The 72,089-nt window shown below is 39.6% G+C and overlaps 1 protein-coding gene across 1 annotated transcript; it reads right to left on the bottom strand.

The window, feature by feature from the left end:
- Window positions 1–55,292: 55,292 nt before the first annotated feature.
- Window positions 55,293–64,860, bottom strand: LOC149208793 (uncharacterized). Its single transcript, XM_089398427.1, has 3 exons — window positions 64,758–64,860; window positions 59,685–61,191; window positions 55,293–59,592 (listed from the first exon to the last, which is right to left on the bottom strand). The coding sequence occupies exons 1-3, from the start codon at window positions 64,858–64,860 to the stop codon at window positions 55,293–55,295; spliced, it is 5,910 nt and encodes a 1,969-aa protein (XP_089254553.1).
- Window positions 64,861–72,089: the final 7,229 nt, after the last annotated feature.

Raw genomic sequence — 72,089 nt, 5'->3', positions numbered from 1 at the left:
TGTTTTACCACCTGTGGGTTATGAGCATCAACTTGAGAATGTTCAATTGGTCTTGAGAAAAGCTTAGGAGGGTGTTTCATGAAGTGTTGATCAAGAGGTCCTTCAAATGCTACATAAACTGACAGTGAGGCCTTTTCTCTCCTCCCTGCTCTTCCAGCTTGCTGCCACAAACTTGCAACACTACCTGGAAAACCAAGGTGCAAAGTTGCATCAAGGTTCCCCACATCAATTCCAAGCTCTAAAGCATTGTCAGCAACACCAAGAAGATTTCCCCCAAAGAGACCACTCTCAATCTTTCTCCTCCCTTGAGCAGTATAGCCGGCTCGATACACACATATTAAATTGACAAGATGTGGTGTCGTCTCGTTTAGAATCTCGCGCGTATAATTGAGGATGAGCTCGCTGAGTTTACAAGTGTTGCAGAAGGCTATGGAGCGCAAGCCATGCTGGAACAACTCTGCAAAGATGCAAGAAGCCTCTACAATAGGACTGGCACGTTTCAAATTTGTATTTGTAGTAACTGTATCCTGCATTTTGACATGTTTTCGTGTCTTTGGCTTCTGCATTGCTGGTTGTTGATGGTCCAAACGGACTGAAGGATTCCAGAGGAGGAAAAGCTTTGAGCCACAAGGACTTCCATCCTCTAACACCACTTCTACTTCTCGCAGATTAGCAAGTTCCATGGCATGTTCACGTGGATTCGCAAACGTTGCACTACTTATAATGAAAGTTGGATTACTTCCATACACTGCACAATTCTGAGATTAGAAAAAATACGCTCAAACTATTTGTGCGATGGCAATATTGACATATGCAACATATCTGGATTTGTAATTAGCAATCTAGCATTTTCACGGAGCCAAATTCGATCACTTTCAGAAAAAAAAAAAAAATAAATAAATAAAAAATAAAAATAAAAATAACACAACTGCTTCAAAAATCTGGGGAATGATTTCCTCTGGCTCCTGGAGAAGAATTGAGCCGCACCAAATTGAATTTTTGATGAATAGATGATAAAATTCGGCCTTGGGGCTCTGTGCGCCGCGCGCACTCCCAGTGCACCGTGCTTGGTGAGTGTGTCGCGCTAGTGTTAATTTTACACCGCGGAGGAGCGCCCCATGTGCCGTGCCTTCTTCCTATGCGCCGCACAAACTCATAAACACAATTTAGTCTGAAAAATCACCAGTTTTGCCCTCTTTAAGAAAAGACTCAAAGCATTGCTGTGACGTCTCAAAGATATCATTTGGCATAACTGTTTGATCTTGCTAAACAATGGGCTTATCTATATTGGAACTCTTAGCTTCTTTATTTTTGTTTGTCTAATTCACTCTTGATCTCCAATGTTGGTTACAAATAGCAACCTAATCTTCCACTCCAGATTCACACTCCTCAGTTTCTATAAGATTATTTTTTGTTCCTACACTTTCATTCTGTTCATGATTGATTGACATTGGATCTTTCATTAATCCTCCTACCTCTGAAATATCTTTTATGTAGAAGCTCTTGTCTCTGTTCTTCTCTAGGCCATTTCCTAACACATCAAAACCATAGATTTTGACATCTTTTGTGACCAATTTACTGTCTTGTTGTTCCTCACCTTTAATTGGAACGGTCACATTTATTTGAAATGTCTGAAAATTTTCTTCAAGATTACTCTTTTCAGACAAATATCTAACCCAAGTTTTCAGCAGAATTATTCTCTGTAGATATTTTGACCTTGTTCTATTCCAAATCCAATGTCTGTGCACCAGTCCCTGGAATATTTTCATTCTCAAAGCTAGGTCTGCAATGTTATTTGCTGGCATTGAATTTGGGTTCTCATTCTCCAAACACTGCTTTTGTCTAATTTTACCAGCAGACATAAAATAAGGTTTAACTTTCCCTGGTGTCTTGTCCTTTCCCTTTAATGTTGGGGCAGATAGCGAAGCTCTTCTTGCTTTGCTTCTAGATTTCTTCTCTGTCGCTGGCAGTCTTGTCATGTTGTGAATAACAAATTTGGATCCTTGAAACTTCAGCAAGTACGAATGATGAGATTTCTGGTCAAAAGTTGTCTCGTGCTGCTGATCACATCCTCGTTCCCATAAGTGTTCACCATGCCCTGTAGCAGGGCTTCAATCTGCCATATCTCAATGTGTCCTAAATGATCTGGATCAATCTCCTCCATGATGAGACCAACATATTCCGCAGCATTCTCCTTCAACTTTGCCAGTCTTCTTGTAGAAGCACTCAGCACAATAACCTTCTTAACCTCATCTTCTGATATTCGGCCCACCAAGTTGTATAATTTTGGCATTCTGGCATTTGAATGTAAACTCTGTTTTGTTTGATTTTGCTTTGTCTCTTTGTGCTGATGATGTTCTTTATGTTTGTGCTTTTGCAGGGAGAGGAGCAGCTAAAGTTGTTGCCATTGAAGAGCTGTACAATTTCGAAACATTTTGACCAATTTATTACAAAAACACATTTGATGACTTCTTCTTCAAAATGGGGTTTTGAAGAAGAATCAATCTCACATTATTGACGGTGACATTCCTGAAATAAAAACTTACTGAACCTCCTTCTGGCCTGCAAGCGTTATTTCAAACTTCTGGAGACAAAACCCTGGGCTCAAGAATTAAAATGACTCTTTTTGACGAAAATGGCATTTGATGACTGCAAATGACGAGAAATGAACCTTGGTGAATTTGATTCTAACAGAGGACTAACAAGACTGAGTCTAACAAACATGATTTTTAGTGCATGTGGCTAAGTCAAGGATACTTAGGCTAAAAAATAAATGTAGATGTTAGGATTATATTATGACAATTTCTCTCTTTTCTCTCTTCTATTTTCTAACACTTTTGACCATATTTTCATTTTCCTCATCACTTATGTATAAGAAAAACTTTAAATGTGTAGAATTACTAGTGTTTACTAGCCACCAAAATTTATACAAGTCCTTGTGCCAAGCAAGAAATTATTTTAACTAATTTACATCTCAATTTATGAGTTCCTACCAAAGTACAAGTATAGGATGAGATTTTCCTATTGACCACTATTAATTTAGCTTATGCAATTTTTCCTAGAGCATAAACTTCAGTGGCAGGGACTATGCTTCTCTACAACACTTCCTAAAATAGTCTCTGGATGTCAAGTCTTCTAATTTCTTTTATATAAAATGGTATGTAAGATATATACAAATTGAATGATAAGCCAAAATATATTAGGTTAGATTTATCAATACTATATAGGTTCTAAACATATTCGAGATAAATTAACTGTAATTTTGGAAACTAAAATATTTCAAATATAAATAGAAAATATTAAGTTTCTTTCATAAGAAGAAATATTCCATGTTATACATCTTTAGAAGATGATGTACTAGATTCCATCCATATGTTATAACATAGAATTATTGTTCTTCATCTTCTTCTCAAAGAAGTAAGGGTTAAGTGATTGAGAGAAAGGACTAATGTGAGGTTATACCACAAAACACTAGTTATGCCTAGTGAAATCCCTTCATCTTAGTTTAATAAATTATTCTCCTCTTAAGATTTTACAATACACCATCTGTAAATTGATTAATATGTAAAAATTCAAAACATCTTTCTATAGATTAAGATCACAACATAGCTAGATAGCATTTATCAGCCATAGGTTTTGAATTGGTAACCTTAACACCAAGGAGCGTCTTAACAATACACCCAAATACATTCTAATCTAGATTGAGTAGATGAAATGTTGGACATTTCAAAAGATTTTACAAAATTTATTTATAGAATGCTCATGCAACAAGATAACTAACTATAATATGTGATAGACTCAAAGGGTTAGATGCATATTGCTATGTGGCAATGATACAATATTTCAAAACAAGGTCAAGAAGTCTCTTTAATTTTTTGACAAACATATGTAAATATATTATTTCTTAATATTAATAAAAATCATTTTTAATTGTATATTTTTTATTCTAAAATGTCATTTAATAACTAAGATCATATAACATGCGTTTCCCATATTTTGAGGCTTAAAAGCACCGAAAATAATGTTTAAAGATCAAAATATATGTTATGGCCTAAATCTACCTCAGGCTGAGAAAGGAAAGATCCAGGGTAACATCAAACCACACTTAACCTGGTAGCTAGCCCTACCAGGTCGGGAGAGGGCTCTCTCCTTGTTAATCTCAGAAAAGATGGTCAACAAAGCTTGAGATGACTGATGTAATGACTAATTTTAGGCTAGGTATGTGTACAGAGGTGTTTGATTGAATTTAAGATTGGTTTGTTGGCTCAATTGTGAAAAGCAGATTTGGGTCTAGGGAATGGACACAGTGTTGTAGAGATCTCTATGGGGTGAGGTAGGCAAACGGTTTAGTACTTCAAATTTAATGAGATGGAGAGATTTTAGACTGCTGAGGAGTTGGAGAGGGCATGAAAGTCTCAGGGATCCTCTTCAAACAGCTGAAAACATAAATAACTAAACAAACCATAGGTAAAGCACTACAATTTCGATGGATTCTACATTTATCCTTGTTTGATTTAGTTAAGATGAAGAAAAGAGAGATGATGGCATACATAAAACACATGTAAACTTACAATTACAGAAGGAAACACAATACCAAATCAACATGCCACAAGAATCCCATAAAGTGCTGCAAACCCTGGTCAATTCCCTTGACAAACTACTAAATATGAATGTACAATAATGCTCAAAGCATTCATGTCAAGAGTCCAACCTTTCCCAATGACTGAAAAACTACTAGATATAGGCATCAAAAAAATGACACTAGGCTCTAGGGGTCGAGTTCATAAGTTTAGGAGTTGTTTCAACAAGAACTAAACTAAGAACTAAAAAGTAGGCAGTGGAACAACATGCCTCTAAAATCTAGGAAACTGATTCATTCAGTTGCAAACTACTTTTTCATGATGAATCTACCTCTATGAGTGAAAATTTAGCACAATTACATCAAAATCCATCAAGTCCCATTAAATTACATCATGAGTTTGACGATTAGAAAGATAAAAGTCAAACTATGAGGAAACTAGGCGAAAAACAAAGTTTTTTGGCCAAAATGAGCAAATTTCATCCTATGCGCCATGGTAACTTCCCTATGTGCCATGTTACTTTGGAGCTGCTTTTGTAGGCCTTCTCGTGCACCAAATTTTCTCCAAGTGGGCTTTTTGGAAAGGTCGGCCTATCTAATTTCTAGAACAAGTGTAATTTCTAACTCTCTATTTACCCCTCCAAAACTGAGTTCTCCCAACACTGCTTCTTGTGTGTCCAAAAAGGGGCAGAAAGGTCATTTTTAAGGTGTTTTTGACCTTTTTGGAAGCTCAAATCCTGTCAAAATTTCTTGGCCATGTGAGGGAATTCATATTTCTCTATGAAAAGTCTAAAAATCCTGAGTTTTCTCAAAAGGAGGTCTCTAGCAAAAGCGTGAGCCAAGTGGTCTGACGCATCAGGCAGAAAAACTTGTTTTTTAGGCCAAAAATTTCAAAATTGCAAAAGGTTTCACAAATTTCTTGAAATTTGGGCTGAGCGTTCCTCATCAGGTGTTGTGTTGGGCTAAGGAAGCCTCAGCCAAGATTCCAGTCTATCTTGCTCTTTTCTCTTCCTCATGGCTTTCTTCAACTTGGCCTTCAAATTCCTGATTCTTGCTTGGCACACCTTGTTTCTCGCCAAGTAGTGGTATGCCATGTTTCTCAACATGTTTTTCTCATTGTTGGCCTTCTCCAACATCCTCTCCAAGTGCAATTTTGTCCTCTCAAGCCAATATTCACGATCAACTTGAATTTCTTGCTCAAGTGTGGTCAATTGGATTTCCCTCCTCTTGGCAGCTTGTCGGTTTGGCCTTATGTTTTGGAGCTCCATGATGGTTTGTTGATCTTCTAGCCATTTGTTCCTCTACTAAAAATAATTAACAATCCACTTGGCTCTTTCCAGGTTGAGAGACAAATGTTGAATGTCATCTTGCTGCTCCTGAATGATCTCTTTAAGTTTTGAGCTTTGTGAGCCCAAATCAGTGTCCTCATCCTGAATGAGGATGAAATCTACCTCTTGACCTCCTGAAGGTCCCTCATCATGCAAGGGCTACTTGCCCTTGTCCTGTACCTGCTCTATGGATGGAGGAAACAAGACCCCTTCCACCTCGGGTGGAGATGGTACTTCTTTTGTTGCTGCAAACAACCTTCTAGTGCCCTTTTGATATGTAACAAACACTGGCACACTAGTGGTTTGTGTCTCATGAACCTCCTGCTGATGTGAAGGCTCTCCTACCTCATGAAAAACTGATGGGGGTACTTGAGGACCTGTAAAGACCTCATGTGCAATGAAATTCTCCCATGAGATATTCAGTAAACCAAGCTGATGCAAGACCACAGTTTTGATTAGTGCAAAGTGATATATGTTGTTATACTACTGTTGAGGAGGCTTCCTTTGCACTAAGGTGGTCATCTTCCAATGTTCCACCAAATAAAATAAGGGAGGTTCATCATCCTCTCCCTAGTAAAGTGCGTCAACAATATGATATGATAGGCATATAGACAAGAAAATATGCCCTCAGAGCTGAAATATCTAATTATGAGTTTCATCAAGGGAGCATATGTGTCCTGTAGATACTTGAAAGGAAAAATTCTATTGACATGTTTCTGAAAACTAGCCTTGATGTAAGGCTCATAATGCTCTCTGTCTACTAGCTGCCTCTTATTCCACCACTCACCTACATTTGGAATACCGGTTGCTTGAGCAATAGTCTCGGGTGTTACGGTGAATGTCACACCTGCCAAAGTAACTTGGCCATTATGAAGATGGAGCACAAACAATCTCGCTAGCTCATGGTGGTACTTGACTCTCTCCACCATCTCAGAGAACTGATAACAAGATTGGTGTTGAAAACATGTAATAGCAAGAGGACAGGCCAACAATTTGGCAAGTGAAGTAGGCTCCTCCCAGTTATGTTTTCCACTCTTATGAGGCCTCCTTGGTGCATGCACTTCTCTAGAAGAATCACTGACTGTTTCCTCGTTTCTATCATAGGAGGAATCTGACTCCATGTTTGCTAATTTTTGAGTTTTCTTAGATGAGTATGAAGAGATTTTATGGTGTCAATAGGTTTTGGCTGCCAAAGATATGAATGTATGAGGGACTATGGAGGGAATGTGTATGAGGGGTTTGGGAATGTTGCTGATAGGTTTTTGGGGGATTGAAAGGGTTTAGGGAATAATATTTAGGCTTTGGGATAGTGATTAGGGTTTGGGGATATTTGACTAGGGTTTGGGATAGTGGGATTAGGGATTTAGGGTTAATAGTTTAGGGATATGGGGAATATGGAATAGGGAATATGAATGAAAAGGGAGGGAGAAAATGAAGTGGGGGAGTGAGGGAGTAAGGGAGTAAGGGAGTGAAAATGTTTAGGAGTGGAATTTAGCAGCAAAATATGCAAAATGTAAACCCTATGCAATTGTTTTTGTAACAAGCAATACAAGGAGGTAGGGTTTCAATTTTTTCCCATTAAATCATCATAAACACCAAGATAAACTCATTCATTGGCCATGAAGGAATGTTAACTTACTTGGACAATTGAGGATTTAGCAATTTTGTGAGTTTGGAAGAGGCTGTGAGTGAAATTGGGCCTTGCAGTCCTGTGCGTCGCGCCACCTCACAGGTGCACCGTACTTTCTCAATGTGCTGCGCCAGTTATAAAATTACACTATAGATCGCTACCCAATGCGCTACATTGGATGAGTGCACTGTGCTCCAACCCCAGTGCACCGCGCTAGTGAGAATGCCAAACTTGCTGCGATTTTTGCCTCCTTTGCTTCAACATGACTTTTCAATTGCTCACTCTTTCTCCCTTGGACACAAATGAACTTTTTAAACATGAAAAATAGTTTATATACATATAGTTTTGATTTTTCATTTACAAAAACCCACTCTTCTAATGTTTGATTTTGACTTGCTTTTAAAACTCTGTTTTTTGGGCAGTTTGCTTTATTTTTTGCCTTTGATGGACTGAATGCTTTGAATTTTTGTTTGCTTTGCAGGTGGTGGAGTTGCAGAGGCTTGGCAAGGTGACCAGGGCTACCTCTGAAGTTATTACATATGGAAAAAATGAAATTACATCAAATTTGTACATGAAAGCATAAAAAACTTTGTTTTTCCTCAAAACAGGGTTTTGAGGAAAAATCAATCACTGAGCATGTGATTATGGAAATTATTGTTGCTGAGACTTTATTTGACCTCCACATGCACCTGCTGACCGTTATTGATCATTTTGAAGACCTTATTGACGAAACCCTAGACGTAATGAGACCTAAAACCCTAAAAATGACTTTTGCAGATTTAATACAAAAAATGACTCCGGATGATCTAGATGTATGAAAATGGGCTAGCAGGTAAATAACATGAGGGAAAATGTATAATATGCCACTACCATCAGATGATCCATGACCCTAATGGAATGTAGCTGATTGGGTGAGACACCTAACATGCAATGCAACAAGAGAATTTGATCACTGATGGAGGGATCAAGATACTAAAACTAACATTGGCTCCAATGGGGATGGTAGTTCCTTGGAGGTGCGAAGAACTACAGAGCTCTGGAAAGCAGACAGTGCCTTCTTCCATTGGGCTATGGATTCAATAACTTCAAAAAAATAAAACCAATATTTGACTCAATTTCAGGACTGAAATCTGACTCAAAACTGACTCAATTTTAAGACTGAAATCCGGCTATGACTGACTCAAACAATCCAAACCAAAACTGAAATCAAAACTTTAGTTTTATAGCCTTCACTTCAGGCCCCAAACTGAATCAGTGATTATAGTACACACTTGAAATGAAGGAAATAAAATGGTATATACAATGATACATATGACAACAAAAGATATTTCAAAGATGGTACCATTTGAGCAGCCAACCATTGACCAGCCCACTTGGACAATCTTCTCCATCCATTTCTTTTAGCACGAAAGCATTCTGACCTTGGTATGCAGCAATTCTGAAATGTCCTTTCCATAGGTTCTCAAACTTGCCATGTTTCCCTTTGTCTTCGTTTCGTGCATCCCATTTTAGCACTATGTTTTCAATTTGAAACTTGTCCACCTTTGCCTTTTGATCATATATCTTCTTGATTCTCTCTTGCAGCTTGAAGGTATTTTGAAAAACCTCCTCTCTAGTCTGTTGTAAATGGATCATTTGATTGATTCTTCACTGCAAATGATCTTCCTCACTACCAGCTTCCTATAGAATTTTAACAACCGGAACTGTGAGAGATGTAGGAAAGACTGTGTCCACACCATATCTCGAAAGGGGACATACCTATTGACTTTTTCTGACTTACTCTATCTGCCCATAGTGCATTGACCAATTTTTTGTGCCAGCTCTTCTTGTTTGTTTCCAGCAGCTTTTTGATAATGTTGACCAAAGATTTATTTGAGGATTCTGCCAAACCATTACCTTGTGGATAGTATGCGGTTGAGTGGCCCAAGGTAATTTGATGTTTATTACAAAAATCAATCATCTTTTTAGATTTAAAAGTTGTTGCATTATCTGTAATCAACTTATTAGGACAACCAAAATGAGACAAAATATTGTTCTCAAGAAACTGAATTATTAATGTATGAGTGGCTTGCCGAGTAGGAATCGCCTCAATCCATTTAGTGAAGTAGTCTGTAGCTGTAAGGATCCATTTATGCCATGCTAAAGAAGTAGGATGGATCTCACCAATAAAATCTAAACCCCACTGCTGAAAAGGAGCACTTACTTCAACCGGTTTGAGTGGTAAAGGCTGTAATTTTCTCTTACCTTCAAAAATCTTACATTTGTGGCAGCTTGTAATAGTTTTGTATACATCAGAAAAGAGAGTTGTCCAAAAATATCCTGCTCTAAAAATTTTATTAGATGTTGTCTTCCAAAATAGATGACCTCCAAAATCTCCTTTGTGAAAATCATCTGTGACCCATTTTTCTTCTTCTTCAACCAAACAATTCAACAAGACACCATCGGGATCTTTCCAATAGAGTGAATTATTCATTATACAAAACTTTGCAACCTTTAATTTCAGGGTCCTACTTTTTTTCTTAGCCAATCTGGGTGGCAGTGAAAGATGTTGGAGCACATAAACAATATCTGAGTTCCAAGGAGAAAGTAAAAACATTTCAGCTACCTGAACAAGTGAACTTTCCTCATCTTCTTCGGACATAGCAGCAATGAGATTTATGTCTAAGGCATGCAAATTAGATTCCGCCATTAGTTTGGCCAGCCCTTGTCCTTTCATGAGCTTTATTAGTTTGATCTTCACATCATATTCTAACAAAGATGCGATCCATTTGCCTTGTCTCCCTTCTGGATCTATTTTCACTAAGACATCTTTAACGACAGTGTTAGGGACATAAGCAAGGATAAGAGAATTCAGAATATAAACTCGAAAATATTTCAATGCCTTTACCAAAGAAAGAGCTTGCTTTTCAATAATATTGTACTTTAAAGTTGTATCTCTTATCATTTTGCTGAAAAAAGCAATTGGTTTCTCAAGCTCGTCTCTTTTCTGCGTTAAGACCACTGCCATAGTATGATCTGAAGCAAATGAAAACAAAATAAAATCTTGGGAATAATCCAAGCTGATCAAAATTGGAGCTGAAGAAAGGGCTAGCTTTACCAAATTGAAATATTTGATGGCTTCCTCGGTCCACTTCACTACACTATCTTTCCTTAACATGTCTGTGATTTCCCTCAAATGTTCTACAAGATTTGGCACAAAATAACATAAGAAATTCATCTTACCATTGAATGACTGTATCTCTTTTTTACTTTGTGGAAAATCAATTTTCTGAATGGCCTCCACTTGAGCTAGATCAATGCGGATGCCCTCCTTGGATATGATATGACTGAGAACCTTGCCTTCATCCATGGCAAACAAACTCTTTTTTGGATTGAGAGATACACTATACTTTCTACACGGCTGAAATACAATCTTCAAATGATAAAGGTACTCTTCATCCGAATTAGAAAAAACTGTCAAATGATCAAGATAAGCAACTAAAAATACATCTTTCTCATTTGCAAATGTGATATCCATAGCCCGCTGAAAGGTTGCACCAGCATTCTTCAATCCGAAAGGCATCTTGGCATAATGGAAAGTTCCCCATGGAGTGGTGAACGTTGTTTTGTCTCTATCATCCTCATGGACCAGAATTTGGTTATAACCAGAATAACCATCGAGTAGAGACATGCGGGATGGTCCAACTACTCATTGAAGTATGTGATCCATCTTGGGCAATGGATAATTATCTTTCAAAGATACTTTATTCAGATTTTTTTGAAATCAAAACATAATCGAATCTCACCTGTTTTCTTGTGGACGGGCACCAAATCAGAAATCCAATCTGAAAATCCTATGGGAATGATTATATTAGCTTTGTATAATCGATTCACTTCCTTCTCTATTGAGGGCAACAACTTTGGTTTTATCTTTCATAGCTTCTTTCAGAAAGACTTTTGATTTGGCTTGATTGGGATGATGTGCTGAATTATACTCTTGTCATATTCCTTCAAATCTGAATAGTCCCAAGCAAGTACATTAGTAAATGAAGATAATAAACTAATGAATTTTCCCTTTACCTGTGGAGGTAAGGCCTTTGATAACTTGACCATTTTAGGATTTTCTGCTGATCCAATGTTTAAATCTTCAACTCCTTTCTCGGTGGGTGTCAAGCAAGATTTCCGTGCTACATCATCTTGATCAAACAACTCCACAAAAGGTATTAGACCTTTAAGAATGACATTGTCCTTGAGCTGCAAAACTTCCATTTGATTTACTTCCATATCTACTTCACCATCATCATGTTCTCCATCTATAGAAGTGTCTTTGTACTTGCCTTCATTTTGCAAAAATTCCTCGATCTCTTTATCATCTTGAAACACCTGCCAATATCTTTGTTTATCTGGGACAACAGGGTTATGTTTCACATGAATTTCAAACTTATTATTTGAATTCATCAGAATTTTCAAATTAATTGCAGTTGTTGCAAGCGAATATTCAATCACATTCTGAACACGAGGGACACATGTCAAAGTGTAATCTGGAAACATTCTCAAAATATCTAACACCGCATTCCAGTAAGCTCACATGTGAGGATGCTTAGCTTGGTATTCACCTTTCACTTGCTTGATAACTAACTCGGAGTCACCATATACTGAAATTCTTTTAGAATTTAACTTCATAAGGATTTTCAGAGCAGCAATTAAAGCTTCATATTCAACCTCATTATTTGAACAATCAAAAGCCAATTTATATGAACATACCCTTACATTACTTGGCACTTTGTTTGGAAGAAATGCAGGGCTGCGTATCCAAATGCCAATTCCAACACCTTCCCTACCTACCACACCATCAAAGATCTCCAAATTTTGAAAGATCTTCAAATTTTATAGCGTTTTAAAATTTGTAGATAATATATATAATATTTTTTTTATATTTTATTTAATATTTAAGGAATTTGTAAATATATATTATATTATTATTTCCCTTATTAATTAAATTAAAAATATTAATAATATATTAATGAAAAATGCAATATTAGTGAAACTAAGATAATTATATTGCAAATCATATAAGATAAATTAAAAAAAGATTGACATTATAATATGGATAAAATGATGAAAATAGAGATGGTGATGGAGGCTAAGGTTGCAGGTTAGTACATGTTCTTGATGGTGATGTTGTCATAGGTCTGGATATTTTTTTCACAAAGGAGAAGGGTTTACGACAGTGACTGGTAGCAGGTTTAGATTTTTTGGTAGTCCATGTGCCTTTCATCTGTGGTCTATGAAGTGAATGTTTGCCACAGTTATGGCTATAGATGGAGCCTTTATCTCCTTTTAGGATTTTGTTTCTGCAGGGATTTAGGGTGGTGAGGGACTATGGGCAGCGTGCGGGTTGGTGGTCCACCCTTTCAAAAACTACATATGGGATCATCAATACAACAAAGGAGGGCTTAACAAAATGGGTAGGCCATGCAATCTGAGGTATCCCTCTTCGATTGGAAATCCAAATGTCCTTGGCTCTCACAATGGATTGAGGTAGTGATGAATACTTATGCAGGAAATTTTCCTACAAAGTGTTACCATTATGCCTGACTCAACTTTTTATGAATGATGGGGGTTCGCTCATGAATTTCTTGACAATATTACCCAATTAGTTTTGTTTCCCTGGTTGGATAACTAGTCTCCATATCATCTATCCATGCAGCCGAAGCTTGGTGTTGGGGATTTTGATTTCGAAAAATTCCCAATTTCTGTCAAAAATTGGGAATTGTTTAACTTAAGTGCCTAGAAAATGGGGATTCCTTAGATTGCTAGGTCTCCCTAGCAGAGCCTTGTTGCAAGAAGGGAACTAGACAAGAAAGGTATTGGGGAATTGTATCCTCAAAAATTACACTTTTTTGTTAGATCCTTGTCAGAAACATAATTTTGTATGATGATCATAGTAGTGGATGATGTGCTTACATTGGTTGAGATCATTCAATTGCAAACAAGAATCCATGTGAGGGAGATGAAAATTCTTTATGGAGGGAAACAACTAAAGATGAGAAAATGTCTAAAAAAGTATGGAATCAAGAGGGATGCCACTATCTCTATATTTTTTGGCTTGAAAGGAGGCTCAAGGTGAGGAGGGGATTCCTGCACGAAAGTCTCTCAAACACACAACCACCCAAGGAAATTTCATGTCAAGCCTTCATGGTGGATAACTCTTCAAAGACCCCATTGTTGGAGGTGAATGTTGCTATCACGAAACTAAGAGTGGACTATTATAAATAATGGGTGATTATATGTCAATTTAATTTCCTTTGGACATCATCATCTATGTTCCATGAGTGGATTCACATGAACTTGTCTGAGAACATAGAGCTACTATATTGTTCCAAAGGTTACTAATTGCCGTCTTGTTTAAAAATATTGATGATTGAAAGAGTGTTTTTATCTAGGGGACTTGGTTCTGGGGAAAAGTTGGTATTTCCGTTCGACCATTGTTTTCGAAGATCAACCCTCTCACCATGCAGATTATGCATGTTCATGTGTGGAATATACTTCAAAACTTACCCATCTAATGCATTTCGCCATAGATTTTAGAAGACAATAGAGATTCAATGGGAAAATTCATCAAAGTGGATAATGACATATTGGGAAAAGGGATCATCACTTTTGTCTGCATTTGTGTTGAAGTGGATCTGAATGAAGCATTAACAGAAAAAATCATCCTTAAGTGGGATGGTCAAGACTATGTCGAACCATTGGATTATGAAAATACAATGCTTAGATGTAGAACTTACTAACAGCCTCGGCACCTTCAAAATGTATGTCCCTCTTTTGAAGAGGTGTTCTTATACTATGTGCCAAAGAAATCAATCCATGGATGGAATAACCCAAATCCAATATATAGTTCTAAGAACTCTAGCAGATAGGAGAAGGATGTTTCTCAGGTAAAGAATCCATGTAGTGATAGATCAACCTCTTCTGATCTAGACTAACCCTTAATAGAATCGAGTAAACCCTTAGCGGAGGAGAATCACCTAGTAAAGGATAATGAAAGAGCATCAACATTAATTGTTATAGCAATATGTGGCCAAAAGTGCTCTCACTAGTCTGACCATTCAGATAATGAGAAAGAAATAGTGACCTTGATGGAACTGGTAGCAAAGGAGCTTTCTCAAAAACATGAGGAAATGTTAAAATCTCAAATTTGTATGCAAAAATATAAAAAACACTTTGCAAAAACTTGAAATTTATATGGATAAAACTAAATGTACTTTGCATAAAGTTGAATGTACTTTGTAGAAAATCGAAATTACTTCGTAAAAAATTGAATGTCCTATGTTGAGACTTGAATTTACTTCGTAAAAAATTAATGTTATATGTTGTTACAATTACTTATAATGCAAATTTCTTCTTCAAAACTTTTAAGATCAACAACTATCAATATAACATAAATTTAAATATCATATGAACACAACCGAGCACAAATATGAGACTTTGAGATTTAGGTCCAATGACGAGGGGAAAAAAGCTCAAGGGGGGAACCCAAATGATGCTTCTTCTATTATATATCAACTTCCAGCTGAATTGCTCTTTCTCTTTTCTTGAACATGTCTTCCTTATCTTGATCAGATCTTGTACTTCACACTTGCTCTATATCTTCCTTTTCTCTTACTCTTCACTTTCTCTCAAACTTCTCTAGCACAGACTCAACACTTTCTCTCCTTCTCCACAATGAGCCTGCTACTCTCAATGCTCACTTGTTCTTTCTTAAATAGATGAGAAGGGAGAGGAGTTACAAAATCAATTCATGCCTTGATCCAACAATTGGAGAATCAAATTCCAACAGGGAGGAGTCACTTAAGGAGAATTGTAACTCATCCCAATAATAGAGAGAGAGGTACGCCTGTCTCAAGGAGTTAAAATTTGAATTGGGGAGAGAGAAAGAGAGAGTTACACTTATAGATGATAGAATATTTGTTGAGATTTACAAACGAAATTGAATGAGGGAGTTACAAGTGCATTTAATGAGGAGGAGTTACACTTTTTCCATACCTTGAATCAGTAAGGGAGAGTTACATTCTCTTAAGTGTGGAGTTACTATTTTATTCCAAGAGAGAGGTTCGATTTTCCAAGTAAGAGATTCTTAATCTAATTGACTTATTCCATGATAAAATTGAGAATTTGTTTAATCCATTAGAGGTTAATGAACTTATATTATTTTATAAATAATAGTAGCTTAATAATAATAAGACTAGTAAGGATAAAATATTATTTCTTGACTTGTATAATCATGATTGATTTTATTTTAAAGTGAATTCCATATGTCGAGATCCTCCATGATCATTTAGACATGACTTTCTATTCTTTAGAACTTACTTCCAAATTGAGATGTGACTTACTATTTTTGGAAAGTCATATTAGAATTTTTAGAAATGAAAATTTATTATAGGTGGTTCAAATAGAACTGAAAGATATGATTTCTTCTTAGAGAAATTCATCTCTGAGCTGCCAAATTTTAACACTCCCTCTCAACTAGGGAGGAATTTATTTATGCATGAAAGATCTATGCTTCCTTTGATCTCTTTCATTCATCTCAGTTCAACTCTACTCTGTAACATCTATAACAATGATGACGAAATCTAAAGAAGAATCATCCACTTGACATAAATTTGGAAAGGAAAGGATCATCACATGTCACATAGAGAAGGATTATACTCAACCGGTTTTCATCTCAATGAATTAAGTGATAGAACACATGCATCACATAGACTAGACTCAAAAAAGTAACACAAACAAGAATCAAATAAAACCAAGTGCCAGGTGGTGGAACACCTGCATTTGAGACAAGCCACATAGACAAGTATCAATACACCTATTAGCCATATAGGTAGCTCTTCCCATGCCCCAAACTGTGGGCTAGATGCATACAGAAGCCTACTCTTGTGGCACACACTACAAAAGAGGTCCCTCATCCTCAAGAGATTTTTGGCATCATTCCCCTTCAGATCGAACAGGGGGGAAGGTAGCTCAGTTTTCTCGATCAACTATGATGACTTCCTGGAAGGATCATGTCCATATGTCCAACTTTCTCTCTAAAAACCAAGAACTTTCCTTTTGGTAAAGGCTTGGTGAGAATGTCATTTATTTGATCAGCAATAGAGATGTCATGGAGCCACACTTCTCCTCTCTACACCATATCCTAGATATGTTGATACTTGACCTCAATATGCTTGGACTTGTCATGAAACACCAAATTTTCTACAATATGAGTTCCACTCTTATTGTCATATTATATAACTGTTGTGTTTATAACTTGCTCCAAAAATTCCCCAAAAATATTTCTTAGCCAAACTGCCTCACATCTAGCCATGTTAACAACAATGTACTCAAATTTAGTTTTTCTTAGTGCAATAGAATTCTACTTTTTTCTCATCGAAGAGACCATGGTAGATCCCAAGCCAAAGTAGAACCCATAATTTCTCTTTTTATGAGTAGAGTTACAAGCCAAATTAACGTTAGTATATCGATGAAGTCTTACATGTTTAGTAGTGTATTTGAATCCTAGATTGATAGTCCATGAAAGTATGTGAGTACATGTTTTGCAACAACCCAATGGTCATGAAAGGGATTAATCATATGTTGTCATAAATTTTTTACAACAAAGCATATGTTAGGCCTAGTGTTTACCAAAAATATCAAAGCACCAATGAGTTGTCTATACTTTGTGGGATTTTCCAGATTAGGTCTTGCCACTTTGCCACATAATTTCTTAAAGTTCATTTCCGTAGGAGTATTCATGGAATTACATTTTAGCATAGAAAATATTGGAAGAAGCTTAAGAACATATTTTCCTTGAGAAATATAAATTTCACTAGGTCTTTTCGAGACCTCTAGACCTAGAAACTAATGCATCAAATGAAGGTCTTCAATTTGAAATTCAAAATATAATTCCTTCTTACATTGGAGGATAAGAGGCTCTCCTCCTATCAAGAATAGATCATCATTGTACGATACCAAAATCAAAGGAAATGTTGGACATTATTGAAGTAGAGGTTTGGGTCAGTACTGCTTCTAGTGAAACCAAGCTTCCTCAGGTAGCTATCAATTTAAGCATACCAAGATGTTGGAGCTTGCTTCAACCCATATAAGGATTTCTTCAGTTTGCATACATGAGTTTCCCTGGCGTGCTCTTCAATTCCTTATGGTTGTTCCCAAAATACCTCTTCCTTGAGGAGGCCATGAAATAAAGTAGTTTTCACACCAATTTGGTGAAGATTATATCCCTACCTATCACCTAAGGAAACAATAAACAAAATCATAGTATATTGAGATACAGGTGAAAAAAAACCATCATAATCTATTCACGTTTTTTGAGAGAATCCTCTAGCTACAAATCTATCCTTATATTTTTCAATACTACCATATGCACCATGTTTAATCTTAAACAACCATTTGGACCTGACAACAAATTTACCTTGAGCTCTAGGAAACACTTCATAGACATCATTCTAGATGGTAGGCTCATATTCTTTAGACATAGCATCATTCTAGGCTTTTCTGTTTGCAACTTCTTCAAAGGTTCATGGATAGTCCTGAATGATGGTGCTCATGCTAGCAACATACCCTTGGAATCAACTTACTTTATTACTTGCCCTTGACATTCCTCCTATGTAAGCATGTTCCTCAACATCTTGCAAGGTATATCACAATGATAGTGGTCTCTTTTTGGTAGGAGGATCATGTGGTGGAGGATCAAGAGGATCCACAGAACCCATGGGATTATTAACAAGCTCATTCTAAGGTTCCAGTTCAAACTCATATGCAGGATATTTTTCACTCACAACTTGTATTTTAGAAATTGCAAGAGGAAGAGAGTCTCTTGGATTTACAATAGCTACATCTTCATCAAATGTTACATCTCTACTAAACTCTACATTTCATTGATCGGGTACATAAATTCTATAAGCTTTCAAATTATTACAATAACCAACAAATTTACCTTTTTTAGTTGAAGCTTCTAGCTTGTTCCTTTTCTCTTTTGGCACATGGAAGTACACATGAAAACCAAAGATTCACAAATGACTCACCTTAGGCCTTTCACCAGTGAACACTTCTTCTACAGTATTCTTGTTTGAGTCTGATGAGGAGTTTTGTTTTGCACATAAATAGTAGCATTTGTAGCCTCTTCGCATAGAAACTTTGGTATCTTTTTATCATGCAACATGGCCTTGACCACTTCCATAATGGTTCTATTTTTGCTCTCAACCACATCATTTTTTTGTGGATTAAATGAAACAATTGTTTCTTTCTTTATTGCAATGTCTTTGCAAACATCATTAAAATAATTAGAGGTGAACTCTCTCACATTATCAAACTAAAATCTTTGTCCATCTTTCCAGTTTGATTTTCAATCAAAGCCTTGAAATCTTTGAACATTTCAAATCCTTCCCCTTTCTTTCTAAAAAATAATATCCATGACTTATGAAAAAAATCATCAACAAAAATCATGAAATACAAGTAGCTATGAAGAGAAGTAATAAGCATAGGTCCACATAAATCATAATGTCTGAGCTGAAGTACATGACTAGTTTTTGTTCTACCTGAAGGGAAGGTCCCTTTACATTGTTTCCACATGCCCATCCTAGGAATAATATTTCATGATCCATTCTAATCTTGGGCATTCCTAAAACCATCTTCCTTGTAACTCCCTCATCGCACATCTACCTAAGTAACTAGCCAACCAGGGTAAATATGCGACGAGAGGCCACTGTAATGGGATTCAACCTCCTAAGTCACATTAAGGAAGTGGAATCGATGGAAACACATGACATCAACCTTCCACGTCAGCAACAAAGATACTAGTAGCCATTCCAACCACTCAGGTAACCAGCCCCTGAGACCAATTGAAGTTTTAGTGCATCAAACCCTTGGAAGTTCCCTTGATATGGATAAGGGTACATCTAGGAGGATCCAAAAGCTATCACAGTGTTGATGGTCATGGACCTTCCAACATTCAGGGGATCTCCTTGATATGAGGTCCCAATTAGACCTCACACCGTTTGGAGTAGCAACCCCAACAATGGGTGGTAGTGTAATGCCTTGAGCACAATAGCACACAAAGAAAGTATGACAACTTTGGGTGAGAGAAAGTGTGTGAGCCTATAGAAAGTCAAGGGTAATGCATGAAAGTCCTAATACACAAAGGGGAAAAGGAAGTGTGCCCCTTAGAATCTTGTAATCGTACACAACTTGAAATAAACACATGAGTGGAATGACATCACAAGATAAAATACATAATAGTCCACAAATTAAACTATTGAGTTAATCCAACAACATGCATTCAACAAGATTCATACAAATTCATACAAAGTAGTTCATAAGCATATGCATAAGTTAAATAACATACATTTATAACACAACTAGAATAGTCCAACTACATTGACAACATATGCATGAAAGCGTGTTGGCTTTGATATTATTATTGTAAGTGAAAGTTCGATCCATACATAAACCATTAACGACCACTAGCCCGAATAGTGGAGCATTACTTTCAAGACCACCTTCTCCTCCAATGAAGTATACTTTCTCTAAATTGTGGAGAACCCAAGGCTCTTCACAATACTCCTAATCCTTCTCTAAGCCTAAGCCTAGCCAAAATCTTGGTTGCCCAAAAGCTAGTTCTATGAGTTATGAGTTTCTATTTATAAAAAAGGGTGGGGTGACCCTTGACATTACCCTTTGTGACTCTTTGACCTCCCTCATGACTCTTAAACTTATTTACAAATAACTCATTACATAACATGATGAATTTTCACATTCCACTAATGACACTTGGAATTTCACTTACAACATATTTACAAATCATATTACATTTTTCACATGTACCCATATAAGACAAAGTAACTTAGAGACAACCTAGAAAGACACAACACTATGACTCTAGAGTTTGGGGAAAGTCCAGCCCAGCAACACCAACTTTGTGCCTTTCGGTCACATATTGGTGTCGAGCTTGGTACTATGTGATGGTGTCCCAAAACTGTTTGATGGTGTCTTTCTGGAAGTAGACTCTTGCTTCCATGGCATCTGGTGATATGGTCCTGGAACCTGTATCCAAATCGTTCTAAAGAATGAGAAACATGGTGTTAACCTGTATAGGACCATCGATGTAGTTCTATATGTTTTATTCGTTCAACTTCAAGTCCTCTCTGTTCCCACTTTTCTTAGCTACTCCATCTAGTCATTGATCTATAACCAGACTTGGTTCTTTAGCTTAGCATCGATGAGGGAACTGATTGATGGGATCTTGTACTTCCTCACCATGAAATCCAAAATATTGTGTAACCACACATATGAGGCCTGTATGTTTCTAATTAATGGGGTGAGCTTCTTGTATTTCTCAATCTACATTTGAACCTTCTCTTTCTCTAGCTCTTCCTCTGGCTTCATCTTCTTTACTAAGTCAAGTGAGGCACCTTTGTACAACATTTTCCACTCTTTTACATAGCGATGGTAGTAAGTATGTTCTTGAGAGTTTTAAAAAACTCTTTTCTCCACTACTGTAGGTCATGCACACAAAAAAATTCTTTATGCACGGTGACAAATCCATCATAGATATTTCGCATGGTACCCTCAAGTGTTGATACTTCAGCCAATATCACTATCCTCATTTCCAACAATGGGGAAACTGAATTCTGCACTTATGCTCAGAGTTGTTCTACCTTTTGTATGGCAGCCTACAATTTTCTTGCCATTTGTTCATTCTCGGTCATTAGGTACTTAACATTTGAGCTTGCTTCTCTCGCATAGGCCAATATGGCTTCAACAAGGGAAGTTGGATACTTCCTAGTGTCTAACCTTATCACCATTTCCTTGATGAATGGATGGGATGCGTGATCATCTAGAATGTGCTTCCTTCATGGTTGTACAATATTCTTCTGCAACTCTTCAAATGATACATTGTACACATCCATGACTAGATCATCATCAATGAGAAAAATATATCCTTGCTTTCTCGAGACTAACTCTGACACTAAAGGTGGTGGAGACTCTGATATGACCTCTCGTTCTCTCGCCATTAGGTCATTGTCTTCATTTTGTGGCTCATGTTCCAACTCCATGTCTATCACTTCAATTAATTTTTCAATATCATTAACAACCTCTAGATCTTGCATCTATTCAGCCTCTTCCTCAACTGATTGTTGTTCTGACTCATCAACCTGTATTGGCATTGCTTCCTCTGTCATCGCACATTTCCTTTGTTCTTCTACCTATTTCTACTTATATTCTCTTTCTCTCCTCCTCAACTCCTTTTCTTCTGTAATCTTCTTCTTCATCTCCTGCAGCTTCAGTTTTTCTTCCTACAACCTCTGCTTTTCTCTCCTCCTTTACTCTACTCTCTTCATCCACTTCTCCCTCTTTACTTACGTTTCTAAAGTTTCCTTCTCCAGGATAGGATTTGCCTTCATCTTGTAGTTTTTCTCTCCCTATGGGTCCTCAACAACCTTCCCCTTTCCCTTATCCTTCACTGGATTATTGTCTTCTCTTGTTGTTCTTATTTCCTCTGGAGCTGCTGGTGTCTGTAAAGAAACCTTCCAAGTTGTTTCTATACTTATTGGTTCATTGAGTCTAGAGCCATTGTAGCAATACCTCTAAGGGTCCCTCGTATGTTGAGTGACATGCCCCATGGATCCACAGAAAGTAAAATCTTGCACAATGGTCCTTGCAAATACATGGGGATCATAAAGATTAAAGTCCCTGGTCCCAAACTCGAATTTTAGTATGTCTTTAGCCTCAGTAGGAGTGGGCCATGATGTTTTCTTCTTCCTATGCGGTCCTGTTAACAACCCTATACCAAGGTGGTATGAAACTTCTTGCATGATCAACTTGTTAGTGACATGCCTTGGTAGAACATGCAGAGGCTTCTCTCTATCAAATACTCTAATGAAGGTGCCACCTGGTGAGACATACCAATCTGCAATGTTCATTATTGCCTCCATTTCTTCTTCAGACATGCAAGGTGGATCCTGCTCAAAGATAATATTGTAGAAGGGGATGATAAAATGGTCAGTTAGCCTTCCCATCACACCTCGATAACTTTGGAAAGAAACTTATAATAGATTTTGAGGGTAGTATCATTTGGTGTCCATGTCCATCTCATGCAAACGAACTATTGTTAGGGATATATTTCATCCAGTAAGTATGCGGACATGCAAAACCTTGCTTGCTCATTCTTAGGTGGATTCTGAGCCTTAGCCACATGGATCTTCAATTGAGGAGACATTATACCTAACCAGTTGAATGGCCTTTCATAATTCACCAACTGGTCCCATAAGATCATCCACCCTTTAGGAAAGTTTTTTGTCTTATGTTGACCATTTATTCTCCAAGAAAAGTTGATCAAGAAATGGTAAGCCTTCCTAAGTAACTTCATCTTGTAAACATGGGTAAGTATTTCTTTAAACTTCGATGACTCCTTCACCCAATGGCTGAGAATATCTATTATTTTCAAATAGCTATGGGTGGCATATAAAAGTAAGTCCATGCACTTTACCAGCTCAAGAAAGTGATACATCTACTTAAATTTCTCTACCCTTAAGGTCGCAAGTTGTCTCTCACTAAAGCTACTCAATGTAATAGTTTGTTCATCCATGTGTAACACAATCGAGTTCATGATGTCCGAACATGGGAAGATGGGGTACTTACATGCAACCTTGTATAATCCTGACCACTGGATGATAAGATAAATGTGCCAATCCTCTAAGTCTTCCTTGAATTCCTCTGGAAAATTATGTTTGATATGCTCCCATGTCAATTTTGTACCCTTCTCAATGAAAAATTGAGTATCTGCATATACTCGTAAGTCCACTAATATCTACTCAACTACTTCCCAAGCAATTCTCTCAATGGTTTCCTTTGATGTGGCTCTCCTTGATGCCATGTTAACTGTGATTGTTAGTGAGATACTCAACAAATGTTGTACCTGTGGGACAGAGAGGACACTCATGGTAAGAAAATGTTAGCTCCAAAGCAAATTCAAGGCAAGATCAAGCAACAAGTCAAGCTCATGATGGGAAGGATTGTGCAATTATGACTGACAAAGGTCATTGTATGACTATGTGAATTACGCACTATGCAGTTCCAATAGTTAGTCAAGAAGCTTGATGACTGGAACTACATAATGCATAGTTCATGTTGGGAGCGATTGCAAATTGTGCAATCTCAGTGGCCAAGATGGGAGGCTAACTCCTAGAACTATGCAGTGCACAGCTAGAGCAAGCCTAGGACAAGCTCTACACAATTCCAGAAGCCAACAATGAAGCCTTGAGCTCCCATATTTCATAGTGCAAGCTATGAAGTGTGAGATCTGGGCAAGGGGACACACGTTTGCTCATGGGGGTTGTGAAAATAAATCAGATCTGAAGGATGATGTGAAGATGAGCGTAGATTTGACTAATTTTTGATGCATGCATGTAAAAAAAGTACAGGAATCCATTAAACTGAAGGAAAACAAAGCTTGTGAAGAGAGTCGCTACAACGATGACCATTGGTTCAAAAATGGGAAAACACATGTGACACTTGGGAAAAGAAATATAAAACTTGAAAAAACACGTGTACAAGCTAATACAAGTTAAAATGCTAACATTTGTTCAAAAGAAACAACTTAAACAACACTATCACAAGCTACACAACAAAAAGTGATAGAAACAACAACAAAGGATGAGAAAAGAAAAACTCACCAGGAAAAGTGACGATGATCACACCAAAGGCTCCTTGATCTCTTCAGGAATGCTAGATCTCCAAGGTTGAGTGTGAAAATGATATCTAGCATCATTGATTAAATAGATTTGGTCAAATTAGGGTTTATGACACGCATGCCTAAAATCCAGGAAAAAGCAACTCTTAGTGGGAGTTTCTAAAAATAACCCAAGTGCCCCCTTTGGGTTTCTAAAATAGATCCCTATTTTTTAGGGATACTTTTTTTCTTTTTGATTTTCTATTTTTCATGAAAAGTTTCCATGCGTTGTTTGGAAAGATTACGCAGTTCTCGGAAGGACTGGGCAACTCCCTAGCTCATGCACTGTGCAATTTTTTAGCACAATGGGTTCTACGTAATTTTTGGGCTTAGAGACTCTTGGTTGCCTCTCTTGTCAGTGAAATTTCCCAGCTCAAGGTTGGCTCACAGTTAGGACTGCACAATTCCCAAGAGCAAGGCTAATTTCCCCCAAGAATTGTGTGGTTCTCTAAGGCAAGCCCGAAACTATCAAGGGACCATGTCAAGATATTCGCTTGTGGGTTAAAAAATGAACTAAATAAGAAAAAACAATCCAAGATCAAAATAATATGGCTCACTCGAAGCACAAATACCTGGATAAGTGTGAGATGAGCTACTGTGTTTTAGAAGGATGTCTCCAAAGTCAAAGCATAGGAAAAATTTTGGAGGGTGGTTATAGCTGCTACAACTTTGGCAACACACTGATAGAACTCCAACTCTCTGTACGGACATTGTCTCATGCAAAATTAGTTTAACTCTTTTGAAATTATTATTCATTTGTTCGGTTATCATACCTTCTTAACATAGCTTGAGTTAAAGATGTAGTTCCTACCATTCTCTTTATCGGCAACACACATACCAAGCTAAGTCAAACTGAGTTGTTTTGATTGGGGATAAGGGGCATATAGATGCACAAGTAAAATACAATACCATAGTTTTAGTTTCATCTCTAGTGTTTCTCCCCTGCCAACAATCTTGGACAATAACCCGATGGAGTCACTTCAGGAACACAGGCAGACCTGGATAGTACCCCGGTGGAGTTACTTGCTTCACTTCTCTACATAGGAATCATTTTTCTTCATTTTATATTCTTTTTTTTACATTTTTTGAAGAACTGTGCATAGGCACTTATTTATTTCATGAGGTGGAAGAGGGGTCTTGACTTATTGAGAGCATAAGAGGTTGTCCCTTCCCAAAATTTATATACACCCTTGGCATACTTGTGAAGGTTTTGGCCCTCTCCTTAGTCTACTTGATTGAGTTGACAAGGGCTAACTGAAAATATAACCAATTAGAGTAGGAGATACTATTTAAGAGTTCAAGCATCGTGATTTCACCATGACTCTCTCCGAAAGGAATGTATTTTTGATCAGGGTATCATCAACTAAAAGAAATGAAAGATTCACACAAAGAGAGGGAATAGATAGATACCTAAGAGTTGATAGTTGTACAAGTTCCTCTTGGATTTCACCTTGCTTTTCTGAGAATCCAAGCTTGATTTCATGCAGAGACTAACCTACAGGTGAAAAAACAAACAAACAAAGGAAAGAAAAAGTAAAATGCAAAAAAAGGTAAGCAAATCAGGAAACAAAAATAAGAGAAAAGACTACTCCTACTCCTAACCTAAGAAGAACATAGGCCAACTCACATAAAGTGATACTTCAAATGCAGGCATCAGCCCATTGGTTCATCCATGTAGGCGAGAGCATGGCTGACAAGAAAGATATACAAGTAAACCAACTAACAAGAAAAATAAAACAATGCAAACCAATACGTTCAAAGCTTGATTGCATCTAGAGAAAAGTAAGAATGGAAAGCACATGAAAGGAACTTTGTGGATGTGTCATGGTGTCCTAACACATTGCGAGTGGAAGGCAAACATGTACACACCTTCAAACTTGAAAAATTAGTGAACATAAAGAAAGAAGAAAACTTTTGTTTCAGAATAGAGCTTACTACATATGACTCCTCCAATTCTTGAGAAATAGTATCATGTGGTTCCAATAGAGGATGTGAAAATGGTAAGATAGATGTATTTTCAATGTGAACAATAGAGTGATGAGGAGTTAGGAAAGATTCAACATATTTTTGATCAGAATTCGAACTGATGTCCTCAAGGCTATGAGAACCTTACATAACCAATTGCTCGACAACTTGAGGAGTTTCCAATTCATCAAAAGATGGATCATCAAATACCGGTGGCTTAGAAAGATCAAAAATAGAGAAATAAACATCGTGATGGGATGAATGAATGAAAATATCACAACACCCATGATTAGAAACTTTGATTTGATTATCAATGACATCCTCATGATCTAATGAAGCGTACAGAGGGGATATCAAAAAACAATAAATTTCACCCTCTATGTTTCGGGAAAGATAAGATGAGAGATTGGGAGGACCAGGGAAGATAGATTTTTCCTCTCCACAACCAAATGAAAAAATGGCATTCCACGTGTTCTGCAAATGGTTGGAAGTGGACACATCCGGAAATGAATTTTCAAAAGATGGAAAAAAAAATGAAAGAATCATGGAATATGCTAGGATAAGGTTGATGAGGTGCAGATAGAATGAGGTCATACTTAACCACATACTCTTGTTCACATTCCCACACATATTCATAAAAGATGATATCACAGGTTGGTTGTTCAACACCAACTCCATCCAAAGATTTATCCTCGTGAACATCACATGTGAGATCCGAGATTGATGAATACAACACACCAAAATTTTAAGGATCAAAGGGACTGAAGGATGGAGTACAAGGCGATAATGCCACATGAGAACCATCAGAGCTACAATCCAAATCAATATGAAAATCTTGAGTAGGTATGGTAGGAGGTGGTGATAAATCACTATGTGGATTCTCAACTTCTCTCACCTTGACCTACAGAGCTAGATCTATTTGATGGTAAGGGGACAGATGACCACTTGGAACAACAACCTTGTCCATCTCATATTTAGAAGGTCTAACACCGAGGTATGTTGAGAGTGGTTCTAAAGATTCTAACTCGTGGATTCTCATAAACGTGAACACGATATTGAAATATTTCATCCAAAAATTCCTAGTCAACTTCATTTTTAGGAAATTCATAATAGTAGTGAAGAAAACGATAGGATAAATCTTGAAGAGATTCGTGAGATGATTTTTGCAATTTTAAGATTTTTTTATTAAGGGATTTACGGTCATAAAGAATGAAAGACTGATATAATTCTTTAAAAAAGTGATCAAAAGAGTGTGTAGAGGCTGCAACAAATGTGTGACACCATTGCTTTTCACACCCTTCAAATGTGAAACCGAACAACCTGTAGACAATATCATCAGATGGTACATAATGCATGTCGTAGAAGCCAACAATAGGAACTGTGTGTCTGATAAAGGTTGTTCCATCCTTGCCATTGTACTTATATCTGGACAAGTCATTTAAAATTCTCATCGACACTTCAAAATCAACAGTGTTAGAAAAACATGTCAAGGTTTTGATTTGGACAGAAGTCATGAATTATGTGCAGAAATTCAAAATAGACTTCAAGGGCTCATTTTGTCATCTGGCCCTCCTTCTAGCACTAGAAATTTTGATGGTGCTACACCTTCCAACATTCATGGGATCTCCCCAATATGAAGTCCCAACTATACCTCACACCATTCGTAGTAGGAGTTGCAATAGTGGGTGGTAGTGTAATTCCTTGACTGAGGTAGTGCGCAAAGGAAAGTATGAGAAGATTGGGTGAGAGCAAGTGTGTAACACTGCACAGAGTCAATTTCTAGGCATGAAGGCTCTAACACATTGAAGGGAAAAGGAAGTGTGCCACTTAGAAACCTGTAATAGTACGCATCCTGAAAGAAACATACAAGTGGAATGGCCTCACAAGTTAAAATGCATAATAGTCCACAAATTAAAGTGATGAGTTAATCGAAGAACACGCGTTCAACAAGATTTTTACAAATGAATACAAAGTAGTTCATAAGAATATGCGTAAGTTAAATAACATACATTGCTAATGCAACCAGAATAGTCCAATTTCATTAACAACATATGCATGAAAGTGTGACAGCTCTGATATTATTATTATTAAAAGTTAAATTTCCATTCATACATACACCATTGATGACCACTAGCCCCAATAGTGGAACATTACTGTCAAGAACACCTACTCCTCCAAAGAAGTATACTCTCTCTACGATTTGGAGAAGCCAAGGCTCTTGATAATACTTCCAAGCCTTCTCTAAGCCTAAGCTTAGCCAAAATATTGGCTCCCCAAAAGCCAATTCTATGTGTTCTGGTGTTTTATTTATAATAAAGGGTGGTGTGACCCTTGACATTACCCTTTGAGATTATTTGACTTCCCTCATGACTCTTCAACTTCTTTACAAATAAATAATTACATAACATGATGAATTTTCAAATTCCACTAAGGACACTTGGAATTTCACTTATAACATATTTACAAATAATATTACACTTTCGACATGTACCCTTATAAGACAAAAAAGGGTAGAGCCAACCTAGAAAGACACAACACTATGAATCTATAGTTTGGGAAAAGTTGAGCTCAACAAAATCCACTTCGTGCTTTTTGGTCACATATTGGTGCCAAGCTTGGTAGTTTGTGATGGTGTCCCCAAACTCTTTGATGGTGTATTTCTAGAAGCAAAATCTTGCCTCCATGGAATCTAGGTATACTGTCTTCGACCTTGTATCCAACTCGTTTTGAAGCATGAGCATCATGTTTTTAACCTTGATAAGACCACCGATGTTCTTCTACATGTTGTGTGCATTCAGCTCCAAGTCTTCCCCGATGGCCTCTTCTCTTAGCAGATCCATGTACACATCGATCTATATCCAGACTTGGTTCTTAGGTTTAGCATCAGTGAGGGAACTAAGTGATGGGATCATGTGCTTCCTCACCATGCCATCCAAACTAGTGAAAAATGGCACATATGAGGCCTGTATGTTGCTGATGAATGGGGTGAGTTGCTCGTAGTTTTGGATCAACATTCGAACCTTCACATTATCTATCTCTACCTATGGCTTTACCTTTTTTACTAAGGAAAGTGGGGCCCTTTTTACCGTATTGTCCACTCTTGTACATAGGTGATGTCAGCATGTATGTTCTTCGCAGTTTAAAAAAACTCTTTGCTCCACTGCTATACGCCATGCACATAGACAACTACTTTATGCATAATGAAAAATCTGTCATAGAGCTTCTGCATGGTACCTTGAAGTGTTGATACTTCAACTAATATCATTGCTCTCATTTTCCCCAATGTAGAAACTGCACTCTACAATGATTCTCAGAGTTATTCTATTTGTTGCATGACAGCCTCCAAGTTATTTTCTAGTTGTTCATTCTCGGTCGTCAAGTACTTAACATTTTCTCTTGTTTCTCCTGCATAGGCAAACCTCTCTTTGGCAAGTGTAGTTGGATGCTTCCTATTTTCTGACACTATCACCCTTTCCTTGATGAATGTAGGGGATGCATGATCATCCAAAAATTTCTTCCTCCATAATTGTATAATCTTCTTCTGCAACTCGTCAAATGATAGATTGTACACATCCATGACCAGATCATCGTCAAGGAGAACAATATCTCCTTTCTTGCTTGGGACTGTTTCTAACACTGGAGCTGGTGGAGACAGAGAGATGACCTCTAGTGTGTTCAACTTTAGGTTAGTGTCTTCACTTTGTGGCTCTTGTTTCAAATCCATGTCTTTCACTTCAATTAATTTCTCAATATGCTGAGCAAGCCCCCGATCCTACATTTTTTCACCCCCTTCCTAAGATGATGGTTGTTCCAGATCATCAACTTGTATTTGCATTGTTTCCTATTTCATCATGCCTTGCCTTTGTTCTTCTCCCTATTTCTGCTTCTCTTCTTTTTCTCTCCTCCTCAACTCCTGTTCTTCCTTCAACTTCTTCTCCGTTACCTGTAGCTTCAGTTTTGATTCCTGTAGCCTCTTCATTTATCTCTTCCTTCACTCTTCTTTGTTCATCTACTTCTCCCTCTTTACTTCTACTCCCAAAGCTTCCCTCTCTAGGATATGATCTACCTTCATATTGCTGCTTTGATCTCCCTTTGGGTCCTCAAGAACCTTCCTATTTCCCTTATCCTTCACTGGATTGTTTCCTTCTATTGTTGCTTTTGTTTCTCCCAGAGCTGTTATTGTCTACAGAGGAGCCTTCCAAGATGTTTCTATATTGACTAGTTCATTGAGTCTGGAGGAATTGTAGCGGTACCTCCAAGGGTCCTTCTCTGGCCAATGACATGCCACATGGATCCAGTGAAAGTAAATTGTCACACATCGATCTTTCCAAATATCATGGGGATCATACGGATTAAAGTCCCTAGTATCAAACTCAAATTTCACTATGTCTTTATCCTCGGCATCTACATATTTCAAGCTCTTAATCTTGTATAATCTAATTCGCAAAGGAAGAGTGGGGCCATGATGCTCTCATCTTCTTATGCAATCCTATTAACAATTGTGTAGTGAGGTGGTACGAAACTTATTGCATGATTAACTTGTTAGTGGCATTCCTTGGTAGAAAATGTGGAGGCTTCTTTCCACTAAACACTCTGATGAAGGTGCCACCTCGTGAGGCATACCAGTCTGTAATGTTTACTATTGCCTCCAATTTTTCTTGGGACATGTAAGGTGGATCCTACTAACAGATAAGCTTTTACAATGGGATGATAAAATGGTCAATTATCCTTTCCATCACTCCTCAATAACTGCAATCGGAAAGAAACTTGCAATAGATGTTGATTATAGTCTCTTTTGGTGTCCATGTCTAGATCATGCCAAGGAATTGTTGCTCGTTCTAGATTTCATCTAGTAAGTATGTAGACATGTAAAACCTTTCTTTTCCATTCTTAGATGGATTTCGAGCCTTAGTCACAAGGATATTCAACTAATGAGCCAATAAATCCAACCAGTTAAATGGCCTTCCATCATTCACCAACTAGTCTAGTAAGATGACCCACCCTTCAAGAAAGGCTTATCTTTATATTCTTTAGGCAAAGATGATCAAGAACTGGTAAGCCTTCCCGAGGGACTGCATTATGTAAACATGGCTAGGTGTTTTTCTATACTTCGACGACTCTTTCACGCAGTGGTTGATAATATCTCTTGAGTTCACTTAGATATGGTTGACATATAAAATTGAGTCCATTGCTTTAGTGGCTTAGTCAAGTGATACATCTATTGAAAGTTCTCTTCCATGAAGGTGGAAACCTCTCTCCTTCTGGCACTACTCAATTTCATAATATGTTCATCCATGTGTGAGACAATATAGCTAATGATGTCTCCACATGGGAATACAATCTACTTGCATTCAAAGTAGTATAACACTAACCCTTGGATGCTAAGGTAAACCTACCAGTCCTCTAAGTCTTCCTCGAAGTCCTCCGCAAAAGCATCTTTGATCTGCTTCCATGTCAGTGTTGTACCCTTCTCAATGAACAATTGAGTGTCTGCATATACTTGTAAGTCCAATGATATCTGTTCAACTACTTCCCCAGTAATTCTCTTGGTGGTTTCCTTTCATGCATCTCTCTTGGATTCCATGTTAAAGTTTACTATTAGGGAGATACTAAAAAACTGTTGTACTTATGGGATGGAGAGGAAAAACATGGAAAGAAAATGTCAGCTTAAAATCCAAAGAAACCTCAAGACAAGATCAAGAAGTAAGCCAAGCTCATGATGAGAAGGATTCTGCAACTATGGCTAATGGATGTCACTGGATTACTATGGTAACTCCAGGATGCATTGTCCCATCAGTCAGCCGGTAAGCTTAATGACTAGAACTACGCAATATGCAGTTCAGCCTGGGCCAAGGTCGGGAGAGACTGTGCATTGCACAGTATAAACGACTAAGATGGGAGGCTAGGTCTTGGAACTACGTAGTGTGTAGTTTGACCCAGCCAAGGACATGCTCTACACAATTCTAGAACCTAAGCTAGAGGCCTTGAGCTCCCAGATTGCACAGTGCAAGTAGTGAAGTGTGAGCTCTGGGAAATGGGACCAAGATTTTCCCATCGGGAGTGTGAAAATCATGAAGATATGAAGGATGATTTGAAGCTAAGTGAATATCTAACTAAGTGTTGATTCATGTAGGTAAAGCAAGTGAAAATATGGATAAAACTAAAGGAAGATGAAGCATTTGAAGAGAGTCTCCAAAACGATGACTCTTGGTGCAAAAATGGGAAAACACATGCAACACTTAGGAAAGGAAATATAAAACTTGAAACAAAACTTCTACAAGTTAAAAAAAAATTAAAATGCCAGCAGTCATTCAAAGAAACATGTGAAACAACACTCTCATAAGCTAAAAAACAAAAAGAGACAAAAAAGGAAGTAGAAGACAAAAAAAGAAAAACTCATCTAGAAAAGTGACGTCAATCGTACTGAAGGCTCCTTGAGCTCCTCGAGAATGCTAGAGCACTAAGATCGAGTGTGAAAATGAGCTCTACCAATGTTGATTAAATAGATTTCGTGAAGTTAGGGTTTATGACTTGCATGGCTAAAATTAAGGAAAAGGTGACACTTGGCGACAATTTATTAAAATAACTCAAGTGGCTCCTTTGGGTGCTAAAAATAGATCACTATTTTCTAGGGATGATTTTTCACATGAAAAACTGTCATGTGTTTCCCGAAAAGATTGTATAGTTCTAGGAAGGACTGGGCAAGTCCCTGGCTCATGCACTGCGTAGTTTTTTAGCACCGTGGGGTCTGCACAATTTCTGGGCTTAGTGACTCTCGGCTGCCTTTCTTGTCTACGTAATTTCCCAGCTCAAGGCTGGATGGCAGTCAAGACTACATAATTGCTAAGGGCTAGGCCAATTTCCCTCAAGAATTGCACAGATCCTTAAGTAAAGCAAAGAAATGTCAAGGGACTAAGTCAAGAGACTGGCTTGTTGTTTTGAAAATGAACTAAGTAATAAAACACAAACCAAGATGAAAATACTTAGGTTTAGTTGAAGAAAAATACTTGGATCAGTCTGAGATGAGATGTTGTGGTTTCGAAGGAAGGCTCCAAATTTTAAGCATAGGAAATTTTTTGGAGGGTGGTTACAGCCGCTACAACACACACTAAGGGAAAGGGAGCTTCTAGGGACATTTTTCCCTAATGTTGTGCCTACAAATCCAGGACTTGTGACACATTTTTAGGTCCAAATCCCAAGTTGCTGGAAATAATACAGAGAGGGGGGGCGTGAATTAGTATTATCAAATTCTTTTCAATATTCCCTCTAGATTTATAATTTAATTTATTCTTCAAATGTTTACCATTAATTTGAATGTCAGTACCATATAATAATGAACAGGAATAAGAAGAACAGATAGTCACACCAAAAAACACCAGATATAAGGTGGAAACCCAATGTGGGTGAAAACCACCTGCTGCAATGTGTCTCTATCTTCTTTCAATTAGAAACTTCTTTTACAATGATTATGTACTGGTGCAGTCCTTTACCAATACGCAGGCTACAACCTGCAGAGAGATACAACCCTCTCTCGTTTTCTAGACTCTCCTGGAAGGGAGCTACAACCCCCTTAGCTTTTGTACTAGCTGAGCTACTAGTACGCAGGTGCTGACCTACTTCTTTTCTTCCAGGGACCACGTTTCATCAATTTTTAGATTGGATCCATGAACATCAAATAATCATCAAGTACATGTGAATCAACCAATCTCCTTTTACAATCAACTAATGAATCAACCAATAGCTTCTCAGAATGTAGTAATAAGACAAGCAATATTAGTAATCTACACCCAGAACTCTGCAACAATAGACAAAAGGCGACCAACAAATATTTCAAGAAAAGTCCGCAACTTCACCAATAGAAACCTGCGAATATCTGCACCTCTGTTGTGTCTAGCCTGCATAATCTGATTTGTCTACTCGACAGCGCACCTCCGCACCTAATCCATCTACTGGACTGCGCGCCTCTACACCTGTGCTTTCTACTGGACTATGGACCTCCACACCTGTGTCGTCTACTGGACTTCGGACCTCCGCACCTGCGCCGTTTACTGGACTGCAGACCTCCGCACCTGCGTCGTCTACTGGACTGCGGACCTCCACACCTCCGTCGTCTACTGGACTGCAGACCTCAGCACCCGCACCGTCTACTGGATTGTGGACCTCCGCACCTGCGCCGTCTACTAGACTGAACACCTTCACACCTAAGCCTTATCTCGCCTGCGGACCTCCGGATATAAACACTTTATCAGTCCTCAATTGTACCCAAGACTGTCAGATCCACAGATCTGATCATGCGTCAAAGAGATCACGACCCCTCAATTGATCAGTCTTCTCATGCTCAGGTTTAATTTTATCTCGTCAACCGGTTACAAGTATTTGAAATCTTGTTCTTCTTAAGATATTCAACCCATAAGTGCCTAGCCAAATGATCTCCTTTCCTTTTTATAGGCAAGCCCTTACACAAACCATGGATCAAAACCATAGAAAGCCAATACAAGGGACCCAAACTAGGGTCCAATATTTTAGATGTTATACCACGAAACAAAACCATAGGATCAGACACGTTAGACTAAATACCATGGATCAATCATAAAATTTCCCACGTGCACGCACTTTTCTGCATTGAAGTGAGTGAATTTGATGTCTGCACCTTTTGTTCGGAGAACCTGCGGGTATGTCCGCACTTCTTGTTCAGGGTACCTACGAGTTTGCAGCTTTTGTTAGGCTCACCTGCAGGTATCTCATTTTCTATTATTTTGAGAGCCTGAACAGTGATTTTCCACTTGAGTGAGTTGCGATCAAGGACAACACCTGTGCCATAGCACCAAACCTGAGTCATTATGCCAACAATCTCCCACTTTAGACTTGATGGCAAGCCCAAGATCCTCAAAGTCAAAGTCATTCTCCCCCTTTTTCATCAAGGGCAAAGGGTTATGCTCCCCCTGAGAACATGTTGAAACTCTGTTCTGCTGTGCTGAACATGCTCCCCCTGACTGTAGGCCAGATCTGCAAGAGAAATTTTCTTCAAGAAGAACCATAATCCACCATACACCATAAATGACCTTCCTATCACCAAAAGACTCTATACATACATTCATCACCCAACCAAGTGGGGATCATCCTCCAAACCAAGTGGGGTTACATCAGAAATTTACATATGACAACCATGTACATTATATCATTCATCCCAGACATAGGCTATTACATGACCTTGACAAAATATAAGACATAGAGACAAAACATTAGCAACAATATTCAGATCAGCATCCATGTTCTCCTTGTGTACTTGCTCCTCCAAGATCTTCTACAATAATGTCAACAAGGCATTATTAGAAGAATATATGCTCCCCCTGAACCTGTGCCATTTGGTCTTTAACCAATCCATAAACCAGTGAATGTACGCGTATACCCCATATGAAAACTCGCGTACAACCAACAATCTCTGAAACAGACAAGATTTAACAGCAAGATGATGCAACAACTACCCCCAGCTTTTGCCTGAGGTATTCAAAGGTCTCCCTAGGCAGTGGTTTGGTGAGTATATCAGCAACTTGTTCCTTAGAGGGAACATACTCCAACTTGACCTTTTGTTCTAGCACTTGTTCCCGAAGAAAATGATATTCGATAGGTATATGCTTGGTCTTTGAGTGCATGACTGGGTTCTTTGAGATACTGATTGCACTTGTATTATCATAGAAGATGGAGATAGGTGGAGTACAAGTGATTTGCATGTCTTGCAATGTTTGCATCATCCAAAGGAGTTGTGTGCAACAAGATGCAGCAGCTACATATTCTGCTTCAGCTGTAGATAATGCAATAGAGCTTTGTTTCTTGCTGAACCAAGATACTAATCTAGGACCCATGAAGAATGCACCACCACTAGTGCTTTTCCTGTCATCCACACTCCCTGCCCAATCCGCATCTGTGTATGCATGAAGTGTGAGGTCTGTACCATTAGGATACCATAAGCCATAGTTTTGAGTTCCTTGAAGATACCTGAAGATTCTCTTAACTGCCTAAAGATGAGTTTCCTTTGGATTTGCCTAAAACCTTCCAACTATTCCCACGGCATGCATAATGTCTGGTCGGGTACCTGTTAGATAGAGCAGACTACCAATCACGGATCTATAGGTTGGTTGATGTACTGCTACCGACTCATCATTCACGCTGAGGCTGCATCCTGTCACCATAGGGGTACATACTGGTTTCGAATCCTCCATCCCATATTTCTTCAAGATCTGCTTGAGATACTTGGTTTGTGATAAAAGAAATACCGTCTTTGTTTTGTTGGACTTGCAAAACAAGGAAATATGTGATCTCACCAAGCATGGAAATTTCAAACTCCTTTTGCATCACCAAGGCAAACTTCTGACTCATGTCTTCTTCATTGCTGCCAAAGATGATATCATCTACATACACAACGTATTAGCAACTTTTCATTATCAACCTTTATGTATAGATTGCTGTCAGTTGATCCTTTTATAAAACCTTGTTGATGAAGATATTTATGAAACCGATAATACCAAGCTCTTAGAGCCTGTTTAAGACCATAGAGAGCCTTTTTTAGTCTGCATACAAGATTTGGATCATTCCCAAGAATGAAACCATCTATTTGCTCAATGTACACTTCTTCTTCTAAGTCTCCATTCAGAAAGGCTGATTTCACATCCATTTGAAATACTTTGAACTTCTGAAAGCTACAGAGAACAAGGAACATTCTGATGGCCTCCAGTCTAGCAACATGAGCAAACGTTTCTTCAAAGTCTACCCCTTCTTGTTGAGCATACCCTTTACAAACCAGTCTGGCCTTGTTTATAATTACTTCACCATTTTCATTCAACTTGTTTTTGAAGATCCATTTTGTCCCTACGAGATTCTTTTATTTTGGTCTGGGAACTAACTACCAAGTGTTGTTCTTTTCGATCTGTTCAAGTTCTTCATGCATTGCCTTGACCCAGCATTCATATTTGCATGCCTCTCTTACATTTTGTGGTTCAGTGGAAGAAAGTAATGCCAAATATCTTGAAGCTTCTGCAATTGTTCTTCTTGTTTGTATGCCTGCCTCCTTTTGCCCCAAAATTTGAGATTCAGGATGATTCTTTTGAACATACCTGGATGGAGTCTTTTCTTCTATCCTTATCTGTTCCTCTAGTGCCTCATGGGTTTCTTCTTCATCATGAATCTGATTTGATGTTGATGGATAGTCCTCATCATCATCAAAGTCTTCAGATCTTACCTGCCTGGGAATGTTTTCTTTTTCATCCACCACTACATCAATGCTGTCGACAATTCTTCCAAGCCTTTTATTGTAACATTTGTATGCCTTGCTATGAAATAACCAAGGACAATGCCTTCATCTGCTCTAGGTTCAAACTTGCCAAGATTTTCATCATTATTTTTAATATAGCATTTGCTTCCAAAAATTTTGAAATGTTTTACCGAAGGAGTTTCACCATACCAGAGCTCATGAGGAGTTTGAGTGCTGTTCACCCAGATATTTGTTTTGTTGAGAAGAACAACTACAGCAAATGCGGCTTCACCCCAGAAGGCTGCAGGAGTTCTAGACTCATCAAGCATAGCACGAGCCATTTGTTGAACCGTTCTGTTCATCCTTTCCACTACTCCATTTTGCTGAGGAGTCCTAGCTGTAGAGAATTCCCTTCTTATTCCATGTTCTTCACAAAAGTCGAAAAATTCATTCGAGGTAAACTCCCCACCTCTATTAGACCTGAGGCATTTGATTTTGTGATCTAATTCGTTCTCCACCAAGGCTTTGAATGATTTGAACTTTTCAAAGGCTTCGTCTTTGTGCTTCATAAGTCCTATCCAACACATCTTGGAAAAGTCGTCAATGAATAATATGAAATATTCTTCTCCTCAAGGTGACCTTTTCCTAGATGGGCCACATACATCAGTATGGACAAGTTCAAGTGGCCTGCTAGCTGATCCTTCCTTCTCAGGGAAGTTAGTTCTGGTTTTCTTACCGAACTGACATGATTTGCAAATTGTATTGTCTGGAATTTTGATGTCTGGAAGACCAGGAACTGCCTGGTATTTACATGCTTTCCTTATCTGTGAGAAGATAAGATGCCCCAATCTTCTGTACCATAAACAGTGTTCATCGTTCTTCCTTAGATAGCATTGATTTGTCCTTCTTTGAATATGTATAAATTATTTGGAGTCCTTATTCCTTTGATCACTGTTTTTCCTGTATCAAGATCACGAACACTACATCCATTTGATCGCAATATTACCTCCGTTCCTTGATCACACATCTGACTGACACTCAATAAATTATGCTTTAACCCATCAACATAAATAACATTTCTAGCTTTGACCTTTTCTTTCAACTGAACAGAACCTTTACCTTCTATGAGCGCAGGGGTGTCATTTCCAAAAGAGACCTTCTTCTCCTTCTCTAAGGCACTATATCACTGAAGTTTTTCCTTATCACCCGTCATGTGTTTCGAATAGCCACTGTCGATGTACCATTGATTTTCTTGCCCTTCCGCATATAAAGCTATACCACATATCTCTGGTTGTGGTTCCTTCATTCTCCATGTTTTGACACTTGAGGTTTGCTCCTTCTGAGTTGTCTGCCGAAACCTACTCCTGCATTCAGAATCTTCATGACCGAAGTTGTTACAAATAGAGCATTCTATTTCATTTTCAAGAGTAGAAAAATTATTGTAGGTTCTTTTCACGATCCCAGTCATACTCCTTTGTTTTTGAGCTTCCCTAGTCATGATTGTCTTATAGGAAACACATTGAGCTACTTTGTGGCCAAAGTTATGACAATGAAACATTGGCCATTGAAGAAACTCCTGTGATTATCAAATCTACCAGCCAAATGATTGTAGTTTCTATTGACATCCATTCTTGAGGCAAATTGAGAAGGTTTTACCTGAGGCTGGTTGTAGCTTCTGTTTGTCCTTAAAGTAGATTACCCCCGATTTACCTGATAGTATTTGTTCATTCTTGAGGGAAACTATCCTTGATTTACATGATGATTTCTCTTAGGCCTTTGCTCGCTCCTCCTTCCTGCATCAAGATAACTTTTGGAGGTGGATGCTTGAGATGCTTCTTCATTATATCCTAGACCTGTCTTGATTAGTGAAGAATGTTGCACATTGATAATCTCATCTAGAGTTTCAGATCCTTTAACAAATCTAAGATTAAGAGCTTTTATTTTCTCAATCTCTTTTCTAAGACCAACAATTTCACATTCTAACTTTTCATGAAGTTTTTCTTTTTCAGCTAGTTGGAATTGCAGAGTATCAATAATAATATTTTTCTCTTCTAAACAAATTTTGAGTTTAGAAATATCTTCATACAGACCTTCTTCATCTATAGCATCCATCAAATCATCATCTTCAAAAGCCATTAAAAGTCTATAATTTTTACCTTGTTCATCTTCATCACTATTTGAAAGTCCATCACTGTCTTCATGAGTGTAATAGCTTTTCTTATTTACATTATGTTTCTTGTTCCATCTGACAGGTTCCTTACCTTTAACAAGCTTATCTTTATGAGGACACTTTGCAGCATAGTGACCGACTCTTCCACAAGTAAAGCATTTGAAAGGTAACTTACCTCTGAATCTTCTAGCACCTCGTTGAAGGTTCTTGACAAAATTTGATTCTTCTTCTTCTTCTGATAGATGTCCTAACTCACAGTAATCTCCTTTGCCTGAAGCCTTCGAAGCAGCTTCTCACCTGTCTGATGGTCCTCCTTTCCTCATTTCATAAGCAATTAGAATTCCGTGTAGCTGTGACATGGTAAGGTTCCGTAGATTCTCCTTTTCTTCTATTGTAGAAACTTTTGATTCAAACTTAGGGGACAAATATCTTAGAACTTTTTCAACCACAACAGCCTCTTTATTTCTTCACCCAAATTTTTCATACAATTAAAAATCTCATCTACACGAAGGAAATAGTTAGCCACACTTTCATCATTGTGCATTCTGAGATTTTCATACTGAATTCTGAGGGTTTGAAGTTTTGCTCGTTTTACCTGTTCATCTCCTTCATATCTTAGAACAATCTTGTCCCATATTTCTTTTGCAGATTTATATTGCATAACCATGAAGAATTCTAATTGAGATAGACATCGTAATAGAGTATTGACAGCCTTTGCATTTGTTTCATATTGCTTCTTACCAGCCGGATCTGTAGGTGTTGCTGACAGAAAAGTGTACCCTGTATCTATGATATCCCAGACTTCTGTACCAAGAGATTGAAGGTACGTAGTGACTCTTACCTTCCAATATACGAAGTTTGTTCCATCAAAAATTGGTGGCCTGATCGATGCTTCTCTCTCATAGTTTCTCATGATGATAGATCTTCCTTCAATCAATCAAGCTTCTTCTGAAGGACTTGCTTCGATACCAATTGTTGGAAATAATACTGAGAGGGGGGGGTGAATCAGTGTTATCAAATTCTTTTCAATATTCCCTCTAGATTTATAATTTAATTTATTCTTCAGATGTTGACCATTAATTTGAATGTCAGTACCATATAATAATGAACAGGAACAAGAAAAATAGACAGTCACACCAAAGAACGCCAGATATAAGGTGGAAACCCAGTTTGGGTGAAAACCACCTGCTGCAATGTGTCTCTATCTTCTTTCAATTAGAAACTTCTTTTACAATGATTATGTACTGGTGCAGTCCTTTACCAGTACGTAGGCTGCAACCTACAGAGAGCTACAACCCTCTTTCGTTTTCCAGACTCTCCTGGAAGGGAGCTACAACCCCCTTAGCTCTTGTACTAGTTGAGCTACTAGTACGTAGGTGCTGACCTACTTCTTTTCTTCCAGGGACCACGTTTCATCAATTTTCAGACTGGATCCATGAACATCAAATAATCATCAAGTACATGTGAATCAACCAATCTCCTTTTACAATCAACTAGTGAATCAACCAATAGCCTCTCAGAATGCAGTAATCAGACAAGCAATATTAGTAATCTAAACCCAAAAATCTGTAGCAATAGACAAAAGGTAGCCAACAAATATTTCAAGAAAAGTCCGTAACTTCACCAATAGAAACCTGTGAATATCCGCACCTCTGCTGTGTCTAGCTTGCATAGCTCCGCACCTGATCTGTCTACTCGACAGCGCACCTCCGCACCTGATCTGTCTACTCGACAGCGCACCTTCGCACCTGATCTGTCTACTAGACTGCGCACCTCTGCACTTGCGCCTTCTACTGGACTGCGGACCTCCACACCTGCACCGTCTACTAGACTATGGACCTCCGCACCTGCGTCGTTTACTGGAATGCGGACCTCCGCACCTGCGTCATCTACTGGACTGCGGACCTCTGTACCTGCGCAGTCTACTGGACTGCGGACCTCCGCACCTGTGCCGTCTACTGGATTGCGCACCTTTGTATCTGAGCCTTATCTCACCTGCGGACCTCGGATATAAACACTTTATCAGTCCTCAATTGTACCCCAGACTGTCAGATCCACAGATCTGATTATGCGCCAAAGAGATCACGACCCCTCAATTGATCAGTCTTCTCATGCTCAAGTTTAATTTTATCTCATCAACTGATTACAAGTATTTCAGATCTTATTCTTCTTAAGATATTCAACCCATAAGTGCCTAGCCAAATGATCTCCTTTCATTTTTATAGGCATGTTGTTACACAAACCATGGATCAAAACCATAGAAAGCTAATACAAGGGACCCAAACCGGGGTTCAATATTTTAGATTCTATTCCACGGACCAAAACCATAGGATCAAACACGTCGGACTAAATACCAAGGATCAATCATAAAATTTCCCACGTCTGCGTGCTTTTCTGCATTGAAGTAAGTGAATTTGATGTCCGCACCTTTTGTTTGGAGAAGCTGCGGGTATGTCCGCACTTCTTGTTTGGGGTACCTGCAGGTATCTCATTTTCTATTATTTTGAGAGCTTGAACAGTGATTTTCCACTTGAGTGAGTTGCCATCAAGGACAACACCTGTGCTATAGCGCCAAATTTGAGTCATTATGCCAACAATCACTACCCAAAACTCAATGACACCTTCAAAAATGAATTTACACAATAGAACGATGATACATTTGCAAAAACATTGACAAGGACTATATTGGACCCCTACTAGCCATGACAAGAGTTTCGTCAAACATGTCAAAATTGAAAGCTATAGGTCTTAACAACATAACTGAGCATAAGGGTCTCATACATATTTGAGAATCACTAAGGAACATTGATGCCTCAACACATTACCTGCAATTTCATCTATTAGGCCATAGGGACAGTGTTTATTCATTTATAGGTTAAAACATGATATGAGCCAAACATCATGATAGACATAAAACTCATTCATAACCAACATATAAACATCAAAGATGGTTACCTTAGAATGGTCATATAAGCCACATAAAAATAAGCATATTTACCCATCATTAAAATAGGAAAGAGATTTTATTGCCAATCAAAATGAAACATAGTTTGGGACTTCCTCATACTACCCGACCATAGACATTATTGAGCCAAATCTATGATTTGCTAGTAACACCCTGCCATATTCCAAGAATGAATGTGGGATCTCATGGAACAATCCATCAAAATCGAATGAGGGATTCCAGAGTTCAAACCACCTCAAACCATTAAATAGTAATTCCACCTCATGATCGGGCATCATAAACCATCATGAGATTAGTCTCTACCCAAGCCTTCTAGGGCTCCAGAGCTTTTTTTCCAACCCAGCCTTTCAAGACTAGTAACTCAACCCACCAAGGGCTTCTAGAGTGTTTTTCAAACCAAGGCTTCCAAGACTAGTAACTCAACACAAGTTGTTACAGGGCTTCTAGAGTGTTTGTCCAACCAAGGCTTCTAGGAACTAGTAACCCAACCCAATCTAAAGGAATATAAGAATCAACCATAAAAACAAAGAAATGAATCCAAAACACCATGGATATCTAGGAAATTGCAAGGGTAGGAAAATCCATTGTCAATCTAGGAAATCCTCTATCCCAATGATAGATCATGACCAATACACCACATGCATATGCCATACATGCCAAAACTAGTGAGGAAAACATACATGCAACCCAATGCCTACAAGAAAAATCTGATGTAGCTACTAATCCCATTGTCCTCTTGCACTTTTTTACTCTTCCTTTTCCTTCTTGCTCCAAGCATCCAAGTATGCCACACTCTCTAAGAGTTATCAAAGAAAACTCTAAGTGTCCAAGAGTATGAGAGAGAGATAATATAATGAGATCTCCAAAACTGAAGTGGCAAAAAGCTACACTAACCAAAAACCCCATCCACTGATCCCCAAAATCATTTTTATCAATTGCGACTCTATTTTCTTTAATTTCCATTATTTTCCTTCATTTTCCTCCTCACAACAACATGTGACTTTTCACCGTCCTTTTCTCCTAATTCCCATTATTTTCATAAATAAATGTGCCAAAAATGCCATTATTTCCTTTCCAAAGCCTTTTCCATTGCTTTTGCCAAATTCCTTTAGCCATAATAACCGAAATGAACACCCTCTAGGATGTTTTTCTTAACATTCAAATTGGAATACATGTCCCATGGCCTTGGTCTTATATTTTTTACGTGGATTTTTAATCAAGGTTGTTACATTCCTTACATGAGGTAAGGATTTGTAGCATAGGTGAGCAAATCTTTTGTGCCATGGCTCAAAGTAAATATCACTATCATGGACTAGTGCATGATTGGGTTTACCTTCGAGTTTATAAATCCCTTCACATATTGATCTAAGAGTGAAGGCATCTCTCATGATTGAGGTCAAAGGCTAGGTTATAAATTTTCCATTAATAAAAGAAACTTTCATTCCTTTATCTTTTTTATTCGAGTTGACTCAACTCCCAGATTTAACCAAGATATTTTACTTTCATGATGTGATTATAATTGCATTTAAAATAGAATAAAGGAACATAAATGCATATTGTAAATAATAAGGAACATGACTATCATTAGCAACATAAAACTCAAGATGTTGATAACGGAGTTCGGCCAAGAGGGACTACGTCTTCGGGCCTCGGTGTCAAGAGGGCGTAGGCCGCTGCATTAATTGTTGTCAATAGTGATCATGTACAGAAGAGGTGATGTTGCTATCATACAAGGAGAGTGCCCTCATGCAGGAGAGGCTCCAAGAGATGTTTTTCTACAGGAACTCTTAGTAAAAAAGGACTCCTATCCGTGTGACCTAAACTCATACATGATGATAATGAGCATCCTGCCAACATGACACAAAATGGATCTCAAATGAAAACATACATGGCGACACATGAGTATCCCATTAACATAAAAACAAAGGGATATCAAATAAAACATGATGAATCGTGATAACAAGTACATCCCACATATGATTCTGCCTCACATCAAGCATGAATCATGAAACAAGTAAGAAAACAAGATCCTAAATCAAACGTCAAACAAGGATCTATGTAGCATAATACATCTCATAGAATAAAGAAGTACATGAACATATTGCATATACCTCACATCCTGGGGCCATCTGAAGAAGAGGATGTCAAACTATTGAAGTTGGCCGTACCATCAATCTCGTGACGTCAAATCTCATGGAATGACTACTCACACATGAATGCTAACACCTGCACTCCACTTTGAAACATGGCTGAAAAATGAAATGAGCAAATGGAAAATCTAAATGCACCATCAGATTTGTGGCATCAAATAGTGCAAAATCAATTGTCAAATTTCTAAATTCTGAGAAATTGAAAATCTAGGGCTCAAGGAATCTTTTAGATTCCTTGTGGATTCCTCAAAGATTCCCTATTCTAGGTAATCTGAAGGTCTGCTACTCAGATCAGGAAAATTACTGCTCCATCAGCTTCATGTTGCTAAGAGGAGTAAGGTCGACATAAAATTTGTCCAATTTGGACACTGCAAAAAATTTCACACTCTTGGAAATTTTGCCCAATCATGGTTCTGCTTGCCTCTTCTCTGGGCTCATGGCTCCACCTGTAATAAATTAATTAAAAAATTAAGACCTTGATTTCCATGCACGCTCTTGGATCCCCCATGCTTGGGCACACTAACAAAACGAGGGTTTATATAAATTTTTGAGCGGAATTTTCAAAAATATGGTTGGCTCGTTGGTGAAAATAAGTAATCGTTGAGGAAGGGTCAAGGGATCAAATATTGCCCCTCCTTTTTTTGTTACATAATGGTTTAATGAACCAAAACATTCACTGGCTCATTCTCCCTCATACGAGCTCAGATTGATGAATCGTTTACATCGTTGCGATCAAGACAACAAGAGCTATGCTCTGATCCTGGTTTGAAAGCATTCTGATCACTTTGATTTTTGAGCTTCCATAAGCTCTCTTTGTCTTATGTGTGTCACCTAGAGCAATCCTCCCAATTGAGGAGCTTTCTTTCATCCAAAAGCATAAAAAATAATCTGCAACTTCTTTGTACCCTTTGGGCATGGAATCCCCCCCAAGGCATGTTTTGGGGCTCAAAGCCCAGGTTTGCACCCAATCTTGTTGTAAAGCTCCATGAATTGCAGGCGTGGAGCGTGAAAGTATGATAGAGTCACAAGGTTGTCCCCCCTAGTTTTGTAATGTAATGTTGGCTGGATAGACGTACACATGGTCTGCGGACCATGGATTGTATAAATAGAGTGAGGGTCTAAGTAGATAGAGCAAGGTAGAGAGAGAAGATTCTAAGTAACTAAGTGAAGTGTGTCTTTGGGTCGTAGAGTAGGAGAAGGCTCTACAACTAAGTGCACAGAGGCCTAGTAGTTTGCACCTGAGTGCGCAGGGTGGAGTCGAGTCTGTAACCCAGGAAGGAATTAATAAAGAGAAGTTTGTTATCATTTCGTGTATCTGTTCTCAAGTTAATGAATGATTGATATAATTTGCAAATATACTATTTATTTACTACGCACACTTGTATGAATGGTTTATGTTGTTAAGTATAAATTAAAGCACGCAAGTAGCCTAAAATAATCAACTAACATTGGAATGCTAGTAAGATATTGGGTAATAATGCAGAGTGCGATGCTCAGCCCCTGACTAGGGTTGCGCGAAGGCAGTATATTAGGTGGCGAAGGATGGGAAAGTGCATGAAGCAACCTACACACAGGGTCAAACTGAAGACCATTTGAACTCATCAGACATCTTCAAGGTGAGGAAACCTGGTTCTAGCAGCCTCCCATACTACGTCAGGTGATACCTCAGTCTGCGCTCCACGGACTGTTGCTGAAAGGGCCAGTAGTACCGGAATTTGTTTGGCTAAATTAACTTTGAACCTGGGTCAGGCCTTAATAAGCCAAAAAATGGTTTCGTTGCTAGGACTGGGATCCGCATAAGAGATGTCTAATGTCGTATCACTAGAATTCGACAAAGAAAGGAATTGAAGAGTGGTTGGACAGAAAAATTCATGAGTCCGCGATGCAAGAAAATAGGAATCCGTGGTTATCAAAGGAAGAGTGGCTACATTGCTACTTATATATGGAAATCCATGAAATTTTCTTTGCATCCTTCCCCTCTGAGTTGTATGAGTGGATCGCAAAGCTAACAGATAGTCATGGAAGGTGTAGGCTTGGCAAACTTGTTGTGTGGACTCGAGAGTTGGTGTGCAAACTGGAAGCATCAGAAGATAAGATTACGTGCACTATGGATCACTAGCTCGATCGAATTATAGGAGGATTTATCACTAATTTCACGGTAGATACTTTTGTCAGCTATGGCGAGGCAAAACGACGCTTCCTCAAAGGACCGCGAGGTAAGCACATTAAATATTTGAAGATTTGGATTAACATGCTACTATGTGAAAAGCGAGTTATGAGAATAAATTGATGTTTGGGGTTACACGGAGTGGGAGGATCCACAGAAATTAAGATAGCGCAGAACTAAAGTCTAGCCCCTTGATTTCACCTCTGTGGGAAAGAGAGGAATAGCTCGTGAAAGCTTCACCAAGAACTACGATTATTTTGATAAAGTAGCGAATTCCACACATACCACCCCCACCTACACCACCACTAGTTTCACCATTTTCACCCCAATCTTTGCCCACAACGCCTCCGCCACCACCACAGTTCAATATGGCAAGTGCGAAAAAATTTCTAGTGTTCAAAGGAGTAGGGAATGAAGATCCAGACCAATTTTGGTTCGTGGTAAAGGCTGTATGGGAAGCGTAGGGAGTCACGCATGACAATATAAAGAAAGCAATGCTAGTCAGTGTTCTTCATGATCATGCACTGATGTGGTAAATTAAGCATTCTAATGACAATCCAAACGTAGTGATCGTGGATATCCAAGCTGCGCTAAATAGGGAATTTAGCAGGCCAAAATCAGAGACAGTTGATTGTTGGATTTAAGGAAATCGTGATGCTTCCAGGTGAGACATGTTGGGAGCTAGATCAGAGACTGAAGTGTATGATTCGTGAAGCCAGCATGACCTTGACAGATGGGCAAAACTACACATGGCTTGTAGCATCGCTAACGCCACATCTAAGGAACGCGTTGTCACAACAGAAGCTATCCACTTAGGCCGAGGCCTTGGAGATTGCAATGAGACCGCATGATACCCCGAAACAAGATCCTAACCTGGGAGTCCAAGAGATCCACGTGAAGTTGAAAAACTTGTGCCTTGAGATGCAGAGTTTGAAACAAGACAGGATAGCTTGCCCAGAAGTGCATGAGGGGGTATGGTTCATAAATTTCAAAGGCCAGAGACATGACAAGGACCATTGTCCAGTATTTGCGAACTACCTGGCAGGAGGAGGACCAATGCCATTGAGATCAGAGGCACAAGCATGACTGAGCGTGACGACTGCATTATGGTGCGCGATTTCTCAGACAAGAGGAAAGCATGATACAGATAACTGCCATCTATTACATAAGTATACATAGACTTCCCAACAATTATTCTGTAACTTCTGTAGGTCAGTATGCCACGATGAGCGCACCTATAGATGTTATGAATTGATAATGGATCATACCCCTACCTTCAGAGTTCAGACTGAGACACGGGCCCTCAATCAAAATTCAGGGATGGCATGCATTGGATTTCAGGGGTGTGGATGAGGTCGAGGTGGAATGGGGCCATGAAGAGGTCGCGAACAATTGATATGTTACAATTGCAGAGGAACAGCAAATTATGCCCGCAATTGTACAAATCCGACAAGACCATCATGCTTATATTATACCCAGTTTGATCATGAGATGGAGGACTGTCCCATGCTGATAGTGAGGTTCTGCAATAAAGGAGCACTCAAACCTCCCCCGACCTAGAACCTGCAAATGATGAGGTCTGAGCCACGCGAGGAAGACTCGAATGTAAATATTGTGCTCCAAAGTGGTATTACAATAAGGCAGGACAAAGGCAAGCAACCTAAAGAGAGTGTCTTGGTTCACAAGGCTCCAACAAATGAACTAGAATTTGATTTGGAGTGTGCTAAGGAGACATTCATGGAAGCTAGGAAGAGCTTCACGGAGGCCTCTACTTCAGGAAATAAAGACAAACTATAACCGGAAATGGACCCATCAATGCTCACTACATTTTTGGAGACATGCATGAAGCTATTGCACGATAGCAAAGTTATGAAGGGACTGTAAGAACTCATCACTAGATGTGTTGGGACCACACCAGGAGAACCGCTTCTAGTCCCAAAGCTCAGGAAGCACAGAACGTCAACAGGAAGAGAGATGAGATTGACCATGCAAATCAGAGAATATGAAATGGATCAAGAGATTTTGGATCTATGATCGGACGTGAATGTCCTGCCAAAGCAAACATGGGAACGCATGGGCAGGCCTACACTGTAATGGTCTCCTATTGAATTGTGAATGGAGAACCAACAAAAGATCCTACCCATGGGAAGATTTCAGGGAATAATGGTAGATATCGAAGGTGCGAGCGCGCTTGCGGATTTTGAAGCAATAAAGATTGTTGATTACAGCAATCCCTATCCCATGCTACTGGGAATAGATTGGGCCACTGACATGAACGGAGTGATAAATCTAAAGAAGCATAAGAGGATTTATGAGAAAAATTCACTGTGCATAGTGGTACCTTTGGACCCTACGGAAGGATCACACTACACAAAGCTGGTGCGCGACTACGATAGCGATGACGCTCGAGACAGTATCTACAAGATAATCGTGTGGGAGTAGGACTATGTAAATCCAATAGCAGACAACAGAGTCTCGTGGGAGCACGAAAGCTCCTACACCGCAGATTCAGACAAGGAAATAGAACAATGGCAAAACCGGTTACACGAGGTAACCATGCTCAACTGTAACACGATGACAAGGTCACTGCGCTGCGTGGCATCAAAGGTAAGAGATATGCCTATGTATGATGGATTGACCGAGGTGGATGATTTCTTAAACCAATTTCAAAGAGAAGTACCAGAGCAATAATGTTTTGATGCTCTGAAATGGGTAATATGAAGGTCCACTGCTCAGATGAAGAAACTGACTGCGCCATCAGCTTTGCATCACTAATAGGTGTAAGATCGACATAAAATTTGTCAAACTTGGACACTGCAAAAAATTTCACCCTCTTGGAAATTTTTCCCAATCATGGTTCCACCTGCCTCTTCTTTGGGCTCATGGTTCCACCTGTAATAAATTAATTACAAAGCTAATGCCTTGATTTTCGTGTGCACTCTTGGCTCCTCCATGCTTGGGCGCACTAACGAAATGAGGGTTTATATAAATTTTTGGGCAGACTTTTCAAAAATGTGGTTGGCACATTGGTGAAAATAAGTAATCATTGAGGAAGGGTCAGGGGATCAAATCCCAACCCTCCTTTTTTGTTGCATAATGGTTTAATGAACCAAAACTTTCATTGACTCATTCTCCCTCATACGAGCTCAAATTGATGAACTGTTCACACCGTTGCGATGAGGACGACAAGAGCTATGCTCTGTTCCTCTTTCGAAACCATTATGATCAGTTTGATTTTTGAGCTTCCATAAGCCCTCGTTGTCTTGTGTGTGTCTCTGGAGCCACCTAGATCAATCCTCTCCACTGAGGAGCTTTCGCCCTCCAAAATCATAAAAAATAATCTACAACTTCTCTATACTTGTTGGGCATGGAATCCCTGCCAAGGCATGTTTTGGGGCTCAAAGCCCACGTTTTGACCCAATCTTGTTGTAAAGCTCTGCAAATTGTGGGCGCTGAGTGTGAAAGTATGATAGAGTCACAGGGTCATCCAACCTAGTTTTGTAATGTAATGTTCACTAGATAGACCTACCCATGGTCTGTGGACCATGGGATTGCATAAATAGAGTGAGGTTCTAAGTAGATAGAGAAAGGTAGGGAGAGAAGAGTCTAAGTAACTACGTGAGGTGTGTCTTTGGGTCATAGAGTAGGATAAGGCTCTGCAGCTGAGTGTGCAGAGGCCTAGTAGTGTGCAACTGAGTGTGCGGACCCCTGCAACTAAGTGCATAGGGTGGAGTCGAGTTTGTAACCCATGAAGGAATTAATAAAGAGAAGTTTGTTATCATTTTGTGTATATGTTCCCAAGTTAATGAATGATTGATATAATTTGCAAATATACTATTTATTTACTGCACACACCTGTATGAATGGTTTATATTGTTAAATATAATTTAAAGCACGTAAGTAGGCTAAAATAATCAACTAACATTGGAATGCCAGTAAGATCTTGGGTAATAATGTTGAGCGCAATGCTTAGCCCCTGAGTAGGTTTGTGCGAAGGCAGTATATCGATTGGCGAAGGACGGGAAAGTGCACGAAGCAAGCTACACACAGGGCCAAACCAAAGACCATTTGAACTCATCATAAATCTTCAGGGTCTGGAAACATGGTTCTAGCACCCTCCCATACTACGTCAAGTGAAGCCTCAATACATGCTCCACGGACTGTTGCCAAAAGGGCCAGTAGTACCGGGATATGTTTGGCTAAATTAAATCTGAACCTGGGTTAGGCCCCAATATTCCAACAAATGGTTTCGTTGCTGGGACCGAGATCTGCATAAGAAATGTCTAATGTCAAATCACTAGAGTCCGACAAAGAAAGTAATTGAAGAGTGGTTGGACAGAAAGATTCACGAGTTCGCGGCACAAGAAAACAGGAATCTGTGGTTATGAAACGAAGAGTGGCTACATTTCTACTTATATATGGAAATCCATGAAATTTTCTTTGTGTCTTTCCCCTCTGAGTTGTATGAGTGGATCACAAAGCTAGCAGATAGTCAAGGAAGGTGTAGGCTTGACAAACCCATTGTGTGGACTCCAAAGTTGGTCTGTAGATTGGAAGCATCAGAAGATAAGATCACATGCACTATGGATCACTGGCTCGATCAAATTATAGGAGGATTTATCATTGAGTTCACGGTAGATACTTCTGTCAGCTATAGTGAGGCAGAACGATGCTTCCTCAAAGGATGACGAGGTAAGTACGTTAAATCTTTGAACACTTCGATTAAAATGCTACTGTGTGAAAAGTGGGTTATGCGGATAAATTGATGTTTGGGGCTACGCGGAGTGGGAGGATCTACAGAAATGAAGATAGTGCAGAACTAAAGTCTAGCCCCTTTATTTCATCTTTGCGGGAAAGAGAGGAAGATCTTGCGAAAGTTTCACCAAGAAGTGCGATTAGTCTGATAAAGCAGCGAATTTCGTACATACCATACCCACCTACACCACCACTACTTTCACCATCTTCACTCCCATCTTTTCCCACACCACCTCCACCACCAACACAGTTGAATATGGCGAGCGCAATAAAATTTCTGGTGTTCAAAGGGATAGGGAATGAAGATCCGGACCAGTTTTGGTTCATGGTAAAGGCTGTATAGGAAGCGTAGGGAGTCACAGATGATAATATAAAAAAGCAACGCTAGTCAGTGCTATTCAGGATTGCACATTGATGTCGTACATTAAGCATTCCAATGGGAATCCAAACATGGTGACATTGTATATCCAAGCTCTGCTAAATAGGGAATTTAGTAGGCCAAAATTAGAGACATAGTCAATTATTGCATTTAAGGAAATTGTGATGCTTCCAGGTGAGACCCCTTGGGAGCTAGATCAAAGACTGAAGTGTATGATTCATGAAGCCAACATGACCTTGATGGATGGGAAACACTGTGCATGGTTTATAGCATCGCTAACGTCACATCTAAGGAACGTATTGTCACAGCAAAAGCTATCCACTCAGGCCGAGGCCTTGGAGATTGCAATGAGACTACATGAGACCCCGATACAAGATCCTAACCTGGGAGTCCAACAAATCCACATGGAATTGAAAAACTTGTGCCTTGAGATGTAAAGTTTGAAACAAGACAGGAAAGCTCGCCCAGAGGCACGTGAGGGGGTATGGTGTGTAAATTTAAAAATCCAGGGACATGACAAGGACCATTGTCCAATATTCATGAACTACCTGACGGGAGGAGGACTAATGCCATTAAGACTGGAGGGACAAGAAGGACCGAGTGTGGCACCTACATTATGGTGCATGATTTATTAGACAGGAGGAAAGCATGCTACAGATAACTGCCATCTATTATAGAAGTATACGCAGACTTCCCAATAGTTTTTTTGTAATTTCTGCAGGTCAGTAGGCCACGATGGGCGCACCTGTAGAAGTTATGAATTGATGATGGATCAGACCCCTACCTATAGAGTTCAAACTAAAACACGGGCCCTCGATCAAAATGCAGGGATGGCGTGTACTGTATTTCAAGGGCGTGGATGAGGTTGAGGTGGAATGGGGCCAAGAAGAGGTCACAGACAACTGATATGTTACAATTACGGAGGACCAGGGAATTATGCTCACGATTGTACAAATCCGACACGACCATCATGCTTATATTGTATCCAGTTTGATCATGAAATGGAGGACTGTCCCACACTGATAGTGAGGTTGTGTGATAAAGGAGAACTTCAACCTCCCCTGACCTAGAAGCTGCAAATAATTAGGTCTGAGCCATGCAAGGAATACTTGAATGTAAATATCGTGCTCCGAAAAGGTATTACAACAGGAGAGGACAAAGGCAAGCAACTTGAAGAGAGTGCCTGGGTTCACAAGGCTCCAACAAAGGAACCAAAATTTGATTTGGAGTGCGCTAAGGAGACATTCATGGAAGATAGGAAGAGCTTCATGGCATGGAAAATTTTAGGGGCGAATGTTCGCCCTTGGGTGAAATTAAGGGGTTTCAAATTTTTAGTGGGCGAATATTTTGTATCATATTAAATTTTTACAAATCGCCTCAAATAGCCCATCTTATTTTAAGGGAGAGGGTAAAAAATTTAAATTTAGCCCTTGAAATTAGGAGTTACAACCTTCCATTCGCCCTAATTTTCAAGAATAGGTTTTATTTAAGTGAATCTTATGGGCCAAATAGTACCATATTTATAAAAGAGGTATGATAAATAAATAAAACCTCTTTTTATATTTAGTCCATAACCCTCTTTCTATTTATGAAGGCTCAAAAAAGAGGTTTTATTTAAGTGAATCCTATGGGCCAAATACCATATTTGTAAAAGAGGTGTGGTAAATTAATAAAAATATAAATAAACGAGAGGTATGGTAAACAAATAAAACATTTTTTATATTTACTCCATAAGTCACCTTATATTTACGAACACTCAAAAAATGCATTATATTTAGGTGAAACCTATGGGAAAAACACTATGGGCCAAATACCATGGGCTAGATTATTATTTTTTTTCCGTGCAAATACTAATTCTATTAACTGGAAAACAAAATATTTTTACATATGGACGAGGCAGAACATCCCTCGTCAAAAACAACCTGCCCCATTACAGACAAGAGCTGGGGATACTAGTTACACTGTGCGAGAGAACAGACATTAAACATATAGATAGATGTTCGTAGCCATGAAGAAGGCCCGAGCCGAGACAATGATACAAAAATTTTCCAACCCAGTATATGAAAAGTCATCAGATTCCACTTGGGAGCCAAAGGAAAAAAAAAAACTTTAGGAAGATTTCATAGAAACCTGACCATAAGCTTGAGACCGGAGCAGAAGAAAAAATAGATAGTCCCCCAATGCGTTACTTCTCCTCTGTTGGTTCATTGTCCTTCTTCTCAGGATGAGCAGTATCGCCTTTCTTCAAACTTTCACTTCCGCTTGGAGTACTGTCAGGGATGACAATTACGTGTGCTGCTACCTCGTGAGTCCTGTTCTCAGCTTCAGGCTCTGGGTCTTCGTGTAGAGGAGGAATTTTGAGAAAAACTTCCTGATCCTCTTTTCCTTTTTCCCCATTTTCCATGCTTTCATCGCCCAAGGAGTTCTCATTGCCTGGAGATGGGTCAGGGGCAATACAAGCTAAGGGGGTGACCAGATTTTCCTCTTCCGATATAATGAGGGTGATGTGGGTAGTAATCAGGGGTCTGTGCAGATTTCTTTGGAACTTGAAGTGCATCGTTTGAAACGTACTGTTTGGTTTAGGCTTCTTGTCAGAGTCAACCGAGGGACCAGCTTCATGGACAGGGGAGGGTGAAGTTTCCACAGCCAGAGCAACAGGAGGGTGCAGACTGGTATCACGACGCTCCCCAGAGTGATGTCGCTTTCTGGAACGCACCATGATGAGAGAGTGGAAGAAGAAATCAAAGGGGTTATGGGCAGAGAGATCAGCAGGACCGAATTGGGAGAAGCAAGAGGGTTGCCCACCAGAGCTATCGACCGAGACAACAGAATGACAGAGTGTATACCCAGCAACAGAAATATCCAACAAAGACAGTGAATGCGAATTCAGAACTGGGAAGAGATTACCCTTGGGACGGAATGGTTCAAACTTGCCGCAATGCGCCCGATCTACACCATCAACCGCAGCTCCCGCAGACCAAGTTCTGTCACCGTAATGCAATGCACCAGGCGTGGAGAATAAACCCTGAATCGACATGATTATAACCAGAGACATATTGCGCTGATCAATGCAGACATTAATTGCCAAACCTTCACCCGAGGTTGTATTAATACGCAGTAGCTGCTCGCATGAGGTATTATCTCGGGAGGCCACGCTGCTCTGCAGCTAGCAGTACTGGGTAATAAATTCATGCATGGGAAGCTGTATACAGCGTATTGCCACCCGGATTCGGGAGAATATTTTCAATCGCAGGCATTTCCTTCTGCACAAGGTTGTTGAAGTCGAGAAGCTGAGATTCAGGGATTAAATTTGTTGGTAAACCGACCTGTAGACGTTGCCCACAGTCCACTCCCATATTTGCTAAGAGGTCTGCAGCTTTGTTCCCGTCTCTTCGAATGTGATTTAGAGAGATTGCTCTGTGGGAAGAAAACCAGCGCTCAATGTGTTGTAGCCGTTGAGACAATCTCCAACTGTTGCTGATCTTGGAGGCAGGGGATCCCTGTAAAATTTTTGAAACCATTTGGATGAGAATTTGTGAGTCTCCCTCTATTAGGAGCGGAAAGAGATTCCTATCATGCGATAGAAGAAGCCCCTGCCAGAGCCCTTCTAGTTCTGCTGAGTTATTGGTGTCCCACCCCTGGGATCCCAAGTAGGTTAATATAATGTTTCCTTTGTAATCTCTGACAATTCCACCAAACCCAGAAGAACCTGGGTTACCCTTTGAGGCACCATCAAAATTGAGTTTGTATATGTTCTTGGGTGGAGGAGACCATTTCACTTTTGAGGGATCTTTTGAAGGTTTTGTTCCTTTGATCATCTGTTCTTGCTTTCTTTTGAAATTCCAGTTATTCCATATTGATTGTTCCTGCGGAATAGTTGGGAAGTCCTCTTTGTACCAAGTTTTTAGAGCTAAGGTTTCTTCCATATTTTGATTGATGACTTTCCATATCTCCTCCAGTGGCCTGGATTGGTTTTTGAAGACTCGACCATTCCTCTCCTTCCATATGGCCCATGTTGCAAAGCCTGGGATGAGGTTCCAGAGAACATTCAAGATTTTACTTTGAAAGGGGTGGGGGTCCCAGCTGCGTATAGTAGCCCTTATATCTCCATTGGCTCCTCCATCTTTTTGACAGCGAAAGTTAATCTTTTGCCAAAGCTTGTGGGCCAGCGGACAATGGTACATGAGGTGTTCAATGGTTTCCTCTTCTTTTTTGCAGTTGAGGCATATAGAGGGTCCATGGAAATTTCTTTTTCTCAGATTTTCCCAAGTAAGAATTCTCTTGTGACAGAGGAGCCAAAGAAAAGTAGATACTTTCGGCCAGATGAGGGGATCCCATATTTTGCTCCATAGCGGATCCAGCCGGATTTGATCTTGGACGAGAATATTATATGCTTCTCTAGTGGAATAACTTCCTCTTTCTTCATAACCCCATCTGAGAATGTCTTTCTCCTCAGAATGCTGTATTTTCCTTTTTGTTAATTCTGTATCCATGGTTTGCTGGTCTAGCCTCGTCCCTTGTGCCATGAACTGGGTTGCTTTGAGCCATTCTCTGTAATCTTGCTGAGAGGTATTGCACCAAAAGTTCCTCACCGTTTGTTGGGAGTGCAAATCTTGTCCCAGGAGAGCATTTGGTGAGATAAGGTCCCTGAGTTTGGGCATCTGTTGCCAAGAATCATTCCAGAATCTGGCTTGATCACCATTCTTCACTTCCCAGAAGCTATGCTGTTGTATGAGGTGCTTGTGCTGTTTTGCTGAGTTCCATATGATTGAACCATTACTAGTCTCTGATATTCTGATGAGTTCCTCCCTTGGGCAATTTCCCACATATTTGGCCGTCCATAAGTTGGTCCAAGGAGTGGAAGGGCCTGACAGCCATTTCCACCAGATTCGAGCTCCCATGATAGCATTACTGTGAGAGGGGTCTCTTAATCCAATGCCACCTCCTTTCTTTGGAAGGCAAGCAGTTTCCCATTTGACTAGAGCCCATTTGCGATGAAGTCCGCTGCTACCCCATAGAAACGATCTTTGAAGAGATTTGATTTCATTGAGGACCCACTTGGGAGCCGCGAGGATGGAAAAAAGATATAAGGGCATGGCTTGAAGAACTGCTTTGATCAAAACAAGACGGCTTGCCATATTGAGAGATCTATGAGTCCAAGAGGAGAGACGCGCTTCCAGATTATCTAGAAGAGTTCTCCAGGAAGAGTGCTTTAAGCCAGAGGCGATAAGAGGTGCTCCTAGATAAGATGAGGGAAGTTTTGCAGAGGAGAAACTGAGAATGCGTAAGATGGCTGATTGGATAACTGAGGGGGTATGAAAGAAGAAGATTTGAGACTTGGAGTGATTTATAGAGGCTCCAGAGGCTTCTGAGAAAACTGATAGAAGGGATTTAATATGTCTGGCTTCTTGGACTGAGGGATGCCCATACAGCATATTATCGTCAACAAATTGTTGATGGGTAAAAGCAGGGGAGTTGTGAAAGGAGAGACCTTTAAGCTGGCCAGCTTGCTGAGCATGCTTTACACTGCGCCCTAAACCTTCCGCCATTATGATAAACAGGAAAGGTGAGAGGGGATCACCTTGCCTGATACCACGGGTAGGGTGAAAAGTCTCAGATGGAATACCATTGATTAGGACAGAGAAGAAGGTGGAAGAAATGAGGCTCATAATCCAACGTACCCAGGCCGCATCAAAACCAAATGCTAGAAGAATTTTTTCAATGTATTTCCAATTTAGGCTATCAAAAGCTTTGGAAAGATCAAGTTTGAGAAGCATACCAGGCCTTTTGGAGATCTTCAAGGAATGAATTATTTCATGAGTAAGAATGATCCCATCCGTAATTTGCCTGCCTTCCACATAGCCGGACTGTTCAGGCGAGATAATAAGCGGAAGCAGCAACTTGAGTCTAGAGGCTATAATCTTGGAGATAATTTTGTAAATAATGTTACAGAGGGCTATCGGTCTGTACTTATCCGGTCTGCAAGGCTTTTCTACTTTGGGTATCAAAGCTATAAAAGTAGCGTTTATCCCTGGAAACATCCATCGGAGTGAGCGAGACTCTTCTACCACCTGCCAAACTTCATTCTTGATTAGCTCCCAGAAGCTATGGAAGAAGTTGGATGTGAAACCATCTGGTCCTGGAGCTTTGCCTGCTTTTAATTGACGAACAGTTGTTTCCACTTCTTGGAGATCAACAGGCTTGAGGAGCATTTGATTATGCTCTTCTGAGATAAGTTTGGGGATGGTGCTTGTAATTTTTTGTATGGCTTGAGAGCGGTCTATGTTTGGTTCTTTGTGCACCTTCTTGAAGTGATTTAAGAGTTCCGCCTCAATCTCTTCATGCTTTTCCATTCTGACCCCTTGTTCATTTTGAATATGCACAATATTGTTGTGCATCCTGCGCTGAATTGTGGTGCTGTGAAAGAATTTGGTATTTTTTTCACCATCTTTGAGCCACTTTATTCTTGATTTTTGCCGCCATAACATTTCTTCCTGCTTTTCCTTTTCGGCAAGTTGCAAGTCCAGGGATTTCTCCTGTTCTGCTAGTTCTTCTGATCTGCCCTCAGTGATGATCTTCTGTTGTATCTGCTTCATTTCCAGTTCTATGTTGGCTTTCCCCTGAAAGATGTTGCCAAATGAAGTGCGATTCCATTCCTTGATCTTACTTTTTAAGTGCTTGAGTTTTTGTTGGAATTGGAACATTTTGGAGCCTGGCGGAGGATGGAAGTTTTTCCATTCAAAGTTGATAAGTTTATGAAAGTCTGGATGAGTCAGCCAAAATACTTCGAAGCGGAAAGGCCTGCGGATATTGTTCCCTGGTCGAGACCAGTGAAGAGAGATGGGCCAGTGATCAGAACCTGTGAAAGGAAGGATGGAAGCCGCAAAATCACCCCCCAGATGAATGGCATTGTCAGAGAGAAGGAACCTATCCAATCGAGAAGCGATTTGCTGGCTGCCAGTTTGTCTGTTGTTCCATGTGAAAATGCCATTATTGGAAGGGAGGTCGAAGAGCCAGTTGTTCTGAATGAACTCTTTCAGTAGAGATCCTTCTTGTGAACTTCTGCATCTGCCTCCTCTTCTTTCCTCCAGTCTTGTAATCATATTGAAATCACCTCCTGCAATCCATAGTGGATGGGGTCTGTTTTGATTAAGAACTGAGAGGGAGTTTAAGATCTCCTCTTTTTGATGTGTTTCCTGCGGGAAATAAACATTGGTCAGAAGTCCATGTTGGTTTGTACCTGTAATATGAAAAGATGTTTGGAGAAAGTTCCGGTGTGCATGAAAATTGTTGAGCTCAATCGCTCTGTGGTCCCATATGATGGCCAATCCTCCTGAGGCACCATCTGCATCAACTGCTATGTTATGACTCCCAGGCCAGAATTTAGCAGCAAGTTTGTCAAGTGTATTGGAATCACACTTTGTCTCTTGCAAGAACAGAATCTGAGGGCTTTCTTGCTTTAACATATTTTTGAGAATTCGGGTTTTCCTGGGGCCATTAAGCCCTCTTATATTCCAAGAGATTAGCTTCATTTGGAAAGAGTGTTTTCAGGACTGTAATACTTAGTTAGCTTGGCATACCTGCCGGAGTCTACTAAGATCTGCCCAACCTTGATTGTTCTCTGAAGAATGGTTTTCCTTCCTCGTTTTTTTAAATCTTTGGCTATGAGACGACCATCCCATGGACCACCTGTCTGTATTCCCAAAGATTTTTGCCTTTGTGCCCGAGATAATACTTCTTCCAGATTCTTAAGCTGTCCTGCTGGAATATTGTCAAAGTTATTTGTGGTGCAGGCTTTTTCGAGACCTGGAAGGTCCAGATCTCCAATATCTATTATTTCTGTTTCTTCCTCCATAAAGGGAGAGTACTCTGGTTCTTCCATTGGTTCCTCTTGTGAGTTAGCTTCTGGGTTTGAGTTCTCCATTTGCATATCCTGTGCACCCCCTAAGATTTCTTTCTGTTTGTCTGAGGTCGATGCCTCCCTACCTAGAGTACTTGCTGGTGAAATTATAGGTTTTCCCCCTTTTGATTGGTCTTCGTGCATGGGTTCTGGTTCCGGCAGATTCACTGGAATTTCCGACTGGTTAGCAAGGGCGCCAAAGCTGTTGCTTGTGGATGGCCCTGGCTGGTTGGATTGTGCTACTTTTGGTTTGGGAGCCTGCTTTTTATGTGCTCTTCGGCGGTTCGAGACCTTGATGAATCCCTCTGCTTTAGGAGCTTCCGGATCCGATGCAGGGGAGGATTTCTGAGTTAGAGGACAATCTCTAAATAAATGCCCGAGGGCATGACATCTTCGACAACGGAAGGGCACATGTTCATAGTCTATGGTTTGTAACCATTCAATGTCAAAGTGAGAAATGCTTACCGCATCTGGAAGAGCCTGATTGAGATTCATATATACGCAAATTCTGGCATAAGAAGTATATTTGCAGATCTTCGTTTCCTCTGCCGTTTTGACGAACTCACCCAGGGAGTTTCCGATCTCTTTGAGGGAATCTTCCTCCCAATATTCCACCGGGAGTGAATACAGGCGAATCCACACCGGTGCCCAACTGAGATCCACCGTATCTGGGTTGAACCGCTCCACCCATCCTTTAAGAAACAAACCAGCCGCATTGAAGAAGTAAGGTCCGCCATCCAGGACCCTGTTTCTGTCTTCCAAGCAGTTGAAAATAGCTGTGAAAAAACCTTTCGGCCCCAGCTGCAGTGTGATATGCCCCTTAGGTTGCCATTTTGCGTTTATCCAGCTTCTTAACGCCTTTTCAGTTGGCCACAGACCAATGAACTTTCCTATTAAGGCATGATCTTTCATAAACTGAATCCTTGCATCTATTCGATGTCCAGGCAGTTCAACCCGTGGGCGAACCGTTGCCACTGGTTTGCATGTAGCAGAATGAGCTTCTGGTGATTTGTCCCCTTGATTTACTCGCTGGTTTTCCAAACCATCATTGTCCCTATTCTGAGCTGTGGTTTCCTTCTCTGCCGTGTTTTCAACCTTATCATTGTCGCTTTGTGGGGGAGGTTGATCACCCCCCCTGACTGGGTTTCCATGAAAGGGTGTACTTTCAGTCCGTGAGTTTGAAGACTCTGAACTTGCCAGGAATTGCAGGAGGTATCAGAGTTGCAGAGCTTGCCGTTGCTGCAGGTGTTCAAACCCTAGAAGCTTGCCGTCGCCGCCATTGCCTCTCACAATTCTGGGCTAGATTATTATTAATACCATGCAAAAAAAACATTATTAACCCTAATATTAGTATTAATAAAAATAAAATTGGCACATGGTATAGACACATGGTATTCACGTGGAATGTAGCCTATTTAAATGGGGGAATTAAACCAGCATAGATCCATCTTTACTGATCTACTAAGCCCCAAGAGGGATCAAATATCGTGATATGAAAACTAGCATAGAGTGAAAAAATATTTGATCCCTCTCAAGGCTTGGTGGATCAAGAGTAAAAATGGATGTTGTAATTTAATGTATGTTAAACATTTTAACTTGGTTAAAATAAAAAATAAAATATAATAAATTATTAAATTTATTAATTTTTATAAATTACTAATAGTAATTTTTAAGCTCCAGGGTTATGATAACCCATGGTAATACCGTGGTATTCATGTGAGCATAGACTATTTAAAGGGGAAATTCTATCATCTTAGATCCATGTTAATTCTGGGTCTACCAAGTGCTCAGAGGGATAAATAGATTTCATAAGATGGATATAGGTTGGTTTTTATGATAATGAAGATATTAAATAGACTTAGGAAATTATATTGTAAAAACATCTTAAGGTGAATGGTTAAAGCTACATTTAGTCACTTCACAAAATTTAGTAAAAAATACCAATATCTCCATTAATATTTGTTTCTAACTTTTTCTAATTCAACAAAAAAAAATTCAAAACAATGAAACCTTATCACTCTTTCCACATCACCCTCACAGAAGATTTCTCACCATTTTTCAAACATTCTCAATATGATATCTTCATGAAAAAGTTTAGGTACTAATGTTGGATTAGTTGTTTGAAAAATAAGCTGGTTTGTAAAACCTTTCATCTTCTGTGTTATTCTTAGTTTGTCCTAATGATCTGTAGGGATTGGAGCCACTGCATCATATTTTCCTAAAAGTTGGAGATTGTTCACCAAAAAGGAAATTAATCTACATGTTACAACACTGTTAAAAAAATGCAAGACCTATGAGCGTAGTGAATTATGCTAATAAGCAATTTAGATTGGGAGGGACGTAATTAAATTTTATTATTTAATTGAAGATTTCCAATTAAAATAATAATAAATCTACATTTATATATTCATATATTGATTGGAAGGATTCTTACAATGGTCACTTATTTCAATTAGATCCCCTTCAAGCCTTTGGGATACCTAATACTTCCTTATATAGTATAGTTGGGGCTTGCTACTTGTTGGTGTGTTGGGGTAAACAAACTTGATGTGTTTTTTTTATCTCTTAGTTGCAGTCTATGGAATAAGAAAGAAATTTGATAACTTGAAAAAAGTGGTTGCTTGACAACAGTGATAGAGAAAATATTAATCTCTCCTACCTTGACAGAACTCGTTGTCAATATCAACACCTACAAGAACTTTTTTTTGGAATATTATCAAAACTAATAAAAGCATATGAAAGAGTGTATTGTAAGAACCTTGACAAACATGGCGACTGAAACTTGGAACATTGTTTGTAGGAGGAGAAAATTATGTTTCTTTTTTCCAAACATGTATGTTAGTATATTATATTTTAATGAATATGTTTTCTTGTTATCATATATAGTTTCATACTTTAACAAAACATTCGCCAAGACTTCACAATGTTCTATTATTCAATAAAAGATTTGCCAAGATCTTACAAGATTTTATAATTCAGTGAAAGATTCTCCATCACTATACAAGATAATATAATCTCGTGAGAGATTCACCATAAAAATTATATATACATATTATATTATTGATAAAATTGCCTCCCATTTTTCCTATGTATCTTGGGGATTAGCCCATTTATTATACATATAAATTTAGGGTGGTTCTTAAAATTTTCCCTGCTTCACGGAGGCCTCCACTTCAGCAAATAAAGACAAACTGGAACCAGAAATGGACCCATCAATGCTCACTACATTTTTGGAGACATGCATGAAATTGTTGCGCGATAGCAAAGTTGTGAAGGGACTACAAGAACTCATCACTAGATGTGCTGGGATCATGCCAAGAGAACAGTGAGTATTCCGGAAGCTCGAGAAGCACACAATGTGAATAGGAAGAGAGATGAGATTCACCGCAAAGATCAGAGAATATGAAATCGATCAAGTGATTTTGGATCTATGATCGGACATGAACATCCTACCAAAGTAGACATGGGAACGCATGGGAAAGCCTACACTACAATGGTCTCCTATTTAGTTGTGAATGGCGAGGCAGGAGAAGATCCTACCCATGGGAAGATTGTAGGGAATAATGGTAGATATCGGAGGTGTGAGCGCGCTTGTAGATTTCGAAGTGATAGAGATTGTTGATGATAGCAATCCATGTCCTACGCTATTGGGAATAGATTGAGCCACTGACATGAATGGAGTGTAAATCTAAAGAAGCGCAAGATGATTTTTGAGAAGAAGTCACTGTGCGTGGTGGTACCTTTAAACCTAGCGGAAGGATCGCGCTACACAGAGCTGGTGCACGACTACGATAGCAACGACGATCTAGACTGTATCTACAAGTTAACTGTGTGGGAGTAGGACTGGGTAAATCCAACAATAGATGACAGACTCTCGTGGGAGCTTGAAAGATCCTGCACCTCAGATTTAGAGGACGAAATAGAGCAATGGCAGAATCGGTTATAGAAGGTAACCATGCTCAACTGTAACATGATGACAAGGTCAATGCACTACATGGAAACAAAGGTAGGAGATCTGCCTATGTATGATGGATTGACCAAGGTGGATGATTTCTTACACCAATTTGAAAGAGAAGTACCAGGACTAGCGCGAACGCAGAAGGATGATGCTCATGTGGTTTGGAAAGCCTCAGATATAGATGAAATCCAGGTATGACAGAAGAAACAGCCCATGCATCCACTTTTCCAGATGGGTATAGGAATATGGTGTGCAACCTGCACGAACACACACCATCCTTGCAGTAGGAAACATGACCGAAAAATGGGAGTTGGCAAGACGATGGCGTGAACGACGGGCAGGAAGTATCATAAGACCAAGTTCACCGGAGATTATCCATGTGGAAGGCTTTGACAAAGTATGAAAATTACTGAACACGGTCAACCATGTGAAATGCATTGACTAGGACCTGCACGTACCAGCGGTTCTATGGGCTTATAGGACCATGTGCAAAACCCTGACCAAGCGGGCACTTCCAAAGCTGAAGTATGAATCAGATGTTGTAATCCCTATGGAGCATGTGAATATTGGTATGTTCATTGTAGCACTTGTAGATATGATGTTTCGTAAAGCCCAAAAATGAGGGATCACACAGCCACAAGAAATAGAATGCATGGGACATGAGGAAGAAATCTAACAGGGAAACTTTAGACTCCAACAACTTGAATAAGATAGGGTATGGTTAAGAAATAAAAGCGCGCTAGTGGATGTGGAAGTCAAGAAGATGGAGAACGAGATAAAGAAATATTTTCTCACCAAAAGGACCAGAATGGTAAGACAGGAGGCGTGCAATCATGATGACAGAGTTAAGGCCTATTGCCACAACTTGATTAGACTGATGCCTTGGCTTGGACCACATATTGCTAAGCATAGTGACCAGGGTCATGTGTTGCAAATGGTGAAGTGCGAGATGCCAACCGTAAGAATAAGAGGTAGGCATTCTATAGGAGCCATGACAAAGGATTGAATGGAACTCTAGACGGGTGGTGCAACCACCTAACTAGCCAAGGGAAGGATAGTCTTAGCGCTCCAGGTAGTTGGAAGGGAGCAAGGGACTATAAACTATTCTGCTCGAGAGCTATGCGATATTTTAGATGCGAGCATAGGCAAAGAGTCACGAGGTCCACGACCACGCACAGGGGGCTGCACTGCCACGCAGGTTGGCTAGAAAGTGACCATTGAAGTCACTACTCACGATGGGATGCTCGACTTGAGGCCAAATGTAGTGGGTGGCAGGCATTTAAGATGCGATTTATGGGCAAGATTTGGGAAAATTTGCCACCAGGAAAGCATTAATGAAACAAAATTGGGGGAATGGTTGAATTGGAATTCAAAAAGCATTAGAAAATATGGAAGGATAACCAACAAACAACACTTGGTAATTTGCGAATTGAGCGAATGAGCAGAGCCCTGAGTATTGTGAGCTAAGAATTGATTAAGCCCCCGAATTTGCAAGTGATAAATTGCTGCACATCTACAATGACGACAACTAAGGATGGTATGGGGATAGCAGAGGTGACTGCCGGCGAGGCCGTGCAGGCCCTAACTATGGGCGATGTTCCAGAAGGTGCTGGGATTGTGGCAGAGATCCTGAAATCACCATGCACGCCAAGACCCAAGAAGGATCAACAAGTAATGGTTCCCATATGTGTGTCCCCGCGGAACCTGTTGCGCAACAAACTATCAATGGAGGAGAAAGAGAAAGTTGTCACTATAGCAAGAGATGAAGAAGAAGGAGATTTGTAGGATCTTACTATCATAGATGAAGAAGATGGAGGCATGGAGGTGGATACTCAGCCTAGGCTCCCTACGACAAAACTACCCACCTATGTCCCGCGCCCCGAAAAGGGAAGGCCAAACTGCCCAAGGACTTGGACGAAACCAAGAGCTCACTCCAGACCCTGCTCCTCCCAGATGGCAGTATGTTTGAAGTCACGCACCTGGGCCGAGTGCTAAGCATGAAATTCGAAGATTGGGACCTCGCTAACAACGAGAAGTTCCCTCACCTAGAGACCAACAACCTCATGAAGCATAACACCGCGGGGGTGGTGACAACATTAGAGCCGCAAAAGTGGTTGCACGGAGTAGAAAAGGCTAGGCTGCTGAACCTACTCTTAGTGCCACATTTCCACCCCGCCCCAATAACCATTTTCATCATCAGGCAGCTACTCTGCCTGGTTCATGATGGGTGTTTATGTCTGGAGGAGCCTATATTCATCATGGTAGACTTAATTCATCGCATCTCCTAGTTTCCGTACAAAGGAGACAACCCCGCGGCCATATCGGAAGGAAAGGGTAGTGATTTCTCCATCGTAGAGGCCATGAAGAAGAAGTACAAGCTAGAAAATAAGAAGAGGGGCTACACCATCTCCAGCATCAAGGACAAATCAATCCACGTAGTAACCCAAATCCTTGCAAAAATGTATGCGCAAGTGCCACACCGATGAGGTACCTACATTTTTGGTCATACTAGCTGAGCAGTGCACAGAGGGGGTGCAGTTTAACTGGTCTGAATTCCTCTACACGGAATTTTTAGAGAATTTTTGTGAAGCCCAGGAGCACAAAAAAACCTTCCACTATGCATGGTTGTTGTTTTTCATAGTGTTTGTAGCTGGGGAATTGCCGGAGGATAGTTAACTCCCCATAATTGACAGAGATTTACTGGAGGCCGCGAAGTATCGTTCGCTCTAGACCACGAAGGATGCTACAAGGATACGTGACAGAAAGATATTTTGGGTGCTCATTGAGATGAATATCTGAATGTGGATCAACTGTGAGCTGTGGTTGTTGCCAATGACTTACAACAGTCTGTAGATTTTTGCAAAATTTAAGGCAGACATGCACAACATATATATAAGGGCGCGCAAGGATCTGACTATGCAGTGGACAAAGCTACCCTTTGTAGCCATTGACGATGCCATTTTCAATGTCTTGGAGGCATGGCCTCCAGAATGGTGCACCCTAGACATTGCAGAACTTGAGAGGTTGGCAACGTAAAAGAAGAAAGACAATTCCAAGCTGCGCATCGTACAGTTGGCCAGAAAACGACGGAAGAAAACAACAACAACTGACCTGCAGGCAGCGCGGGAAGCAGCACAGAAAGCAGTCGAGTAAGAAAAGGCAGCAGTAGCAACACAGGAAGCAATCACGAAGGTGGATGAGGGCCAAACAATTCCTTCCAAAGGGCAGGTAGTAGAGAAAGAAGAAACAAAAGAAGGAGGTGTGGACCCTTGAATCGCATCCACACAACTAAAGCACCAACACCCAACATAACAGGTAGGATCGCGGATGAAGGTCAAGGCTTCGAAATTGTCCATTGACCCGATCACCATAACTAAGGGTGATCTACGTGACAACGGCAAGATAGTGTGTAATGTCACAAATGAGGCTCTCCAGGATTTCATGTAGGAGCACCATACTATGTTGGGGACCCTCAGAGTGTAGTTGCAGGAATTACAAGTGTGCCCCCCTCAGGTTGGTACCCTTGCAACCAACCTCACAGTTGGATCCACAGAAGCAGAGCAGATGTTGCACGCAGATGATGAACATAATAGTGTTTCCATAAGGGGCTCTAGTGACATCAAATGAGGATGACAGGCTTTTAGTTAGCATGATGAAAGGTCTCAGTGTTAATCTAGCTGCCCTTCCACACGAGACATTATATCTATTGCAGGATGGGATAACAACAGAGCTACACACTAGGGAGAGCCACACGCTCCAAGTCCTTAGTGAGTGGAAGATAAATATGGAACAACTCATCTTACAACATGATGAATTGGTGTCACAAAATCAACAGTTGGTGCATGTGATAGGTGACGCTTGCCGAAGCATCTTAGAGTTGGCCATCTCAGCAGATCTACCAGCAGAGGTGCGGATCCATACGTTAGTAGCAAGAGTCCACGAGGCCAAGGAGGAAATGACAAAGGTTCAACTAGAGCTGAATTTTCAGATTGCCAAGCTGTAGTTAAAAGCACAACCATCCACTCCCTCAAAAGTCAGAGAATAGTGCGCTAGGGCTATCACAGCGGGATTGGAGGTGAAGTGTGAAACTGCACCAGCATGTTGGAAGAATAAATTGAGGTCCTCACAACTCTGTAGGAGGACCCCAACATCCAACATTTAGAGAAAGAGGCAGAAGAGCTCCAATAACAGTACGACAGTGTTCGAGGAACTATGCAGACAGTGCTCCTTACCTAGCAGCTTGCAAGGATGCAGTAGGCTAAAGAACTAAGGAATAGGTGGACGCGACACGACATAAGGAGGAAATCCTCAAAAGCATGCGTCTAGCCTTGGATCATGAGGCCTTCACCATCATGGTATACATTGATTGCAAGCTCATGTGCGTACAGGGGATGCACACATTGACGCATAGGAACACCCCAGACACAGAGGTCTCTGAACAGCTTATGCAACAGATCTAGTAAGAAGTATCTCAGTGCACTAGTGAACCTCGTGTAGTTCGAGAATAGTTTGAGGGACTCTGCACAAAGATCGCCACGCCAATAGAGTGACTCGAGGGTGAGTCACGATGTCTGTGTTACGGTCCCGTTGGGCATGGAATCCCCCCCAAGGCTTCCTTTGGGGCTCAAAGCCTAGGTTTTGACCTAATCATGTTTAAATCTCTGCGAATTGAGGGTGCGGAACATGAAAGTATGATAGATTCATAGGTTTGTCCACCCTATTTTTGTAATGTAAGGTCAGCTAGATAGACCCCATGGTCGGTGGATCATGTGATTGTATAAATAGAGTGAGGCTCTAAGTAGATAGAGCAAGGTAGAGAGAGAAGAGTCTAACTAAATAAGTGAAGTGTGTCTTTAGGTCGTAGAGTAGGAGAAGGCTCTGCAGCTGAGTGCGTGGACCCATGCAGTTGAGTGCGCAAGGTGGAGTCGAGTCTGTAACCGAGGAAGGAATTAATAAAGAGAAGTTTCTTATCATTTTTTGTATCTGTTCTTGAGTTAATGAATGATTGATATAATTTGTAAATATACTATTTATTTACTGCGCACACCTGTATGAATGGTTTATGTTGGTAAGTATAATTTAAAGCACACGAGTGGGCTAAAATAATCAACTAACATTGGAATACTAGTAAGATCTTGGGTAATAACACAAAGAACGATGCTCAGCCCCTGAGTAGGTTTGCACGAAGGTAGTATATCGAGTGGTGAAGGACAGGAAAGTGCGCGAAGAAACCTGCATGCAAGGTCAAACTGTGGACCACTTGAACTCATCAGAAATCTCCAGGGTGGGGAAACATCGTTCTAGCACCCTCCCATACTACTTTGGGTGAGACCTCAGTCTGTGCTCCATGGACTATTGTCGAAAGGGCCAGTAGTACTAGGATTTGTTTGGCTAAATTAACTCTGAACCTAGGTCAGGCCCCAATAAGCCAACAATACCTTGTCTACATCACGAGCATCCTGAAAGGTCTCGCTTCCATCTCCTTCACCTTCGTTCTTTGGAGCCTTAAGCGATGAGCAGACACCTACAACCTCTGCAACCTGTAGTACATTGTTTGGCAAAATTCATGCTTAACTTTCATGACCAACTAATGACCCAAGCATCCCATACTTGCCATGAGTTTATAACACATACTGGATGGTCAAGTTTACATCAAAATGGAAATAATACCCCAACTACGCAAATAAGGCTAACATATCATTTTTGCTCCAACAAGTGATGGGAAACACATCATCACTGCAACACAAGATTTACAATAATATGGCCAAACACTATTTTGTTTTGAAAAGTGATGGAAACACAACATCACTTTCACAGTTTATCATGCAACTGAAAATAAGACCAAACATCATTGTTACTTAATAAGTGATGGAAACACGTCATCACTTTTACATTTTGAAATGCAACAAATTATTTACAAAAGCATGACCATGACAAGCTAACATATCTAGAAACCATTTTTCACTTATCGTTGTGAAAGGGTCATCCCCCTGTGGTGGTTTTACTTGTTGAATAATCGTTTCACACTTTGTCTTTAACACGTTGCTCTAGATGGAGCCTACAACATGTGGCTGTTTGATGGCCACTTCTGTCACAATGACTGGAATATGTCTTCTTCCTTTGAATCTTCTTAGCATGTTTCTTTACCTACTATTGAGAGGGTCTTTCATGCCTCCTCCTTTTTTGTTCTACTATTCTTTTCCAACACTTAGAAAATGTATGGTTATGTAATCCACAAAAGGTACATGTTTTTCAATGCCATGTTTTACGTTCATCATTAAAAACATGATTATAATCGAAATGAACATTTGATTGTCGAGACTGGTTATACGTTTCCTTGTTGTCCCTCATGTAAGTATGGCAATGAGAGCTTGCCTTAGCTCTTTCTCTGCAATGGGCATTGCCATTGGATGATGGGGATGTGTTCCCGTCATTCTCTTTCCTCGCCAATTTCAACGATGTCTCAGAAGAATGTGACACCTTCGAGAATCCTCCCTCGGTGTATCTCAAGCCTACGAATTGAGGTCTCTGCACAACCTCCAATGGTTGAGTTATGCCTTGGTTATTAACACCAAGTTCTTTTTCCTCCTTGTGCCTCATCCTAGTAAGGAGCCTCATGTTTGTCCCTGTAATTGGGATCTCCAAATCTCCAACATAAATCATACTATGTGAAGATGAAACTGAAAAGAAATCAACATATTTTACCTCCTCTATTGATTTGGAAAGAACTGATGAGGGCTTCTCATCATCTATTGTTGGTGGTCCACTAACTGTCTTGGTGCATCCCCCAACTTCCTTCTTAACATACCCAAGTGCTGCCTGACGGGGTAATTCTTCTATTTTGATGGGGTTGACAATGCCTTTGCCATTAATGCCCAAGAATTTTCCTTCATAACCCATTTTCTTCAATATTTTGTAGCGAATTCCTCTAGTGTGATTTTAAAAGACAACGAAAGCATCATCAGGACACATACATGAACTTAAAGAATTAATTTTTACCTCACATGGGTCACCCTGTAGCTTTTCCAAGACCTCATCCTTAGCTTACAATTGTTGTGGAAAAATCTATTTCTCCTCTTTCTCTTCATGTAGAAGCATCTTCAATTCAGCGTTATCTATTTGAAGACTTTGGTTGTAGTACTTTAGTTCTTTTAGGGCATCTTCCATGTTTTGCAACTAAAGCTGCAATTGCTCCTTTTCCTCTGTCTCTTTTTGTGGAGATTCATACATTATTTCCACCCTTTGGGAAATTTTGAGCATGGTCTCGTACATCACATTTTCATCCTCTGTTGCTACACGTTCCATTGTTCACGCTTGCAGTTCACATCCATGCAAAGACCACTGTGATAGCAAACTTGATCCGAGTTGACTCAACTCTCAGATTGAACCAATTTCTTTTGCTTTCATGATGTGATTAGAATTGCATTTAAAATAGCATAAAGGAACATAACTGCATGTTGTAAAGAATAAGGAAAATGACAATCATCAGCAACATAAAACTCAAGACGTTGATAACAGAGTTCGTCTAGGAGGGATTACATCTTCGGGCCCCGGTGTCAAGATGGTGTAGGTCACCACATTAAGTGATGTCAATGGTGATGATGTACATAAAAGGTGAGGTTGCTATCATATAAGGAGAATGCCCTCATGCAGGAGTGGCTCCAACAGATGTTCCACTTCAAGAACTCTTAGTTAAAAATGACTCCTATCTGTATGACCTAAACTCATGCATGATGATAATGAGCATCCCACCAACATGGTAGAAAAGGGATCTCAAATGCAAACATACATGGCAGCACATGAGTATCCCATAAACATAACAACAGAGGGATCTAAAACAAAACATGACCAATCATGACAACAAGTACATCCCATAGATGATTCCTCCTCACATCAAGCAGGAATCATGAAACAAGTAAGAAAACAAGATCCCACATCAAACATCAAACAGGAATCAATGTAGCACAATGCATCTCATAGAAAAAATAAGTACATGAACATACTGCATATACCACACATCCTAGGGCCATCTGAAGAATATGATTTCAAACTGCTGAAGCTGGCCATAGCAGCAATCTTGCGGAGTCGAATCTCATGGAATGACTGCTCGCACATGAATGCTAACAC

Source organism: Pinus tabuliformis, chromosome 1_2, assembly GCF_031772625.1.
Source record: "Pinus tabuliformis cultivar Carrire ecotype Pingquan chromosome 1_2, CPIR1, whole genome shotgun sequence".
Classification (NCBI taxonomy): domain Eukaryota; kingdom Viridiplantae; phylum Streptophyta; class Pinopsida; order Pinales; family Pinaceae; genus Pinus; species Pinus tabuliformis.
The sequence above is the reverse complement of the archived record's forward strand: the minus strand, read 5'-3'. Positions and strand labels throughout refer to the sequence as shown.

Bases quoted from the DNA above. Each gene is read 5' to 3' on its own strand.
- LOC149208793 (XM_089398427.1), bottom strand. From the start codon at position 64,860: ATGTGGTCCAAGCCAAGGCATCAGTCTAATCAAGTTGTGGCAATAGGC. The intron at 61,192-64,757 runs GTGAGAAAATAT...TGGCAAGTTCAG, and splicing joins TTACCATTCTGGTCCTTTTG to AGTCTTCAAACTCACGGACT. The intron at 59,593-59,684 runs GTATGCCAAGCT...TAATGGCCCCAG, and splicing joins ATCTTAGTAGACTCCGGCAG to GAAAACCCGAATTCTCAAAA.